At 38.4% G+C, this 72,089-nt stretch overlaps 1 protein-coding gene across 1 annotated transcript; it reads left to right on the top strand.

Annotated features, from left to right (window-relative positions):
- Positions 1-34,062: 34,062 nt before the first annotated feature.
- On the top strand, positions 34,063-53,887 carry LOC143421993 (butyrophilin subfamily 1 member A1-like). The gene is made up of 4 exons (XM_076892060.1): positions 34,063-34,069; positions 52,275-52,616; positions 53,268-53,549; positions 53,877-53,887. The coding sequence occupies exons 1-4, from the start codon at positions 34,063-34,065 to the stop codon at positions 53,885-53,887; spliced, it is 642 nt and encodes a 213-aa protein (XP_076748175.1).
- Positions 53,888-72,089: the final 18,202 nt, after the last annotated feature.

Genomic DNA, 72,089 nt, shown 5'->3' with positions numbered 1-72,089 from the left:
ATCACCAGTGTGTGAATGGGTGGATGACTGAATGTAGTGTAAAGTGCTTTGGGGTCCATAGGGACTAGTAAATCGCTATACAAATACAGGCCATTTACCATATTTAATTTTAAGTACAATTTTGATTAAGTTCAGTTTACAGAATTAAGTAAATGGAACAAAATGTTGGATTAACTGACCATCTATATTTCAGTCACATTGACCAAGCATGTCAGTGTTATTTACTCAATTTTTTGGGGCGGTTTTCACTTAACCTTACATTTGTTTTTAACTCATGATTTCTGTTATATGTACAAATCTTTTCATGTTTGTGTAAGAACTACAATTATTCATTTCAACTTAATTTGTTTAATCTTTAGTTATTCAATTGATCAAGTATATTGAACAGATTTGACTGGTTTCCAATCTACTCAATATTTTTAAGTGTAAAATTGTTGCCTCAAAAATTATCGAATGCCAGGACTGCCATAATGAATTAATTAAATACACCATTAAATAATTAATTAAATGTGGCAATAATTAATTAAAATTGGAATTAATTAATTAAATAAATAGTTATGACACATGTAATTAATTAATTATTGACACATTTAATTAATTATTTATGTATTTCACATTTTAATTAATTATTGACACATTTAATTAATTAATTATTGACACATTTAATTAATTATTTATGTATTTCACATTTTAATTAATTATTGACACATTTAATTAATTATTGACACATTTAATTAATTATTTAATGATATATTTATTTATTTCATTTTGGCAGTCCTGGCGCCTGGCTCTCATCTCGAAATAATTGTGTGGATGCTTTAAGCATCCACACTATTGAGTTCCTCTTGGGACTTCCGTACACTTTTTGGCACTTAACTACTTCCACAATTTTCAGCGGATTTTCACCGTTCAAATTTTAAACTATTCTGCTATTTCTGCTAATGTGTGCTATGTCTTTTGGTATTTTTCACTATTATACTTTTTAAAATATTAAGCTTAATTTGTCCCATTGAAATGAATGGGAAACTTCTGCAATTCTGCTAAAATTTGCTTGTTTCTGAAACTTAACTACTTCCTCATATTTTCACGTAGAACAACCATTCAAACTTTAAAATGTTCTCAAATTATTGGGCTATTCAGGTATAAATCAGCTTTTTCAAATCTTTTACCGTTTTACTTTTATGCCTCTTAAAGTTTTCAGTTGCAAAATTGTGATTTTTCACAAAATACATGCGTTGTTATGGTTGCTATGCACTTGGCTTCCAGTGTGCCACTGAAGGTTTTGCAGTCTTCTCTTCATGTCCGAACAACTTCTTGCTACTTGCTCAATTTTCACTCAACTTCCACTAATTGTGTGGATGCCTGAATAGGCATCCACACAATAAAGAGAAACAGGAACTCAATAGTGTGGATGCCCTCAAAGGCATCCACACTATTGAGTTCCTGTTTCTCTTTATTGTGTGGATGCCTTAACAGGCATCCACACTATTGAGATCCTGTTTCTCTTTCTTCTTTATTATTATTCCGGGTGTTTCCGTACACTTTTTGCCGTGGATCTACTTCCACAATTTTTGTGCTATTTTCACCGTTCAAACTCTAAACTGTTCTGCTCTTTCTGCTTATGCCGGCTATGACTTTTGGTGTTTATTACTATTATACTTTTTAAAATATTACACTTTTTTCCTTTAATTTGTCCCATTGAAATGAATGGGAAACTTCCACAATTCTGCTAAAACTTTCTTGTCTTTGAAACTTAACTACTGCCTCATACTTTCACCTAGAAACTTCATTCAAACTTTAAAATGTTCTCAAATGATTTGGCTATTCCTGTATGATTCAGCTTTTTCAGATCTTCTACCGTTTTAATCTTATCCCTCTTTGAGTTTTCAGTTGCAAAATTGTGATTTTTCAGAAAATACATGCGTTGCTATGGTTGCTATGCAATTAACTCAGAGGGGACAGTGAAACTGTTTGAATTTTCTCTTCATGTCCAAACAACTTCTTGCTACTCGCTCAATTTCCACTCAAGCCCCACAAATTATACACCAAAACGTAGGTATTTTTGCTGGCTTTCAGAAAATGTCCCTATCATTGTTGTGGGACTCATAGATATTTTGCAAATCTCCTCAGAGTAACACAAAGTCAGAAAACTCTCCATATAAACTCAATGGAGAGTTTGTTCAAAATCACCGCTGGATTTCACTAATGAGAGGCATTTTCAAATTGTCATATCTCCTTAACGAAGCGAAGTTAAGACATGAGGCTTGTCCCCGTATATGTTCAGACACTCCTGACGCTCACAATTCAAGAATTTCTTTCTCACCTATTACCGTTCTGAAATGAGTTGGACTTGTTTGAGGGTAGGAAATTTGTCCCTCGCTCAGATTTCATCAGATTTCAATCTCTGGAAATGAACCACTTTTTTCTCTCGTCATATCTTTTTGATGGATTTCCACAGAGCCCTGAAAATTTCCATGACTGTTCACCAAAGCCTGCTGTTTCTTACGGTGAAAGAATAATTTTGATGCTCCATATAGATTTAGAGTTACCAAAGGTTGTTTGAGCGCAAGTCAAGGCAGTTTTTGCTTCGCCTCTACTCAGTTACAGTGTATTACAAGTCATATATCTTTAAGAATTTATGTTTTATCTCTGAATTATGAAGACCTGAAGATTCCCCCATCTCTTCTGAATAAAACGATGCCTGAATGACCGTTCTAGCCTCTACGGTTAGGAAATTATGGCCATTTGTTCGAGGGGAATCCTGAATGTCAGAAATACACTGAAGAAAACTCACACCTCTCTCTGTGTCTGTGTGTGTAAGGGCTGACTACAGCAGGTGCAGCTAATTTAACTGACCTACATATACCAAGCCCAGACTCTCCACAGCTCCTGTTCCCTTTACTGTCTGTGTATGTGTGTCTGTGTATCAATATTTCTCCTATGTTTAGGTATTACTCCTCAATCATAGTATTTCTGCTAAAGCAAAGTACTTCTACTACATCTAAGTACTTTTGCCAAATCATAGTATTTCTGCTAAATCATAGTATTTCTGCCAATTCATAGTATTTTTGCAAAATCATGGTATTTGTGCAAAATCATGGTTTTGGGGCCAAATATTTCTGTTATTTTATAATATATGTGCTGAATATATTATATGTGCCAAATCATAGTATTTATCCCAAATTATAGTATTTAAAAACGCAGAAATAGTACCTTTTAGCAGGAATTTCTACCAAAAGATAGTACTTCTGCTAAATCAGAGTATTTCTGCTAAACCAGAGTATTCCTGCCAAATCATAGTATTTGTACTGAAACATGGTACTTCTGCCCAATCATAGTATTTATACCCAATCATAGTATTTCTGCTAAATCATAGCATTTGTGCCAAATCATGGTATTTGTGCAAAAACATAGTATGTCTGCAAAACCATAGTATATCTCTTATGTTATAGTATTACTACTAAGGCATAGTATTTCTGCCAAATCATAGTATGTGTGCCAAATCGCAGTATTTATACCAAATCACAGTATTTGTGGTAAAACATAGTATTTCTGCCATATTGTGGTATTTGTGCCCAATTAATAATTCTGTTATGTTATAGTATTACTACTAAGTCGTAGAATATCTGTTATGTTATAGTGTATCTGCGGAATATAGTATGTGTGCCAAATCGTAGTATTTACACCAAATCACAGTATTTTTGCTAAAACATAGTATTTCTGCCATATTGTGGTATTTGTGCAAGAACATTGAACTGTTATGTTATAGTATTACTACTAAGTCATAGTATTTCTGCGTTGTTATAGTATTTGTGCTAAAACGTAGTATCTCTGCCAAGTCATAGAATTAATGCAATTTCATAGTTTTTTTTAGGAAATCTGTTATGTTATAGTATTACTACTAAGTCATAGTATTTCTGCCAAATCATAGTATTTGTACTAAATCATAGTACTTGTGCCAAATCATAGTATTTGTTGCACATCATAGTATTAGAACCAAAACATAGTATTTGTCCCAAAGTATCGTATTTGTATGGAGTAATAGTATTTCTTCTAAATCATAGTATTTCAATTAAATCTCAGTAGTTGTGTTAAAATGCAGTATTATTGCCAAATCATAGTATTTGTACCCAATCATAGTATTTTTGCCAAATCGTGGTATTTGTGCCCAAATAATAATTCTGTTATGTTATAGTATTACTACTAAGTTGTAGCATATCTGTTATGTTATAGTGTATCTGCGGAATATAGTATGTGTGCCAAATCATAGTATTTATACCAAATCACAGTATTTGTGCTAAAACATAGTATTTCTGCCATATTGTGGTATTTGTGCAAGAACATTGAACTGTTATGTTATAGTATTACTACTAAGTCATAGTATTTCTGCGTTGTTATAGTATTTGTGCTAAAACGTAGTATCTCTGCCAAGTCATAGAATTACTGCAATTTAATAGTTTTTTTTAGGAAATCTGTTATGTTATAGTATTACTACTCAGTCATAGTATTTCTGCCAAATCATAGTATTCGTGTGAATTTGTATACTGTAATATCACTGTATTATGTAGTGGCTAAGTAGGGGCTGTTTACTAAGTGCATCAGTGTAAATAGGTCATCTCTTGTGTTGGAGTGCCCTCTTGTGGCGCCTTTTGGGTAGTGCCTTAGTAAACGGGAACCCTGTAAAAAGTGGCATCAGACTGATTTGTAGTGGAGGAATTTGTTACCAGTTTTCTTAATCTTTAATCTGTATGCATGTTGTAATGCATACCCTGTTCTTAATCATAGAAACCACACCATATCACCTCTCCACATCCTCCTACTGTATGCCATACCTCCCTGTACCATCCATCTGACCGCAATAAACTCCACCTGTGGTAATCTAATCCCTGGATGTCAGCCTCTCCTTCTGACCGAGGATAGTTATAGTATTTGAGCCAAATCATAGTATTTGTGCTAAAACATAGTATTTCTTCCAAATCATAGTATTTGTGCCAAAGTATAGTATTTCTTCCAAATCATAGTATAACTGCACAATAAAGGTTCTTGAGCCACATCAGTGTTTGTGCCAAATCTTAGTATTTCTTCTAAATCCTAGTAATTCTGCTCAATGATAGAATTTCTGCTATGCTTTAGTACTTTTTTCCTAGATTGTAGTACTTCTGCTAAGTCAAAGTATTTCATGTAAATCATAGTATTTCTACCAAGTCCCAATGTTTCTGCTAAATCATAAATAATGTTTTAGTACAAATTGTATGATTTGGTGGAACTTTCTGTGTTCCAGCACAAATGCTATGATTTGGCAGGAAAAAAATATTATTTAGTATAAATACTAAGTTTTAGCAGAAATGCTATGTTTAAACTTTAAAAAATTCTGCTATTTCTGCTGATGTGTGTTATGACTTTTGACCATTGAAATGAATGGTACACATTATCAATGTGGTCACTGATTTTGCATGATGGGCTGAGCTGTGCTTTACCTCAGTGAGATAAGCATCCGTTCTCAGACTGGGAGGCCTGGGTTCAAATCCAGCTTATGGCAACATTTCTTTCACTTAACAGTTAAACTTTTTTTAAACTCTTTTCAACACAAATTTCATTTTATTCACCCCTTTTCAGCAAAATTTTCAGTTTTTTTAACCCCTTTTCAGCACAAATCCAAACTTTATCAGCTCTTTTTCAGCAAAAACCTCTTTTCAGCAGAATTCTGCTCATTCAACTCTTTTCAGCAAAATTATCAGTTTTTTCTGCTGTTTTCAGAAAAAAACTCTTTTCAGCAGAATTCTGCTCATTCACCTCTTTTCAGCAGAAATTCTGCTGATGGAACTCTTTTCAGCAGAATTTTCACCCCTTTTTTTTTGCCCAAATTCTGCTAGCACAATTGTCAATCTCTCCACCTTTTCTTTGTGAGAAAGTGTTTGGCTCAGTGAGCTAAATAGCTGCCCTTTGATCAGGAGGGCCAGGTTCGAATCCTGCTCAGGGCATCTTTTTTTTTGTTTCAACTTTTTCAGCTTTTTTCAGCAGATATCTTCAGCCGTTAAGGCATCCACACTGCATTTTCGCAGGAAATGCAAATTTTTCTAGTTCTTTATCCTTTATTATTCTTCAAGTTGCCACTTTCTTTGCCGCTTAACTACTCCCTCAGTTTTAAGCCGATTTTCACCGTACAAACTCTAAACTGTTCTGCTCTTTCTGCTTATGCCTGCTATGACTTTTGGTACTTATTACTATTACACTTTTTAAAATATTACACTTTTTTCCTTTAATTTGTCCCATTGAAATGAATGGAAAACTTCCACAATTCTGCTAAAACTTGCTTGTCTTTGAAACTTAACTACTTCCTCATACTTTCACCTTGAAACTCCATTCAAACTTTAAAATGTTCTCAAATGATTGGGCTATTCCTGTGTGATTCGGCTTTTTCATATCTGTTACCGTTTTCATTTAATGCCTCTTTAAGTTTTCAGTTGCAGTTTTGTGATTTTTCAGAAAATACATGCGTTTCTATGGTTGCTATGCAATTAACTCCCAGTGAGCACTGGTGCGTTCTGAATTTTTTCTTCATATCCAAACAACTTCTTGCTACTCGTTCAATTTCCACTCAAGCCCCACAAATTATACATCAAAACGTAGGTATTTTTGCTGGCTTTAAGACAGTGTCACTATAATTGTGTGGATGCCTTAATAGGCATCCACACTATTGAGATCCTGTTTCTCTTTCTTCTTTATTATTATTCCGGGTGTTTCCGTACACTTTTTGCCGTGGATCTACTTCCACAATTTTTGTGCTATTTTCACCGTTCAAACTCTAAACTGTTCTGCTCTTTCTGCTAATGCCGGCTATGACTTTTGGTGTTTATTACTATTATACTTTTTAAAATATTACACTTTTTTCCTTTAATTTGTCCCATTGAAATGAATGGGAAACCTCCACAATTCTGCTAAAACTTGCTTGTCTTTGAAACTTAACTACTTCCTCATACTTTCACCTTGAAACTCCATTCAAACTTTAAAATGTTCTCAAATGATTGGGCTATTCCTGTATGATTCAGCTTTTTCAGATCTTCTACTGTTTTAATCTTATCCCTCTTTGAGTTTTCAGTTGCAAAATTGTGATTTTTCAGAAAATACATGCGTTGCTATGGTTGCTATGCAATTAACTCAGAGGGGACAGTGAAACTGTTTGAATTTTCTCTTCATGTCCAAACAACTTCTTGCTACTCGCTCAATTTCCACTCAAGCCCCACAAATTATACACCAAAACGTAGGTATTTTTGCTGGCTTTCAGAAAATGTCACTATCATTGTTGACTCATAGATATTTTGCAAATCTCCTCAGAGTAACACAAAGTCAGAAAACTCTCCATATAAACTCAATGGAGAGTTTGTTCAAAATCACCGCTGGATTTCTCTAATGAGAGGCATTTTCAAATTGTCATATCTCCTTAACGAAGCGAAGTTAAGACATGAGGCTTGTCCCCGTATATGTTCAGACACTCCTGACGCTCACAATTCAAGAATTTCTTTCTCACCTATTACCGTTCTGAAATGAGTTGGACTTGTTTGAGGGTAGGAAATTTGTCCCTCGCTCAGATTTCATCAGATTTCAATCTCTGGAAATGAACCACTTTTTTCTCTCGTCATATCTTTTTGATGGATTTCCACAGAGCCCTGAAAATTTCCATGACTGTTCACCAAAGCCTGCTGTTTCTTACGGTGAAAGAATGATTTTGATGCTCCATATAGATTTAGAGTTACCAAAGGTTGTTTGAGCGCAAGTCAAGGCAGTTTTTGCTTCGCCTCTACTCAGTTACAGTGTATTACAAGTCATATATCTTTAAGAATTTATGTTTTATCTCTGAATTATGAAGACCTGAAGATTCCCCCATCTCTTCTGAATAAAACGATGCCTGAATGACCGTTCTAGCCTCTACGGTTAGGAAATTATGGCCATTTGTTCGAGGGGAATCCTGAATGTCAGAAATACACTGAAGAAAACTCACACCTCTCTCTGTGTCTGTGTGTGTAAGGGCTGACTACAGCAGGTGCAGCTAATTTAACTGACCTACATATACCAAGCCCAGACTCTCCACAGCTCCTGTTCCCTTTACTGTCTGTGTATGTGTGTCTGTGTATCAATATTTCTCCTATGTTTAGGTATTACTCCTCAATCATAGTATTTCTGCTAAAGCAAAGTACTTCTACTACATCTAAGTACTTTTGCCAAATCATAGTATTTCTGCTAAATCATAGTATTTCTGCCAATTCATAGTATTTTTGCAAAATCATGGTATTTGTGCAAAATCATGGTTTTGGGGCCAAATATTTCTGTTATTTTATAATATATGTGCTGAATATATTATATGTGCCAAATCATAGTATTTATCCCAAATTATAGTATTTATGCCAAATTACAGTATTTCTGCTAAAACGCAGAAATAGTACCTTTTAGCAGGAATTTCTACCAAAAGATAGTACTTCTGCTAAATCAGAGTATTTCTGCTAAACCAGAGTATTCCTGCCAAATCATAGTATTTGTACTGAAACATGGTACTTCTGCCCAATCATAGTATTTATACCCAATCATAGTATTTCTGCTAAATCATAGCATTTGTGCCAAATCATGGTATTTGTGCAAAAACATAGTATGTCTGCAAAACCATAGTATATCTCTTATGTTATAGTATTACTACTAAGGCATAGTATTTCTGCCAAATCATAGTATGTGTGCCAAATCGCAGTATTTATACCAAATCACAGTATTTGTGGTAAAACATAGTATTTCTGCCATATTGTGGTATTTGTGCAAGAACATTGAACTGTTATGTTATAGTATTACTACTAAGTCATAGTATTTCTGCATTGTTATAGTATTTGTACTAAAACGTAGTATCTCTGCCAAGTCATAGAATTACTGCAATTTCATAGTTTTTTTTAGGAAATCTGTTATGTTATAGTATTACTACTAAGTCATAGTATTTCTGCCAAATCACAGTATTTCTGCCAAAGCATCGTATTTGTATGGAGTCATAGTATTTCTTCTAAATCATAGTATTTCAATCAAATCTCAGTAGTTGTTGTTAAAACGCAGTATTATTGCCAAATCATAGTATTTGTACCCAATCATAGTATTTCTGCTAAATCATAGCATTTGTGCCAAATCATGGTATTTGTGCAAAATCATAGTATGTCTGCAAAACCATAGTATATCTTTTATGTCATAGTATTACTACTAAGGCATAGTATTTCTGCCAAATCATAGTATTTGTACTAAATCATAGTACTTGTGCCAAATCATAGTATTTGTTGAACATCATAGTATTGGAACCAAAACATAGTATTTGTCCCAAAGCATCGTATTTGTATGGAGTAATAGTATTTCTTCTAAATCATAGTATTTCAATTAAATCTCAGTAGTTGTGTTAAAATGCAGTATTATTGCCAAATCATAGTATTTGTACCCAATCATAGTATTTTTGCCAAATCGTGGTATTTGTGCCCAATTAATAATTCTGTTATGTTATAGTATTACTACTAAGTCGTAGAATATCTGTTATGTTATAGTGTATCTGCGGAATATAGTATGTGTGCCAAATCGTAGTATTTACACCAAATCACAGTATTTGTGCTAAAACATAGTATTTCTGCCATATTGTGGTATTTGTGCAAGAACATTGAACTGTTATGTTATAGTATTACTACTAAGTCATAGTATTTCTGCGTTGTTATAGTATTTGTGCTAAAACGTAGTATCTCTGCCAAGTCATAGAATTAATGCAATTTCATAGTTTTTTTTTAGGAAATCTGTTATGTTATAGTATTACTACTAAGTCATAGTATTTCTGCCAAATCATAGTATTTGTACTAAATCATAGTACTTGTGCCAAATCATAGTATTTGTTGCACATCATAGTATTAGAACCAAAACATAGTATTTGTCCCAAAGTATCGTATTTGTATGGAGTAATAGTATTTCTTCTAAATCATAGTATTTCAATTAAATCTCAGTAGTTGTGTTAAAATGCAGTATTATTGCCAAATCATAGTATTTGTACCCAATCATAGTATTTTTGCCAAATCGTGGTATTTGTGCCCAAATAATAATTCTGTTATGTTATAGTATTACTACTAAGTTGTAGCATATCTGTTATGTTATAGTGTATCTGCGGAATATAGTATGTGTGCCAAATCATAGTATTTATACCAAATCACAGTATTTGTGCTAAAACATAGTATTTCTGCCATATTGTGGTATTTGTGCAAGAACATTGAACTGTTATGTTATAGTATTACTACTAAGTCATAGTATTTCTGCGTTGTTATAGTATTTGTGCTAAAACGTAGTATCTCTGCCAAGTCATAGAATTACTGCAATTTAATAGTTTTTTTTAGGAAATCTGTTATGTTATAGTATTACTACTCAGTCATAGTATTTCTGCCAAATCATAGTATTCGTGTGAATTTGTATACTGTAATATCACTGTATTATGTAGTGGCTAAGTAGGGGCTGTTTACTAAGTGCATCAGTGTAAATAGGTCATCTCTTGTGTTGGAGTGCCCTCTTGTGGCGCCTTTTGGGTAGTGCCTTAGTAAACGGGAACCCTGTAAAAAGTGGCATCAGACTGATTTGTAGTGGAGGAATTTGTTACCAGTTTTCTTAATCTTTAATCTGTATGCATGTTGTAATGCATACCCTGTTCTTAATCATAGAAACCACACCATATCACCTCTCCACATCCTCCTACTGTATGCCATACCTCCCTGTACCATCCATCTGACCGCAATAAACTCCACCTGTGGTAATCTAATCCCTGGATGTCAGCCTCTCCTTCTGACCGAGGATAGTTATAGTATTTGAGCCAAATCATAGTATTTGTGCTAAAACATAGTATTTCTTCCAAATCATAGTATTTGTGCCAAAGTATAGTATTTCTTCCAAATCATAGTATAACTGCACAATAAAGGTTCTTGAGCCACATCAGTGTTTGTGCCAAATCTTAGTATTTCTTCTAAATCCTAGTAATTCTGCTCAATGATAGAATTTCTGCTATGCTTTAGTACTTTTTTCCTAGATTGTAGTACTTCTGCTAAGTCAAAGTATTTCATGTAAATCATAGTATTTCTACCAAGTCCCAATGTTTCTGCTAAATCATAAATAATGTTTTAGTACAAATTGTATGATTTGGTGGAACTTTCTGTGTTCCAGCACAAATGCTATGATTTGGCAGGAAAAAAATATTATTTAGTATAAATACTAAGTTTTAGCAGAAATGCTATGTTTAAACTTTAAAAAATTCTGCTATTTCTGCTGATGTGTGTTATGACTTTTGACCATTGAAATGAATGGAACACATTATCAATGTGGTCACTGATTTTGCATGATGGGCTGAGCTGTGCTTTACCTCAGTGAGATAAGCATCCGTTCTCAGACTGGGAGGCCTGGGTTCAAATCCAGCTTATGGCAACATTTCTTTCACTTAACAGTTAAACTTTTTTTAAACTCTTTTCAACACAAATTTCATTTTATTCACCCCTTTTCAGCAAAATTTTCAGTTTTTTTAACCCCTTTTCAGCACAAATCCAAACTTTATCAGCTCTTTTTCAGCAAAAACCTCTTTTCAGCAGAATTCTGCTCATTCAACTCTTTTCAGCAAAATTTTCAGTTTTTTCTGCTGTTTTCAGAAAAAAACTCTTTTCAGCAGAATTCTGCTCATTCACCTCTTTTCAGCAGAAATTCTGCTGATGGAACTCTTTTCAGCAGAATTTTCACCCCTTTTTTTTTGCCCAAATTCTGCTAGCACAATTGTCAATCTCTCCACCTTTTCTTTGTGAGTGTTTGGCTCAGTGAGCTAAATAGCTGCCCTTTGATCAGGAGGGCCAGGTTCGAATCCTGCTCAGGGCATCTTTTTTTTTTTTTTTTTGTTTCAACTTTTTCAGCTTTTTTCAGCAGATATCTTCAGCCGTTAAGGCATCCACACTGCATTTTCGCAGGAAATGCAAATTTTTCTAGTTATCGTGTGAGTTACAGGTTTTTCACAATTTGCCTCGAAGTGACACAAGGTCTAAAAACTCCCCATTCAAAGTCTATGGGGAGGTTGTGAAACTCAGAGCTGAAATACTGAAACTGAAGGCATTTTCAAATCATCATATCTCCTTAACGAAGCAAAGTTAAGACATGAGGCTTGTCCCCGTATATTTTCAGACACCCCTGACGCTCACGATTCAAGAATTATTTTCTCACCTATTACCGTTCTGAGATGAGTTAGACTTGTTTGAGGGGAAGAAATTTGTCCTTCGCTCAGTTTTTAAACTCCGAAAATGAAGCCGTTTCTTCTCTCGTCATATCTCTGCGACGGAGGTACATAGAGCTATGAAAATCGCAGTCAAAGTAAACCAAAGTCCGCTGATTCACCCAGTACAAGAATTATGCTTCTATCCCACCTAGTTTTTGAGTTACACGACGTTTTGTAACTCAAAAAAACGGCGTTTTTCGCCTCTCACCGCGATCTAATTCTGACTGCTCATCACCCTTTTTTTCAGGCACCCGCCCCCTTTCCAGGTGGCGTGATTGGTAATGAAACGGATCTTCAGACCAAAGGTTGTGGGTTCAATCCCACCTTGTTCAACATTTTTTTTTTCACTACAAATTTATACACTATCACAGAGCTGTAATTTATATTGCTAATTTATTACAATTCTGCAAAGTTTTATGATTTTAGCAGCTTTTCCAATATGGACCTCAGATTCTTGTTAACAGTCCATGGCAGAAATACATACAAGTACACAGCCTGATGAAGCAGACAGAAGCAGTACCTCTGATTGGTTCAGCATTTTCACCTCTTATCACTACAAATCTCAGCCTCTTCTGCTGTTTTCATTAGAATTTTAAGCTTTTGAGCAGAAATGCTGCTAATTGAACTCTTTTCAGCAGAAATTCTGCTGATTAACCTCTTTTCAGCAGAATTCTGCTCATTCAACTCTTTTCAGCAGAAATTCTGCTAATTGAACTCTTTTCAGCAGAAATTCTGCTGATTGAACCCTTTTCAGCAGAAATTCTGCTGATTCATCTCTTTTCTGCAAAGTTTTCAGCCTTTTCACCTCTTATCAGCACAAATCTCAGCTGTTTTCAGAAAAAACTCTTTTCAGCACAAATTCTACTGATTGAACTCTAATCAGCAACTCTTTTCAGAAGAAATTCTGCTGATTCACCTCTTTTCTGCAAAGTTTTCAGCCTTTTCACCTCTTATCAGCACAATTCTCAGCCGCTTCTGCTCATCTCATCACAATTGTCAGTCTCTCCACCTCTTCTTTGTGGGAATCAGTTTGGCTAAGTGAAATGAATAGCCGCCTACAGACCAGAAGGGCCAGGTTCGAATCCTGCTCAGAGCAACATTTTTTTTTTAACGTAGTATCTCTGCCAAGTCATAGAATTACTGCAATTTCATAGTTTTTTTTTTAGGAAATCTGTTATGTTATGGTATACTACTAAGTCATAGTATTTCTGCCAAATCATAGTCACTAGGGGGCTGACTGTTTACTAAGTGCATCAGTGTAAATAGATCATCTCTTGTGTTGGAGTGCCCTCTTGTGGCGCCTTTTGGGTAGCGCCTTAGTAAACGTGAACCAAGCAAAAACCTCTTTTCAGCAGAATTCTGCTCATTCACCTCTTTTGAGCAGAAATTCTGTTGATTGAACTCTTTTCAGCAGAAATTCTGCTGATTGAACCCTTTTCAGCAGAAATTCTGCTGATTCATCTCTTTTCTGCAAAGTTTTCAGCCTTTTCACCTCTTATCAGCACAAATCTCAGCTGTTTTCAGAAAAAACTCTTTTGAGCACAAATTCTACTGATTGAACTCTTTTCAGCAGAAATTCTGCTAATTGAACTCTTTTCAGTAGAAATTCTGCTGATTAACCTCTTTTCAGCAGAATTCTGCTCATTCAACTCTTTTCAGCAGAAATTCTGCTAATTGAACTCTTTTCAGCAGAAATTCTGCTGATTGAACCCTTTTCAGCAGAAATTCTGCTGATTCATCTCTTTTCTGCAAAGTTTTCAGCCTTTTCACCTCTTATCAGCACAAATCTCAGCTGTTTTCAGAAAAAACTCTTTTGAGCACAAATTCTACTGATTGAACTCTAATCAGCAACTCTTTTCAGAAGAAATTCTGCTGATTCACCTCTTTTCTGCAAAGTTTTCAGCCTTTTCACCTCTTATCAGCACAATTCTCAGCCGCTTCTGCTCATCTCATCACAATTGTCAGTCTCTCCACCTCTTCTTTGTGGGAATCAGTTTGGCTAAGTGAAATGAATAGCCGCCTACAGACCAGAAGGGCCAGGTTCGAATCCTGCTCAGAGCAACATTTTTTTTTTAACGTAGTATCTCTGCCAAGTCATAGAATTACTGCAATTTCATAGTTTTTTTTTAGGAAATCTGTTATGTTATGGTATACTACTAAGTCATAGTATTTCTGCCAAATCATAGTCACTAGGGGGCTGACTGTTTACTAAGTGCATCAGTGTAAATAGATCATCTCTTGTGTTGGAGTGCCCTCTTGTGGCGCCTTTTGGGTAGCGCCTTAGTAAACGTGAACCAAGCAAAAACCTCTTTTCAGCAGAATTCTGCTCATTCACCTCTTTTGAGCAGAAATTCTGTTGATTGAACTCTTTTCAGCAGAAATTCTGCTGATTCATCTCTTTTCTGCAAAGTTTTCAGCCTTTTCACCTCTTATCAGCACAAATCTCAGCTGTTTCTGCTCATTTCAGCAAAATTGTCAGTCTCTCCACCTCTTCTTTGTGAGAATGACTTTGGCTCAGTGAGATGAATAGTGGCCTTGAGACTGGGAGGCCCGGGTTGAAATCCCACTTATGGCAACATTTCTTTCAGTTAACAGTTAAACTTTTTTAACTCTTTTCAACACAAATTTCAGTTTTTTCACCACTTTTCAGCACAAATTTTCAGTTTTTTCTGCTGCCAGGTTCGAATCCTGCCCAGGGCAACATTTTTTTTCAACTTTTTCAGCTTTTTTCAGCAGACATCTTCAGCGTTAAGGCATCCACACAGCATTTTCGCAGGAAATGCAAAATTATCTAGTTCTTTATTATTCTGCTAGTTGCTTCCGTACGTTTTTTGGACGTTAACTACTCCCTCAGTTTTCAGCCGATTTTCTCCGTTCAAACTTTAAAAAATTCTGCTTTTTCTGCTAATGGGTGCTATGACTTTTGGTGCTCATAACTTCTATACTTTTTGAGATATTGAATTTTTTTTGCAATATTTTTTGCCCATTTCTGCCATATTATCAGTGGCCTCACTGATTTTCCTTGCCAGCTTGACCTGTGTTTTAGCTCAGTGAGATGAGCATCCGTTCACGGACTGGGAGGCCCGGGTTCAAATCCCGCTTATGGCAACATTTCTTTCAGTTAACACTTAAACTTTTTTAACTCTTTTCAACACAAATGTAAGCTTTTTCACCCCTTTTCAGCACATTTTTCAGTTTTTTCACCACTTTTCAGCACAAATACCAGCTTTTTCAGCTGTTTTCAGCAAAAAACTCTTTTCAGCAGAATTCTGCTCATTCAACACTTTTCAGCAGAAATTCTGCTAATTGAACTCTTTTCAGCAGAAATTCTGCTCATTCAACTCTTTTCAGCAGAAATTCTGCTAATTGAACTCTTTTCAGCAGAAATTCTGCTGATTGAACTCTTTTCAGCAGAAATTCTGCTTATTCACCTCTTCTGTAAAATTTTCAGCCTTTCCACCTCTTATGAGCACAATTCTCAGCAGCTTCTATGTCATCTCTTGTGTTGGAGTGCCCTCTTGTGGCGCCTTTTGGGTAGTGCCTTAGTAAAAGTGAACCAAGCAAAAACCTCTTTTCAGCAGAAATTCTGCTGATTGAACTCTTTTCAGCAGAAATTATCAGCACAATTACTAAGAGTTCAATCAACTCAATCAACAGAATTTCTGCTCAAAAGAGGTGAATGAGCAGAATTCTGCTGAAAAGAGGTTTTTGCTTGGTTCACGTTTACTAAGGCGCTACCCAAAAGGCGCCACAAGAGGGCACTCCAACACAAGAGATGAACTCTTATCAGCACAATTCTCAGCCTCTTCTGCTCATTTCAGCACAATTGTCAGTCTCTCCACCTCTTCTTTGAGAGAAAGAGTTTGGCTCAGAGAGATGAGAACCTGCATTGAGTACCAGAAGGACCAGGTTCGAATCCTGCTCAGGGCAAAATTTTTTTGTTTTTTTTTTTCCAACTTTTTCAGCTTTTTTCAGCAGATATCTTCAGCCCTTAAGGCATCCACATAGCATTTTCGCAGGAAATGCAAATTTTTTCTAGTTTTTCTAGTTCTTTATTCCACTATTTACTAGTTGCTTCCGTACACTTTTTGGCACTCAACTACTCCCACAGTTTTCATCCGATTTTCACCATTCAAACTTAAAAAAATTCTGCTCTTTCTGCTAATGTGTGCTATGACTTTTGGTGCTCATAACTTCTATACTTTTTGAGATATTGAATTTTTTTTGCAATATTTTTTGCCCATTTCTGCCATATCATCAGTGGCCTCACTGATTTTCCTTGCCGGGTTGACCTGTGTTTTAGCTCAGTGAGTTGAGCATCCGTTCTCAGACTGGGAGGCCCGGGTTCAAATCCCGTTTATGGCAACATTTCTTTCAGTTAACAGTTAAACTTTTTTAACTCTCTTCAACACAAATTTCAGCTTTTTCACCCCTTTTCATTAGAATTTTAAGTTTTTTCACCACTTTTCAGCACAAATACTAGCTTTTTCAGCTGTTTTCAGCAAAAACCTCTTTTCAGCAGAATTCTGCTCATTCAACTCTTTTCAGCAGAAATTCTGCTCATTCAACTCTTTTGAGCAGAAATTCTGCTAATTGAACTCTTTTGAGCAGAAATTCTGCTAATTGAACTCTTTTCAGTAGAAATTCTGCTGATTGAACTCTTTTCAGCAGAAATTCTGCTGATTCATCTCTTTTCTGCAAAGTTTTCAGCCTTTTCACCTCTTATCAGCACAATTCTCAGCTGTTTCTGCTCATTTCAGCAAAATTGTCAGTCTCTCCACCAGTTCTTTGTGAGAATGACTTTGGCTCAGTGAGATGAATAGCGGCCTTGAGACTGGGAGGCCCGGGTTCAAATCCCACTTATGGCAACATTTCTTTCAGTTAACAGTTAAACTTTTTTAACTCTTTTCAACACAAATTTCAGCTTTTTCACCTCTTTGCAGCAGAATTTTCAGTTTTTTCACCACTTTTCAGGACAAATTTTCAATTTTTTCAGCTGTTTTCAGCAAAAACCTCTTTTCAGCAGAAATTCTGCTGATTGAACTCTTTTCAGCAAAATTTTCATTTTTTTCTGCTGTTTTCAGAAAAAAACTCTTTTCAGCAGAATTCTGCTGATTCACCTCTTTTCTGCAAAGTTTTCAGCCTTTTCACCTCTTATCAGCACAATTCTCAGCCGCTTCTGCTCATTTCAGCACAATTGTCAGTCTCTCCACCAGTTCTTTGTGAGAAAGAGTTTGGTGCAGTGAGATGAATCGCCGCCTTGAGAGCTGAAGGGCCAGGTTTGAATCCTGCTCAGGGCAACATTTTTTTTCTTTTTTTTTGTTTCAACTTTTTCAGCTTTTTTCAGCAGACATCTTCAGCGTTAAGGCATCCACACAGCATTTTCGCAGGAAATGCAAAATTTTCTAGTTATACATCAAAACGTAGGTACTTTTGCTGGCTTTCCGAAAATGTCACTATCATTGTTGTGGGATTTATAGAATTTTGGCAAATCTCCTCAGACCAACACAAAGTCGCAAAACTCTCCATAGAAAGTCAATGGAGAGCTTGTTCAAAATCACATGATTTCTGTAATGAGAGGCATATTCGAATCGTCATATCTCCTTAACGAAGCAAATTTAAGACATAAGGCTTGTCCCAGTATATCTTCAGACACTCCTGACGCTCACAATTCAAGAATTATTTTCTCACCTATTACCGTTCTGAAATGAGTTAGACTTGTTTGAGGGTAGGAAATTCGTCCTTCGCTCAGATTTCTTCAGATTTCAAACTCTGGAAATGAACCACTTTTTTCTCTCGTCATATCTTTTTAATGGATTTCCACAGAGACCTGAAACTTTCCATGATTGTTCACCAAAGCCTGCTGTCTCTTACGGTGAAAGAATGATATTGACACTCCAAATAGATTTAGAGTTAGAAAGCGTTGTTTGAGGGCAAGTCAAGGCAGTTATTGCTTTGCTCTACTCAGTTATGGTGCATTAGAAGTCAAATATCTTTAATAATTCATATTTTAATGATAAATTGTCAACACTTTAAGATTCCCCCATCTCTTCTGAACAAAACGGTGTAAGAATGACCGTTCTAGCCCCTACGGTTAGGAAATTATGGTCATTTGTTTGAGGGGAGTTGTCATTATGAGAAATAGATTGCAAAAATCCTGTGTCTCTCTGTGCTGCGTGCACCTGTTTTGGCGGGAAAAAGTGCACAGGCTCTCTGATTGGTGGATTCAAATTCAGCAGCTCCCAGGCTGCTTAACTGAGCTAGAAACTTACTTATCTCTCCCTGTGTGTGTGTGTGTGTGTGTGTGTGTGTGTGTGTGTGTGTGTGTAACAGACAGAGAAAGAGAGAGAGAGAGAAAGCCTTTTTATGGGATGATCTCATTGTAAGATTCAAATTCAATATATTTAGACTGGTTGACTGAATTGGATCTTGTGTGTGTCTCTCTCTGTGCATGTGTGTTTCCATATGTGTCCATATTTGTGATTGTGTGGCTGTTATATTTTTTTATTTGCCGATTTATTTCATTTAACAAGTATATTTGAGGGACCCTCAGCATGTTCAGCATTTTTTCAGCTGTCCATTTTGCTTTTCCAATTTTTCTGTTTAAGTTATTACTATTGTGCTAAATCATAGCATTTCTGCTGTTTTATAAGATTTGTGCTAAATATAGTATTTCTGATTAATTATAGTTTTTCTACCAAATCATAGTACAGTATTTCTGCTTTTTATAGGATTTGTGCTTAATATAGTACTTCTGCTTATTATAGGATTTGTGCTTAATATAGTATTTCGGATAAATGTAGTATTTATGCTTAATCATAGTATTTCTATATATTTCTGCCAGGTCCCCAGGCAGCCAATCCTCCGTGAGGACTGAGGCATTCAAATTTACATATCAGGGCCTGCACGGCTTCCCAGCCAGCCAATCATATCTTAGGGATGAGACATTCAAATTTACAAATCAGGGCCTGGACGGCTTCCCAGCCAGCCAATCATATATGTGGGCTGAGGCATTCAAATTTGCTTATTGGGGCCTTCGTGGCTTCTAAGCCAACAAGTCATCGATGTCATATATCTCTAAAAATTCATATTTTAATGATAAATTGTCAACACTTGACGATTCCCCCATCTCTTCTGAACAAAACGGTGTAAGAATGACCGTTCTGGCCAATACAGTTAGGAAATTATGGTCATTTGTTTGAGGGGAATCCTCACTATGAGAAATAGACTACAAAAATCCTGTCTCTGTGCACCTGTTTTGGCGGGAAAAAGTGCACAGCCTCTCTGATTGGTGGATTCAAATTTAGCAGCTCCCAGGCTGCTTGACTGAAAACATGCTTCTCTCTCCCTGTGTGTGTGTGTGTGTGCATGAGAGAGAGAGAAAGAGAGAGAGAGAGAGAGAGAGAGAGAGAGAGAGAGACCCTCTTTAGGGCAGCATCTCATTGTTGGAAAAAAATATAATATATTCAGACTGGTTGACTGGCATAGACCCTCCATGTGTCTCTCTCTCTGTGCATTTGTGTATACATATTTGATTTTGTGTGTATCTGTTGGCTGTTCGTTCTTGTTTTTTAAATTTATTTTTGTTTCTTTATTTTTTTTTTCACAGGTGAACAACAATTAGTTTTGAGGGAACTTAACCATGTTCCGTTTTTTTTCAGCTTGTCATCTTACTTTTCCAGTAGTTTCACTTAAGTTATTACTATTCTGCTCAATCATAGTATTTGTTCTAAATCATTGTTATTATGCTATATTGTAGTATTTCTGCTAAATCATACTATTTCTACTATATTATATTTTTCTTTCTAAATATAGCATTTCTGCTATATAATTGTATTTCTGCTATGTTATAATATTTGAGTATTTGTGCTGAAACATAGTATTTCTGCCAAATGATAGTATTTCTGTCAAATTATAGTATTTGTGCTAAAACATAATATTGATTTAAAATTACAATATTCATAGTTCATCACAGTGTCTCTGGTAAATCACAGTATTTCTGCTATGTTGTACTATTTTTCTAAATCATAGTGTTTCTGTAATGTTTAAGTATTTCTGGCTAAATATATTCTTTCTGTTATCTTATACTATTTCTCCTAAATTCTTGTATTTTTGAGAAGTTATCATGTTTCTGGTAAGTTACAATATTTCTGCTAAGTTCTGCTATGCTATTGTATTTCTGCCAAGTATTATGGTTCCTCTAAGATATTGCAGTTCTGCTAAGTTATTACATTTTAGCAAAGTTCCTTTGCTTCTGCAAAGTTTTTACAATTTCTGCAACTTTTCAGCTTTTCCAGCTTTTTGCAGACAGCTTCAGCTTTAAAGCATCCACACTGCATTTTCGCAGGAAATGCAAATTTTTCTAGTTTTATCTGTCAGCCTCACCCATCAAACTCAGGGGGCGGGGTTAACGCTGCCCATGCAGCTTCTCTAACATTTGATTGGTTGTGTGCAAAGTAAGTCAAAACAGGTCGATCCTAGATAATCGATTGCTTGTGTAGACTTGGGGCAGCCGGGTATCCCAGAATGCAGATCAAATCACAGGCAGCAATGGTGGTGGTGTAGTTTTAAAATACCCCGTTTTTCTGTCACCAGCTACACTTTTAACAGTGTTTTAGCCGCGAATGTCGCGACGTACGTCTGGTCAGGTTGTCAACATAGAACATGTTTGCAAAAGTGCTCAGATGTTTTCAGAGATTTCACTAGCTCTGCTAACAATTAGCATGCAGAGTGCACCCAGGGGGTTACGTTAACCGGTTTGTTTACATATTCCACTCTCCGTGTTCCACATGTTGCATTCGCAGATTCTCATTTTCACCGAACGATCGTCTCTTTCCGCCTGGTCTTGTGTCTCTGTGCTTCTGTAACATAAAGAACGAGCTGACATTTTTCTCACGAAACCAGTGATCAGCTCAACAGACCCTCAGTTTACCTGCATGCATCCTCCTCCTCATCTGTCAGCTGTTTAACACCTGCTGCTAATTCAAGAAACACGCCTACGTTACCTGGTGATAGTCACAGTTTAACTGGGCAGCCGGTACTCGATATAAAGCAATGTCAGCGCATTTTTCTGCACAAGATAAGTAAATATAGTGTTTTCCCCGAGCGCAGAGCTGCTGGAGCTTGTTTCCTTACAGAGCACTTCATCAGCGGCTGATGTCCAATCACCAGCGCACAGCTTTGAAACCTCAGCTGAGTTTTAGCTCTCAGTGGTTAAATGCTGGACTTCATTCACTCAGGTTCTGTCTGTCGGGTCATGTTTACTTCGCTGTTTTATTTACAACTGAGCAAATCGGTTTGGCTGAGGTTAAAGTTACGTTTCATAACTGCATAGTTTCACAGATGTTTAATGGTTCAGTGGCACATGTGTTAGACTGAACTATCATCTAAATATCATCTGTTTTTTAATAGTTATTCAACTGTATTCTAAGCACCAGCTGTCTGTTAGAATGTGATTTTTTTTCTCTCTCTGTTGGCAGAGGTATAAAAATGCGCAGGAAAATCTGACGTGCATGGCAAACTTCACCGACGATATTTAGGGAGGAATAAACACACGTCAAACATAAATGAACCATTTGCCTGTCTCCATAATTGAGAGCATTTTCTCTTCTTATGTCAACACTCTCTCTCTCTCTCTCTTTTTTTTTTTTTTTTTTGCTTTTTCGGTCATGTTATGTTTACCTGTCAAAGGCTTGTTACAAACTATGAAACACATCGTGCAGACTTCTGGATGTTAGAAGAAAACTAATACTGCTCATGAAGGAGACTAAAGGCAGGAAGGTGTCCTTTAAAACTAAACATGTTAATAGGACCTCCCTATTTATATCATAGTTTATGATACAGCACGTGTATTTCAGTAATAGCCTGCTGATTTCAGTGTAGTAGTGAACAGTCGCACAGCTCACGTGGGCGTTATCTGTGATACTCCTTAACTATAATTCATCCAAGTTAACTTCAGTTAACCATTCAGACGGTTCTTTTGCAATGAAAAACATAAACACCCATGCTGCCGGTAGGTTTCCTCAGTGCCAGCTGTTAACATTATAGCTGATTATGCAGTAACCATGGTAACCACGGACTCTGAGCGGCTGGATCGACAGAGGTCAGACAACAATTTTACATGTATGATCTTAAAACAGGACACAACCACTATACGTGCTGGTCTCATATCAAATGTGAAGGCAGACTGAGTCTATGTTTGACGTTTTTTATATCTAATCTTCCTTTTCAAACGTTTAAACAGCAGCGAGTCTGCAGCTGAGGGAATACAAACTCAAATTGTCGGAACAGGTTTGCTCGTTTCTTGGATTCATTTGGTGATTTATTAAATGTATAACTATTATTCTAATCTGCTGCTGGGTCTCTTACACTTTTCTTTATGCTGTATATTTTCACGTCTCTGGAATAGTTGGCAGTTAGATAGTCAGCTGGGAAACTTTGTGTTAACTCATGGAGCTGAGGATATCGTGGACATGCTGACCTCGCTGCGTGGTGTACAGAGCGAGGTCAGCATGATTAATATTCACAATAAAAATATTAGCCGAACATCATGAAGTCTGTATGTGTTTCATAGTGTCGAACAACCTTTGTACAGTTAAAGCCAGCAGTTACTACATGACAGAAACACCAACGTTATCTCTTTTATGCGTTTATACACAGGTCACGCTGATTACTGAACAAAAACCCAAAGATCAGATGTTAAACAGATTTATTTGCTCTCTCTCCTCCTTAAACACGTTTTTAATGTTAGTTATAATTCAGAATTGGCGACTGAAACACGTAGGACACATAAGAACATCAGGAAATAAAACACCGATAAATATAACCTCAGTAAAAGAAGTCAGCGGGGGTTACTACAGCTGTGTACCGGGGCCTGCGCTTTGTCGGTGGGATTGCTTGCGAGGCGAGCGGGTCTATCCCACGCTTTGCCGTGAGACTGGGCAGACATCTCCGAAATCATCGAAGCACTTTTGCAAAGAGGCTGTATCTTGACAAACCGACCAGACACATGAAGATTAAACCACTACATTCTCGGCTAAAAAAACATTAAAACGGTATTTGGTGACACACAAACAGAGTTTTTCAAAGTTCAGTTCTGTTAGCTTCCACATGCCGGTTGTTGTGTGCTAGAAACAATGGCCACCAGGCCAAAGCAATGGTTTTGACTCGATCAGCGTTAACCCCACCCCCTGAGTTTGATGGGTGAGGCTGACAGATAAAATTATTTCAAGCTGAGAGCCAGGCGCCAGGACTGCCAAAATGAAATAAATAAATATATCATTAAATAATTAATTAAATGTGTCAATAATTAATTAAATGTGTCAATAATTAATTAAAATGTGAAATACATAAATAATTAATTAAATGTGTCAATAATTAATTAATTACATGTGTCATAACTATTTATTTAATTAATTAATTCCAATTTTAATTAATTATTGCCACATTTAATTAATTATTTAATGGTGTATTTAATTAATTTAAGATTAAAAGAAAATTAAATGAATGAGAGTTAAAACTTGAGTGGGTATAGGTCCAAATAAGTGTATACTTCTGCCTACTCCTTTTCAAACAAAAGAATGGAATGATATTTTGTAATGATTGTAAATGTACATGTTTGAAATAAAAATGAACTGAACTGAACTGAATATATAAATCTACAGTGCATGAAAATTCAAAATAACCAAAATGAGAAAAAAGGCAAAACGCAGGAAATATATTTCAGAAAAGAAGATTATTCCATTGAGAAAGATCATTTTATTAATGTTTCTCTCTTGATTAGTATCTAGAGTATAGTATAACTATCTTAAAAAATATATGTTAAGAAATGCAGCAAAAACAGGGCAGAACATATTGTACACCTATGCATGTGCGTGACATTTTAATGGCAATTTCTGTGTTTGTGGTTTGGAGAATTTTGTTGATCTGAAAGTTATCTGAAAATTATATTTTTTACAATTTATGAGCTACGATAAGATTTGGCTTGGGATCACCTTATAATGATAGTCTGTCGATAGTCATCTATTTGTGTGATTTTTTTTTATGGCAATAAAAATTCTCTTTCACCCTTTTCTTTTGTCTTGTCCTCATTTAAAATAAGAACATTTAGTGGCCTCCATCCCCACTAAAAAACCCACACAGGGTTGTGAGAATTTGTGAAATTTGAATTCACAGTTTTAACAGAATTCTAACAAAAGCATCGGCTTTCTCTCAAATTTCCAAAGACAAACAAACAAAACCTCTTTTCCCATTTCAATTCAGCTCTCCCACACTTCCATTTAATGGTACAGGTATTGTCATTGTACTATTACTCTGATCTGGGCTGTGATAGTAGGCATTTTTTTTTTCTTTATTTGCCTGTCTTTTGTGGCAGAGTAGCAATCAGAATTATTGTCTGATCTGGCAGAGGCTTACAACACTTTCTCATTTGGCCCAACATGAAAAGTCTAACCCACGCAACAAAGAAAATTTGAACTACTTGTTTTGGATCAGAAACGCTAGCAAAATAAAGATTGTCCTTAGCAGCCAGAAGCAGGAAGGATGCCACACCGAGGATGTGGAATAATGGGTGAAAAATTTCTTTGAGAGACAACATACTCAAGCAAAAAAAATAAATAAAATAGTGGCACTGATCACAGCCACAGAAACAGCAATTTGAAACAAAAATCAGAATCAGCATACTTTATTAATCCCTAAGGAAATTATGTGGGTTACAGTTGCTTCAAATACAGTAACATTAACAGAAACAGAAACAGACTAGACTATTTAACAATACAAAATGTTAGATTTACAGATTTAAGAAATAGCACAATATATACAAATCACTCAATAATAAATATCAACAATTGACAGAGTCGATTAATAACAACATCGCAGATGTGGAAGCAGAGCAACTGCTGCCGAAAGTTTTGTCTTTTCTCAGTAATGCAAAGCCCCCAGCATCCAACATCAGCATGGAGGAAAGGAAGGCACTCAAAAATAGTTATGAGCCCCTGACATGATACCGAGGAAATAGTTACAGGAAGAGGGTGATAGACTGTCTGAATCAGCTAGAACAAAATTAAAAATGCTTTTCGGGAGCTGGGCTCATTTACGATAGACTAAAGCAAAGTAAAACAAAAAACTGTCCTGCAGATCAACTTGTGCTGCCACCCAGATGATGTCTTTCTCAGGTAATGTCCTTCTTATTTCACCAAGGACAACACAAAAATGCTTTTTGCATACAATCAGAAATCATGCCAGTTGTCTAAAGGTCTGTGTAACACCCCTCACCCACTGAAAACATTTGGAATTTCATGAAGCAAAAATAAAATGAAAATTAAAAAAATAATAATTTTAACTACTTAAATAGCACTTTTCTATTCTAAACTCACAGAACATTTTACTACAGGGCTCATTTACCTAATCACACTTACATTTATAGAGGAACTTTTTTCTGTAACTACATGGATGGACATATCACAGGCAACTCAAAGTTATGTATCTTGCACCAGAGTACTTTGACATGCAGACTGGAGTAGCACAGGATCTTAGCTTGGTCATTCTCCACAACCCTTGGGGGCGTCTTCCATTTAGGCCTCGGGACTTCCAGGCCATATTCGGCACAGATGTTTCTGTATACTATATTTGATTATGGTGTTCCATGTACATTGGTTTGCAAAAGTATTCGGCCCCCTTGAACTTTCCCACATTTTGTCACATTACAGCCAAAAACATGAATCAATTTTATTGGAATTCCACGTAAAAGAACAATACAAAGTGGTGTACACGTGAGAAGTGGAACGAAAATCTTACATGATTCCAAACATTTTTTACAAATAAATAACTGAAAAGTGGGGTGTGCGTAATTATCCAGCCCCCTTTGGTCTGAGTGCAGTTAGTTGCCCATAGACATTGCCTGATGAGTGCTAATGACTAAATAGAGTGCACCTGTGTGTAATCTAATGTCAGTACAAATACAGCTGCTCTGTGACGGCCTCAGAGGTTGTCTAAGAGAATATTGGGAGCAACAACACCATGACGTCCAAAGAACACACCAGACAGGTCAGGAATAAAGTTATTGAGAAATTTAAAGCAGGCTTAGGCTACAAAAAGATTTCCAAAGCCTTGAACATCCCACGGAGCACTGTTCAAGCGATCATTCAGAAGTGGAAGGAGTATGGCACAACTGTAAACCTACCAAGACCAGGCTGTCCACCTAAACTCACAGGCCGAACAAGGAGAGCGCTGATCAGAAATGCAGCCAAGAGGCCCATGGTGACTCTGGACGAGCTGCAGAGATCTACAGCTCAGGTGGGGGAATCTGTCCATAGGACAACTATTAGTCGTGCACTGCACAAAGTTGGCCTTTATGGAAGAATGGCAAGAAGAAAGCCATAGTAAAAGAAAACCATAAGAAGTCCCGTTTGCAGTTTCCCACAAGCCATGTGGGGGACACAGCAAACATGTGGAAGAAGCTGCTCTGGTCAGATGAGACCAAAATGGAACTTTTTGGCCAAAATGCAAAATGCTATGTGTGGCGGAAAACTAACACTGCACATTACTCTGAACGCACCATCCCCACTGTCAAATATGGTGGTGGCAACATCGTGCTCTGGGGGTGCTTCTCTTCAGCAGGGACAGGGAAGCTGGTCAGAGTTGATGGGAAGATGGATGGAGCCAAATACAGGGCAATCTTGGAAGAAAACCTCTTGGAGTCTGCAAAAGACTTGAGACTGGGGCGGAGGTTCACCTTCCAGCAGGACAACGACCCTAAACATAAAGCCAGGGCAACAAAGGACTGGTTTAAAACAAAACATATCCATGTGTTAGAATGGCCCAGTCAAAGTCCAGATCTAAATCCAATCGAGCATCTGTGGCAAGATCTGAAAACTGCTGTTCACTCTATGCATCTTGTGCTCAGAGCTTGTTCCTGTGCTGCCATAGTGCCTCTGTGCTGTCTTTCAGTCCAGCTTTGTCCAGCCACTGGTAGGATTTCTGGATATCAGCCACTTTCTCTATCTGCCAGTGGTACATACTGTGCAGGGGCCTGTCCTTCCATGATGGTTGCTCCTTTTCATCCTCTTTCTTGGGTTTCTGCTGCCTGAGGTATTCACTGAGCACACGGTCAGTTGGTGCCATCTTTCTGATGTAATCATGGATGTTTGTTGTTTCATCCTGGAGTGTGGTGCTGACACTCACCAGTCCCCAGGCTCCTTCCTTCTGCTTAGTGTACAGCCTCAGGGTGCTGGATTTGGGGTGAAGCCTTCCATGCATGATCAGGAGCTTCCTTGTCTCGATGTCAGTGGCTTCTATCTCCTCCTTCTGCCACTTTAATACCCCAGCAGGGTACCTGATCACGCGCAGTATGTAGATGTTGATAGCCCTAGATCTTGTTCTTACTGTTCAACTGACTCAGGAATTGCCTGACCATCTATTAGGAGTTGGTGGGGTTTCTCTGGTGTGGTGTCATGGGTTTGCTTCCTTTTTCAGCACAGGTAGGCGGGGCGGTGTGTCACGGGATGCTAGCACATTGGCGGTACATCAGACATCATTTGATGGAGCATTATAGAGGAGCAGCGTGACAGACGTCTGGTGTCGGAGTATTGTTGCCTCCCTGAGTGGTAACGTGTTTGTTAATCTCTGTGGTGTGCACTACGGCCAACCCATGTTTTGTATTTTGTCTGCTTAACTGTTGTCCTGTATCCTTAGCTGCTTGCCTGTCAGCTGCTGGTGAAGCCGTATTTCCGGGATCACTACAGAGATCAATCTCATCTTTACCTTTGCATCCCGGAGATTCTCGCCCGAGCCTGTACTGCCAGTGTGACAAGTGAGCTCTCCAACTCTCCCCATGTTTATTGCCACTTTTTACCAATTGTTTGGTATCTTCACCTAAAATTTTCTTTTCCTTTTCCTCTTAGATCCACCCTGCGTGCGCCGAATACCCCTTTCCCTCCAAGTGCGTGTCAGCCCCCTTCCAAAAAAGACTAACACTGAGCAGTGCTGATTTTCTATCATTGGAATATTTCTAACATTTTGAGTTATTTTCCAGTGTTAGAAAATCAGCACTGCTCAGTGTTAGCCATTGTTAATCTTCAAAACTGACTAGGTTACTTTTAAACATATAACACTGTCAAAAGTGTTAATTTAACACTCAACAGTGTTGTATTTAACACTCAGAGGTGTGGACCCATATAGACACTCTCCAGTGTTAATTTAACACTGGAGATTTTGCTGTGTATAAATTATAACCTAACTGCACTTTATAGACTTATGTATTACACTCCTCATTGTTACATATGCATTTTATTTATTGTATTTTTATTTTTAATTTTTTATTGTGTCTCCCTGTTTTGATTCTACATAGATGGGAATATATTTTGTGAGCCTTAACTGTGTCTAATGGTAAACTAAACAGTTACACTGTGTGGGGGTATAGGCTAAAGTTTCCTTGTAGCATATTTTTGAGTACTCAGTACCTTTGAGGTTTTTCTGAAGGATATTTTGGACTTTTCATTGTATTTTTCATTGTTTTGAATTGTTGCAATAAAATAAACATTTTTGCATAAAGCAAGTTTATTTTTTCCACTCCCATACTGTTAAGTTAGAAACATGAAGTATATCCTGTTAAAATTCCTTTAGAGCAGATTAAAAAATATGTGATTAATTTGTAATTAATCATGAGTTAACTATTGATAAGTATGCAATTAATTGCGACTAAATATTTTAATCAACTGACAGCTCTAATATGTAGGTTTTTCCAATGTAAAAAAAAGTTTTGATATATTGTTTTTAATTTAAAAAAAGTGACATAGCCTCATTGAACCATGAGAGCCGTAAACAACCCCCCCCCCCCCCCCCCCCCCAAAAGAAAGAAAGAAAGGAAAAAAAGATCCCATCACACAAAACATTGACTGAAATGATTAGTAGTGGACTGGATGATATGTTTATGGGAACTTTTTGGTTTCTCATACTTTTGGCTAACTAAACATCTCCTGGGTCAATGTAAATGTCCTGGGCATATATTATTTAGCTTAAAACTTTGATAGCCATAATCTTTACATGAGATCCTGGGGATCCTTGCTGTACAGACTTACTAATACTAAAATTAGCTATAAACAAAGGGGTGTGCACATGGCCATGCCATCCAAGTTATCCTTTTCTGCCCTCTACTGTAAATCAACTTGCTGCACAGCTACCCTTTGCAATACTCTTCCTCATTATTCCAAAAATCAAGAAAATAAATACCTAATAATTGCATATTTTTTCAGTTTAACAAATCTGTATTGTTGTGGCTTATTTGCAGTGGATACACTACTGTAGTTAGTATATAACTATAACTAACTCCATCTTTCTTTCTTTCTTTCATTTTATTTATGCATATTTTTTAATTTTGCAGAAGCGACTTACTGTAGTATTAAATAGTGTTTACTTAAGACTGCAATAAAATATATAATAAAAAAGACTGCTACAAAAGCACAAAAAAGCTATTAAAATGTAATAAACAAACAGAAATATTAAATATATATATATAATTTTCTATGTACGTTTTATCTCAGGTTGCCAACTTCTGCAGCTGTTCTGTCATATTACTGTCTCCCCAAAAACACTTGTTTTGTGATTTATTTTTTTTTAAAACTTTTGCTATGTTTTTTGTTTCTCTTGTGTTTTATTGAAACTTGTGGTGTCTGTGTGTGTGTTCTATTTCTTTTCTTCAGTAGTGTTTTTCCATACAGCATTTTACAGAATTTCTGTATTTGCTAGGGTTTTATTAACTTGCAATAGATTTGACCTTTCATGGTAATAGAAATCTTCTATATTTTGAAATAATCACTATTGTCTCTACCTGCTCTAAAATACTGTAAAGTACCTGTTACGTCCCCACGAAGAGGTCTAGGGGTTTGAGTGTGGGGACTGGTAATAAATGGGTCCAGAACGGAATGAAAGGAAACCAGACAGAGGTGTTCAGTACATAATATGATTTTATTACAAATAATCTTAATCTAAACAGCCAGCAACGCTGTCTTATCAATAATGCAAGGGAGAGGCGGAGAGAGAACAACACCACACCCACACAAGGGCAGTTTCAGGAGGCCCTGCTAGGGCCGCATTGATACTGTATTATTGTACATTTCGTCAAAACACCTGTTCATTTTAATGTGTTGCTACCAATCCAAGAGACAACTATGTTAAACTATTAAATGAAATAATTTGCCACCATTTGAACTATAAAAGCTGTGTGCCTGTCCTTCTTAATCAAACAAATTCAATTCAGGCTGTAAAAATGGTTGACTCTGTGCTAGACATGCCAGAGACATTCATGTTGCAAACTTGCTTCTCTCTCCCTCTTGATTTCAAAATCAAAATTCTCCAACATTTGATATACAAGTAGGATTAATGTCAGATCTTGCTGATTAGACTGATTAGAGTGTGTAAACCAGCAACTGATTAAATTCAAATTTAGATCAGTACACCAAAGTATTCATAATTAAAAAATAGAAAACTACAGTTTGAAAAAAAAAGGGGGGAAAGGGCATCTAGTTTGCTACTTACAGTTTGTCATTTTAATATCAAAAGCAGAGAGTCATTTGATGGAGTAAATATAATGAATATTCATTATGTCCTTCAATCATATCTTTTATTAAAATACAATGTGCTTTGAATATACTGCCAAATGACTACTTGGCCTATAAATATTCAAGAGCTTGGTAGTGTCAGATGTTTTTTAGCTCAACTCAAATGTAGTCATTTTAATTTATGAAGGGATTCAGCATTTCCTAATGCTCTGTGAGGGGATATGCATAAAACATAGACTGAACATCAATTTATATTTTTAATGCACATGAAAATACACACCAGAATATGGAGTGCAGCAAAGGAAACAGACAACATCACAAAACTATTTAAAGGACTTACTGGTTGACATTAAAAATGTTCCAAAGTATCATTACACAGTATTATCCATCCATCGATACAATTCAGGTTTTCTCATGGCTGAAGCCTATCCCAGTGATCATAAGGTGAAAGGTGGGGCAGGTTATTTGTCTATCACAAAAATTCTAACTCTTTAACTCGTTGTCACTGTGCAGTCATACATTGTACAATATTACAATGAAATTTGAGCTAAAAGCACACCGTTGCTAAAAGAAAGACAAGAAGCAATCATAATAAATAACAGATATAGAAATGCTGTATCCCATTTTGAGACAGCAGGTGATGTAGAGGTCCTCCAGGGAGGGGAGGGGGTTGCCAATGATTTTCTGGGTGATGGTAATGACCCTTTGTATGCCATTGTGCAGCTCGAGAACCACACAGAGATGCAATATGTCAGCACGTGTAGCAGCGGTAGAAGATAGTCAGCAGCTCCTGCTTCAGGTTGATGCTCCTGAGCATCCTCAGAAAGTGGAGATGCTGCTGGGCCTTCTTTACAACCTCTAAGTTGTGCTAAACCTACAGAGAAAGTCGGAGAGCTGACTGTGGAGAAGCAACACTGCAGTCGTCAGACTGCCACCAAATTCACCACTGCACATCCTCTTTTCTTAACATTGTCAGAGGCATAAGCACAGAATACTAAAGCAGAACCATACATGTCTCAGTGTATGCAAAAGTATCAAATATGAATTCACTAATTTTTAAATAGCCTTTAATGAACACACATGGATACATTTGTCCTTCATTGAGAAAAAAATATGTAAGACTGTTCTCTTCCGTTTGCGCAACATCTCTAAACATCTCAGAGTGACGCTGAAAAACTAGTTCATGCATTTATTACTTCTAGGCTGGACTACTGCAATTCATTATTATCAGAATATCCTAAATACTCCCTGAAAAGCCTTCAGTTAATCCAAAATGCTGCAGCAGGAGTACTGACAGGGACAAGAAAGAGAGAGCCGATTTCTCCTATATTGGCTTCCCTTCATTGGCTTCCTGTTAAATCCAGAATTGAATTCAAAATTCTGTGAATAATAAGGCCCCATCTTATTTAAAATCATCTCTGGCTCGCTTCCACAGCATGTCTTTCTTCCTGTCTTCTCTCACACCAACCAGTCGCAGCAGATGGCTGCCCCTCCCTCAGTCTGGTTTCCTCCTGTTAAAAGGGAGTTTTTCCTTTCCACTGTCGCCAAAGTGCTTGCTCATAGGGGGTCATTTGATTGTTGGGTTTTTCTCTGTGTGTATCACTTTAGGGTTTATCTTAAAATATAAAGCGCCTTGAGGCAACTGATGTTTTAATCATTCAAAACCATTGCATTTAAGGTTAAATATAATAATATATTTTTCTTTTCTTTCTCTTTTAGATAGACCACATTTTATCTTCTGTTTTCACATCCCTCATGAAAACCAAATGCTTTTTGTTTTACTGCGAACAATGTTTGGCCTTTAGAAGGCAGGCAACCAGTAGTATTACATAGCCATTATTCTACTGCTGTAAGGTACTGTCACGGCTGGTGAGGTGGACTCAGGCGCAAACAGAAAGTACAGTTAAACAGTTCTTTATTAATCCACACCGAGTCCACTATATACACGTGGGGTGGAAAGGCCAGTGTTCCAGGAGTCAGGGGGACATAAGATCTTCACACACGCTCCGCTACTCTCGCTCCTCGCACACACAAAACTCCACGCTAAACAGCTTCACTCACGCTCACGGGTCCAGGGGTGAAGGTACGACAGGGTTCCGGAAAAATCTATACAAGGAGATGAGGGTTACTCATAAGCAAGTACGTAGTAAGAAACGATAGTTTTCTGGAGAGCTGGGCAAACACTAACTTGAGTTACTCAATATTCCAGTGACACGTAGCACAGTGCCCCTGTCGTATGAGGAGCCAGCAAACAATAGTGAGGAATCACCAGTAATCAGCTACAGGTGCATGGGCCAAGGGCAGGAACTCAATCTGAGCTCCGCCCAGGCAGAGTGGCATAAGCGAGAGAGCAAGAGAGGGAAGAGAAAGACAGAACCAAAACAAAAACATGTGTGGCCACGCTGGGCTGACCAGGTACAGCTATATCTGTCACACAGCATGTCTACTTCAGGTTAAGCAAAAACCTATTGTTTATTGTCACAATAACCACAACGTATCTATCAGCATCTAAAGTAAAACTGCACTGTGGTATAACTGCTAAACTATAATAAACCACTACCATTAAAAAGAAAAACTGAAACTGTATGATGGAAGCTCAAATAGGAAGGCAGTTTAGATAAGCTCAATCTTTAATCACTTCACATGCCAGTACATGTTCAACTCAAACTCCTCTACATTCAGAACCTCACTCTTAATAGCAGCTAACCACAGTGCATGTATTTAAAAGTGACAGCATACTGTGTCTTATAAAAAAAAAAAACAACCATCTCTTGGGGTATTAACAAATAGAGAGAGAACAAGGTTGCTTATGTGTTTTAGCAACACAAATAAATGCTGTAAGATACACGTAGCTCTTACTTCAAAGCAGATGGTTTAAGAGCAACGAATCATGTTGAACAGACAGAAGTAAATGCTAAAGCAACATGAAAAGCAACAAAATCATCGATCCATTCAACCATCACTTGGATAGATCTTTTTAAGAATTGTTTAAAAGCGCATCATAGTGCTGAATAAAACTTTTAAACATGTTCAATGACCTTTTATGAATTGTAGACTGAATTGATTGAATTGGATTATGCAAGTTTTGGTTCTTTAAAACTAAGTGCTGCATTCATATGTTGAAACATTGTGTTCTATTAAGAACTTCACTCACATTACGCCTACTTTAAAGGTGATCTTGGCCCTTTGGAAAAAATCAAAACACCCTTGGTAATAAGCATGGCAGGTGAGTTTTAACAACATCTTTACATTTAGGAAATACATAAATGTTGCTCTAAGAGCTAGTTTTGACTGGCTGTGGCCCTTACCAAGGGTAAGAAAGGTTCCTCAGCTCCCCCTTTAACGCTGAGAAAGTAAATCATACCTTCATTTCGACCAGGCTTTATTATTGCCTTTTATTTGGGAACTTGGGGAACTATGTGGACTGTTTATTTGAGAGCATATTTCACTCTTGCACCGGCTACCTGAGCATTTTGGATTTTATTGTAATATTTTAATACTTTATACTATTTTAATACTTTTTTCGGTTATTAAATTGCTTCTGGTTTACCAAGAAAGATCAGAGGAGATCAGATCTTTGTTTTAGCTCCCCCTAAACTTTGAAACAGCCTGGCCATTCACATTAGGAAACACGCCATCACCAAGACCACTCTCATTAGTTTCAAAACCCATTTGAAAAGTCATGTTAATATCCTTGGCATTTAATCTAGACTGAGTCTGTAACATATTTTTGTGCTTTGTGTCCCATTCTCAGTGAATGATGAAGTAATATAAAAATATATTAAAAAAAAGATTTCAATACAGAATGCTCTAAATTTTGTTGTTATAATTATTATTATACAAGTTAAGATATACATAGATTTTGTAAATGCAACATAAATAAAATGATGTAAAATTAGTACCTCTTTTCTCTTTCTATTTTGTGTCATTGTCGTAGATATCCATTTGTAGATCAGTTACCTGAACATTTTCATACACTGAAAGACATTTAAAAAATGATATGAGTAGTGTGTGGTGACAAAAACATAATGGAGAAATTTTCTACAATTTTTACAATTTAGTGCACTGGGACTCAAATCTATGCAGGAGAGATGACTACTGGACTAATGAAGCCATTGTCATAAATGCGGTGTTATGCAATGTAGTTTACATTTATGAACTACTCACCTGTTGATGAAATGGCAGGAGAAGAGCCTGCTCCTGGGTGAAAAACAAAAAGAAGAAGAAATAAAGAAACTGAGAACAAACAAATAATTGGCACATCACATTTTCCTTCAATTTTTTTTAAATAACCATATTTCAATAAATATCAATTAAATCAATCAAAATCACATTCTCTTTCTGCTTTTTTGCTTTGCTGCTGTACATTTACAGGGTTCTCTCTAATATATAATGTATACATATATAAGACCAGTTTCTTTCATTTCCAGCTACTTGCAAAAGTGAAGCCACTCCTCTGTTTTAGAGACTTTGAGAGAGCTATCCATGCCTTCATTTCATCTCGCCTGGACTTTTGTAATAGCCTTTACTCAGGTGTCAGTCTGTCATCCGTTAGCTGACTGCAGCTGGTCAAAAACAGCCCACGCAAGCAAGACCACACATCTCCCATACCAGCATCCTTACACTGGCTGCCAGTTAGTTTTTGAATTGATTTGAAGTTTGTATTTTTCACTTTTAAGGTATTGCACGGGTTAGCACCCACATACCTTTCTGGTCTTTTAAATTGGTACACTCCTGCGAGATCACTGAGGTCTGCAGATCAAATGCTCCTAGCTGTCCTGAGGTCCAGATTAAAGCACAGAGGAGACCGGGCATTTGCTGTGTAACTGCTCCTAAATCATGGAACAAACTGCACCTTTACATTAGGACCTCCCAAACATTAGACACTTTCAAAACCCACTTTTATTCCTTGGCTTTTAAATCAGAATGAGTTTGTACTACTTTTATTTTTCTTACTTCTTACTCAAATCTTCTTGTTTTATGTTTATTTTCCTTAAATTTTTATGATGTCTTCCTATGTTTTTATTTCTTTTGATTAGCTTAAATGTACAGCACCTTGGTCAACAATTGTTGTTTTAAATGTGCTATATAAATAAATTTGACTTTGAAGAATTCAGTTGTGTTATTTACTTTTCTTTTCAACTTCAAACTCTTTCCACAATAAATAAAGAGACATAAAAAGAAAGAAAGAACAAAACCTGTGTGTTTCTGCCTGTAATGTAGTCCAGCCATCAGCACAGCCACAGCCAAAATGAGAAAGATTGCTGGCAATAGGATGGAAAGCACCGTGGACATCGATGGAGAGCTCTCTTGTTCAGTTGCTTGACCATCTTGAGGTATTGTCTCTTGAGGTGTGGAAGCAATATATGTTGCTGATACATTAAATAGAAAATAAAGTATAGTATTTTGGTGATTTCTGTGAGTATTTCAAATAGAGTGGATAACAATGTAATTTATAATACTTTGCGTGAGTGAATGCAGCGTTAGATTTCCTACTAGATCAACTAAATTAATAACTCTCAAATTATTTGCAATGACAGTTTCTACAGTAATGGTCACCAGAAGATGAATCCTGATAATTCTAGAAATATATTGGATAAATTATTTTGACACCATGGTACCATGGCCTCCATGGTGTCCAGCGGTGAACTGATGTAATTCATTTAGCACTAGTTTTGTGACCTCTAATAAAATAATAATAACATTATTATCTCACTAAGCATTAACTATCGTGGTAAACATTATGCACTGTGACATAGAAAAAGTCATTGTAAGGATGTTTCAAGGCTGACACTGATTTAGCTGAAAGTGTCACTGTTTCTTAGAAAAGGAGTTCTTTAAGAAGCCCCCAGTTTGGCTTTATTCTTGAAGCTCAAACATTTCCTTAGTATCCTTGATATTTCAAATTCTGAGATTATATTTGCTGAACATAGACCTGTTTTAAAACTTTGATTTTCTTCTGGCACCTCTGCACAAAGCTTTGAGTATTACAAAGAAACTAGTGCATGTCCATTTGTACATTACATTTGTATTTAAAAACATCATGCACTTATTGTGTTAAATGATTGTCATATCTCACCTCTCACAGCCATCCAGCTCTCTGGTGATTTCCCTTTAGAAAAACTGCACTTGTACAGTCCTTCATTAGACTTGGAAACAGTGTGCATCGTGATCTTTCCTCCATATCCAGTCTCCCTGTAGTGACCATCTTTATAAAAATCAGCTGGATGATTGGAAGGCATTCCTTTTTTTCTACATCCCAAAGTTACATTGCCTCCCTCCTTAACAGGAAAAGCAGGAATCTCAAGGACCACATCTCGAGCTCAAAAAAAATAAAAACAAACAACAATTGAAACAACCACAGAAAAGCACAAATTTCAATCAAACAAGAATGACTGCAAGAGCCATATTAACCATATTCATAATTTCTCAGTGTTTTGTTTGACCACTGATATTTGCAAAGACCTATGAGATTATCTAAAACAAAATTTCAAATTTTCTCAAGCATGCTGAAATTTGTGAAACATACCAGTGATAGTGACATTCACCATTGTGCTTCTCCTTCCATCTTGGTTTTCACACCAGTATTCTCCACTGTGTGACTCAAAGGCAGGTTTGATGTACAAGGTTCTTGTTGATGTTTCCCACTGAGTAGAATTTAAACCAAGCTTTTTGATCACTCTCCATTCTGTTGGGCCATGAAACCCCGAGCAGTTGAAAGAGATGGAATCATATTCAAAGAACTGCAGTCTGTTTGGATGGACATGAAGAGAAGCGCCTCCCACACACAAAACAATAAGTAAATAGATAAAATTAGATGAAGAGATTGCTTCTGACATTTGATATCTACTCTTCAAAAACTGTAAACAGGGATCGTCCTCTTGCAGGTAAACCACAATCAAAGTACAAGACATTTAGTTTTTCATTTGCAGGAGAATGGAAAGGTAAGCCATGAACGGAAATATTTATACACACACATTTTGTCATATAGACAGCCTAAAGACAACTGACTAAATTTTTAATCATCCATCAGAATGGGAGGGAAATATGATTTATGAGACTTTAAATGTCTCATGGTGCCAGACGGGTTGGTCTTAGTCATAAACAAATTTAGATGTTTTTTTAAAAGCACACCTTAATGTCATGTTAGCAACCCTAAAAATAACTATACAAATATTAGTAATAATATATTTTGGTATTATTTTCTGGCCTTGTCCTATAACATCATATAACATCTTAAAACACAATTTCCCAACTTGTCTAATGAAAACAATAAAGTCTGAAAACTGGTTTTAATGTCCAATGTCATGATGTTACAGAGCATCCATGCAGGGGTGTCACTGATTCACTGATTCAGCAACACGTTTGTCATTATATTTAACCTGTTACAAGCAAGGGGTACCTAATAAAGTGACCAGCAAGTGTATTCAATTAGCAAATGTCTGCTTTCATTTTTAGCATACATACAATATTTCTGGTCTTGAGCCATGAGCAGCAGCAGTACTTTCACCACTGTAGAGACAAAAAATGACAGATTGCAGATGGCTTTATGTGTAAGACAACTTCATGTACCCCAGAAATGTACAAACATAACCACATCTTACAGTATGTTTAAACAACTACTTTTAGTGATCTATTGGAAAATTATTTTTATTTTTTAATGAAGGATAAACATAGGAAATATGAACTAAAAACAAAATAAATGTTTCTATCTGTAACAGTTGTGCATTGATACTGATATATGTGTGTCAATACAGTCAATAACAGTACATTTATCACATATGTGCTGTAAATGACATGTATTTAAAGGCACAGACAAGTGTCACTTTTTAAAATATTTAAGTAGATATCGGAAATACTAGTGTGGCTTCTATATTCATTTAGTTTAGAGCAATCTTTAGAAGCATTTTAAAAACTTTACCAAAGGACCAGTTAAATCCTGCATCCTCACCCCTAAATGTGAGGTCACAAACTAACTCAGTGTAGAGTCATATATACTTTATGAATAAATAAATCCGAGTTGTGAAAAGAGTATTTAATTGACAAATATTTAATTTTCAAAAAGGCTTAATAGACATACACATAAATGGATTTTATTTTAATGTTGATTTAGATGCAGGAGGAGGATCAGTACTCACTCAATTTGATGCAGAGCTCTGTAATTGCCATATTGTACCTTGCATGGGCCTCACTATTTGACTGAATAAAAGTAAGATACAATGAAAGGGATAGGGTACTACAGTACTTCCTTTTCCTGTTCAGCATAGACATCACAGCCACATGTGGGGGATTTTTTTTTCTTTAACTGTCACAAGAAAGAACCACTGTTACTGAGCACAAGACATACAGGGTGGGAATTACAGGTGGAAACAATATGGTTTATTTTATGTAGTTACTTAATTACGTTATATAAAAGTAAACATCATCCAAATTAATATGCGAGTTAATATTATGGCACTGCAATGCTAAAATAATATTGGTAAGTTTTTAAGGTGGTACAAATTTTGTTTTATGTCAACTTTGGCACTTTTTATTTAAATAATTCAATTCAATTTTATTTATACAGATAAAGCCAAATCACAACAACAGTCACCTCAAGGCACTTTATATTGTAAGGTAAACCCTACAATAATACATTCAAAGAAAAACCGAACGTTCATATGACCCCCAATGAGCAAGCACTTTGGCGACAGTGGGAAGGAAAAACTCCCTTTTAACAGGAAGAAACCTCTACCTCAGAACCAGGCTCAGGTAGGGGCGGTCACCTGCTGCCACTGGTTGGGGTGGGAGAAGGAAGACAGGATAAAGACATGCTGTGGAAGAGAGACAGAGATTAATAACAGATATGATTCAATGCAGAGAGGTCTGTTAATACATACTAAGTTATAAAGGTGACTGAAAATGAAAAACTCAATGCATCATGGGAATCCCGGCAGCCTACGTCTATTGCAGCATAACTAAGGGAGGATTCAGGGTCACCTGGTCCAGCCCTAATTATATGCTTTATCGAAAGGAAAGTTTTAAGCCTAATCTTGAAAGTAGAGATAGTGTCTGTCTCCTGAATCCAAACTGGAAGCTGGTTCCACAGAAGAGGGGCCTGAAAACTGAAGGCTCTCCCTCCAATTCTACTTTTAAATACTCTAGGAACAACAAGTAGGCCTGCAGAGCGAGAGCGAAGTGCTCTAATAGGGTGATATGGTACTACAAGGTAATTAAGCTAAGATGGGGCCTGATTATTTAACCCTTTAAGACGTACCATAGAACCAAGTCCGCCAGAGCTGATATTATATTTTTACATGCTGTAGTGCCATTTCTGGGAGCATTTCAAGTTGATATACATCAATACAACCATTATAGCCCAAATTTTAATCATATGTATGCATTAAGTGCATAGTAATTACATAAATTGCAAAAAAGTGCAATAAACTACAAAACATTTGAAAATCGTTTTTGCTTTTTTAACATATATTTCTAGTTAGAGAAATTTAAGAGGCTTATCCCTCAAAACTGTAAATACAAAAAAGTTCCACAAAATGGTCTCCAACCACAGGAAATTTATTTTAAGTGTCTTCATAGACCCACCACATGTCTTTTAGATCCAATCCCCTCTTTACTTTTTAAAACACTTTATGGATTTTTTGAGGCTGAGCTTTTATGCATGATGAATTGCTCTCTTCAGTTGGGTGTCTTCCCTGCTGCCTTTAAAACGGCGGTGGTGAGGCCCCTTCTGAGGAAGAGCAATTTGGATTGTAATGATTTTAATAACTACAGACCTGTATCCAACTTACCATTTTTAAGTAAAATTTTATAAAAACTTGTTTTTACTCAGATTAATGACTTTTTGAATGATAGACAGATCCTGGAGATATTCCAGTCTGGATTTAGGGTGAACCACAGCACAGAGACGGCTCTCCTAAAGGTTTTAAATGATCTTAGATGTAACTGGGACTCCCAAAAGCTCTCAGTCCTGGTGCTACTGGATCTAAGCGCAGCCTTTGATACAGTAGACCATTCTATTCTTTTAAACAGACTGAAACACATGGTGGGCCTCTCTGGTGCTGTACACAACTGGTTCACTTCCTGTCTCTCAGACAGAACTTTTATGGTGAGTATGGATACATGCTCCTCTAAGATCCATAAAATGACATGTGGTGTGCCTCAAGGGTCGGTTTTAGGCCCTGTACTTTTTAATTTGTATATGTTGCCTCTCGGCAGTGTCATCAGGAGGCATGGAGTGAACTTCCACAGTTACGCGGATGACACTCAGCTGTACATCTCCGTGTCTCCTGATGACACCAGACCAATGGATGCCCTTTTTAACTGTATTTTAGATATACGATCTTGGATGGCAGAAAACTTTTTACAGCTTAACCAGGACAAAACTGAAGTTTTAATCATCGGTCCTGAGGCTCAGAGAGAGAAACTCTTGTCTAAATTACAGGCATTTTCACTATGTCCTTCACTACAAGTGAAAAACCTGGGTGTTATTTTCGACTCTGAGCTTGGTTTTATCCCACATATTAAACATGTGACCAAAATTGGATTTTATCATCTAAAGAATATAGCCAGAGTCGCCCTATTCTCTGTGGAACTAAACTGTCACGTATGCAGGTAAAACAACTTTTCAGTTTCGAGCAAAACAAGTCTAGATACTGTGTATGTGTACAGGCAGCCTATGTGTGTCTTGACCTCAGTGCATGACCTCACTCGACAAACAAAGACATTTTAGAAGTATACTTCCTGACTCCGTTTGAGTCATCTGTTACCAGGCAGACTCCAATGCAGCAGGCTGCTGAACACACACAGGCCTCTATTCTGTTTACAGGTTATATGTGGTGTATTGTAAGCATGTATGCAATCCTTTCATAGCTTGGGTCACCTTAAATTACTCAATAGATCGGCCAGACGTCGCGCTGCCCGAAGCTTCAGACCATCATCAATTAACTGACCGAGCTTCAACTCTTTAATTAGCACAAAAATGCAATGTGTATAAAATTATTACAGTTGCACCTGCAATGAAAGATTATTATGTAATTATGCTCACACCTGAAATACAAACTTTAATGTAACATCAACAGCTTCAATAAATGCTCTGATGAAATGATAATGATAAATGATACGTAATGCAATAGTAATGATAATGGTTATGAATAATAACAGTAAAATAATATTCTAATCTCGACAGTACAAAGGAAGGACAACGCTGTCCACTGAAAAACTCAGGCAGGAAGACCAAACAACGTTGGCAAAGTCTGGAGAGGCTTTAGAACCATCTCGGGCCACAAAGGTCAGAACTCTCTGCCTGGGAGGGATTTGAGGTGGGCAAATGAACTGAATCGTTTCTTTAACAGATTTGCTTCATCCATGAGGCAGTCTCCAACATCAAAGAGTAGAGGAGATGTATGGCGTTATTTTTGTGCCACTATTCTGAGCACACATAAAAAAAAAATTGCAGGTGCAAGTGTTGCATTTTGAGGAGAAATTTATTTTGAGCGAAGAAAAGTTAAATTTGAGTGAGTGAACAAAATTCATTGCTGCGTGTAATTTCTTCTTAGTATAGAAACTCTGTCGTGCTAGCTAGTACGCAGTACGAGTTATTGTAACTGACTGGAAAAAGTTAGCACAAAGAAAATAAACTACACCTAAACGTTTATATCTGACCCAGATAGACTGCTGTGGACAGCTACAGGTACCTTGGTGTTCATCTGAACAATAAACTGGACTGGACTCATAATTCAGAAGCCCTCTACAGGAAAGGGCAGAGCAGGCTGTATCTGCTCCGGAGACTTGGGTCTTTTGGAGTGAAGGGCCCACTCCTGAAGACCTTCTATGACTCTGTGGTGGCCTCAGCCATCTTTTACTGTGTGGTCTGCTGGGGCGGCAGCATCTCAGCCGGGGACAGGAAGAGATCGAACAGGCTGATCTGCAGGGCCAGCTCTGTTCTAGGATGCCCTCTGGACCCAGTGGAGGTGGAAACTCTCTAAAACACTCTGACAGTGGCACATTTTTATTTTTATTTTTTGCTACACATTTTGAATTACAGTAAGATACAGGTCAATGACATATTAACAGAAAAACTTTAACCACTGATGTCTGCAGTAAGGGGATTCAATGCCTTTCTTAAACTATGGGAAGCATTGGGCTGTCATAGATAGAATCAAACTGTGCACTTGCAGGGAATGATCTCTGTTAATATAAAGTTTTAAGTGATCACTATTTTCCAGGAATTACATATTTCTAACCTGAAAAGCTATGGCAGATTGTTATCAGGGATTTAGACATTACTCTCCATGAGCGTCATCAAAAAACAAAACAATTTGTGTTATTTGGTGTAAAAACTGAAGGTTCCTCTGATATATATGTCACAGGAGTGTTTAGCACTTTTATTGATACATGGTGGCCCAATATCTTGATGAGACTGGGTTTCCCGTTATTTTTATCATACAGCAGTATCTTTACCTGTTAGCAGCTACACTAGAGCATGCTCTGTTTTGATTTATTTCTTTATTCATTATTTTCTTACTTATATGTCCAATGAGAGAAATTTTTACTATTCCATCACAAGAAATAGATACCGTAGCAGGCATTTAAATCCATGTAAATATTGTGCACACTATGATTTTTGTGTGAAACTGACTGGGGTTTTCCTAAAAAAAATATTTACATGTTACAGTAACAGTTGAAGAAGTCTTAAGACCTGCAAGTAAACTAGCTAATCCGAGCTGTTATAGGGCGAGAGGTGAGGTTGCCAGTCAATCGCAGGGCTGACGCGCAGAATCAGACAACCATTTGCTCTCACATTCACATCTATTTAGAATCACCAATCACCAAACCCTGTTAGTTGCATGTCTTTGGACTGTGGGAAGAAGCCAGAATACCTGGAGAGAACCCATGCAAACACAGGGAGAACATACAAAGTCCAAACAAACCAGCTGGTGGATTTTAATTCAGGATCTTGTTGCTGTGAGGCAACAGTGCTAACAACCATGCCACAGTGCTTCCCCTTTAACCTGTACTAAATTTTAATTTCTTCATAGTTGCTCAGGAATGTCATTTCTTATTCTCCCAGATTTAAACCCAGTGGGAGTTTCCCCCCAAAGAGGGACAAAAGGACCCCCTGATGATCCTCTACCTAATCACATGAGCCAAGGTGTGAAACTGGGTGTGGGTCACAATCAGCCAGGGTTTCGGGTTAGCTCATTGTGAAACCTGGCCCCACCCTATCATGTGATTTCCTGAGGTCAGATGGCCCAGGATGTGAGTGGGCGTTAAGGCGTCTGGGAAGGGAACTCAAAACTGGATTATAGATGGCAGAGAGTTGGTGTCGTAAACCACCACCTCTGTTCAAAGATGGTCGCTCACAGTGGACATAAATGGCTTCTTTCTCTCCTCTTTCAAACCATCTGTCCTCTCTGTCCAAAATGTGAACATTGGCATCCTCGAATGAGTGACCTTTGACCTTTAGATGCAGATGGACTGCTGAGTCTTGTCCCGTGGAGGTGGCTCTTCTATGTTGTGCCATGCGCTTGTGAAGTGGCTGTTTGCTTCTTACATTTTAATGATAGTATGAAGTTGAAATTCCAAATCCTGCCCCTCACACACACCTCTTAAATAATTAGGCCCCATCTTATTTCAAAGACCTTATAGTACTATATCAAATGACCAGACTTTGCTCTCAGGCTGCAGGCTTACTTGTTGTTCCTAGAGTATTTAAAAGTAGAATGGAGTGAAAGAGCCTTCAGTTTGCAGGCCCCTCTTCTTTGGAACCAGCTTCCAGTTTGCATTCAGGAGACGGACATTCTCTCTACTTTTAACACTGGTCTTAATCAGAATCAGAACTACTTTATTAATTCCGAAGGAAACTATGGGTTACACCAGGCAGCATGCTGGTTGGCGCATGCACACTCACAAAGGAACCCTCCGACCAAACATACATCACATTGGGGAGACAGGTCAGAGTGGTAGGCTGATAAGAACAACAACAAAAATACACAACATGAGGTGAGAAAAATGGAGAAAAAAGAACTCCCCACAGAACAGTTTGAGAACAGAAAAAACACCTCAGCACCAAAAAGCACATGAATCTTAATATACACCATAGAAACACATGACAAGCAACAAGGGCAGGTATGGCGTGAGAGTGACCCGGTGTAGAGCAAGAACGAGACAGAGAGGCTTTCAGAGGTTTAGAGTTAGACGAGACTAGATGAGGACATAGAAGCCGAGCAGGGAAGATAAGGCAGGGAGAGCGAAAAAGATGCGACCGCCGTCATCAAAACTTTCTATTTTGATAAAACATATAGTTAGTCCCTGATCAGGTGACCCTGAACCCACTGCAATGGGCCTAGGAAGCAGTGGATTTTCTTATTAACTCACATCTTTTTTAGTCTCTTTGAGTCTCTTTGTCCTGTCTTCCCATAGTCGTAGTTTGTTTGTTTGTTTGTTTGTTTGTTTGTTTTCCGTTGTATGGGTTTCTCCAGTCTTTATCTTACATACAATATGAAACAGCTTGAGGTTACTGTTGCTGTTATTTGGCACAAAATAATGACCTGCAACATGGACAATGACGGTTCTAATGTCTGCGTTTTATGTGTGTATGGACATGAGCCATCGTTGAGCTTGGCAACTTTGTGCTGATCTATAAGAATGCAGAAACATAAGAACATTGTCTTCAACCCATCATACATATGAGCCAGTCAACCAGAGAAATAGAATTAAATGATGGCTTTGCTGAAGGTCAATTATGCTCAGTTGCTTAATAATAATCAGATTATAACCCGGCATATAAAGTATGAATATTTTTAAGTTAACCAGTGTAATGAAACAGAAAATACAGAAAATGATCTTGTTGTTGGTGTGTATGTGTGGGTGGTGCAGGATAGCAACACACATGAGGCACTGATCTTGGAATGTATGACTTTTAAAATACATGATGTATTAAAAACAAATTGTTTTGGGTAAAGTTTGATTGACAAACACAGACTTTTAAGGAAAAAGTAAAATGAAGTATTCTATATAACTGGATTAAAGGAATTATGCTAAAATGAATGTTTGTCAAAATGAAATCTAATTGTAGTAAGACTGCATGATCTAAATGAAACATGAAGTGTTTATAATCGTATGTGTGTATGACTGTTCAAATGTGATGGGATTTTCACTGTTACAGAAAAAAAAATAATGTAATGAATTCATTTTAAAGTTTAAATTATATTTGAAATGCATGTATGTCGAAAAAAAGTTAGAAAGAGATCAGGTGTTTTTATTTGCTCAAGAATTAAGAAGACTTGGATTTCCACCTAGCACTATAAAATATGATTATACATTTATGTGGTTTTATGATAGTTGTGTAGCGACACACAGCTTAGGATCAGATACTTGCACCAAAAAGCAATGTCAGATAAATCAGTTTTTTTCTTGCAAGGAAAACATGCTATTGCAATCTCAGAGGAAGCTCAGAGGCAGTCTCGTCACCTTCCCTTATTTATATCCTAACATAGTTTCATACTACTTTCAGACACACAGCTAAGATACAAGGTCACATGGAGGTTTTCTTTCTTCGCTGTAAGTTTGTTTTTTGTACTCTCCCACCTTCCAGTAAACTCTGTTCCTCTTCCTTGGCAGGGTGTGATAACTAAAACAGAGACACAATTGTTTGTTTTTTAATGAGAAAAGGTTTAGATCTCTATCTAAGATAGATCTAAGAATGTTTTTTTGTTTTTTTTTTGTTTTTTTGCAGTTAATGTATCACTAGACTGTGCTGGACTTTGTGATCAACTGTACAAAAATCACAAAATGCCGCTCCCCCACACATCAACAAACAAAGACAGATTACAGAGGGGGTGATCTGTGGCAGCAAAATGGGAAAATAGAATAAAGTAAAAAAATAAATAAAATAAAGTATTTTCTCCAACTGAAAATGCCAATGGTAACAACACAATCAGAAACCCTGCAATTAAAATAATGAAAGATTTACTGGTAAATTTGTGTGTGCATTTGGCACTAGTGGGGTTGGAAAGACTGGACTTATTCAAATTTCTTGAAGACTTATCACCTGTCATCCAAGAAACGTCTTCACTTTTAAAACCAAAAGGTGAAAAGTCCCTAAAGTGTGAGTGTGAATCATATGTCTTATCACATGAGCCAAGGTGTCAAACAAGGAGTGGCTCATTATTAGCAGAAGTTTTCAGTGAAACCACTGTGAGGCTTCCTTCCTCATCATGTGATTTATCAAGCTCACCTGACTCAAAATGTTAGTGGTGGTTCAGGCACCTGAGAAGGGATCTCAAACGGCATTTTAGATAACTAACAATTGATGTCTGAGTCACCTCCTCTGCCCAAAGATGGTCATTCAAAGTGGACATAGATGGTTTCTTTCACTCCTTGTTCAAATCATCTCTCTTCTCTGTCCAATGTGAGCATCCTCGAAAAAGTGACCTTGTCCTGTCGAGGTGGCTCCTCTATGCTGTGCAGTGCTTTTATGGAGTAATAGTGTCAATGTTAAATAAAAATGTCAATGTTAAATAAAAAGGCTTACATAGAAATAAGTGGTTGTGTGAATGGGTGAATTAAAAGAAAACCTTTAATATCATGATCTGGAGTCCGTGACTTTATGTTTTAGTTTTTTTTATTATTCTGTGGTTTTGGTTACCTGGGGTGTTTGTACTCTTCTGTTTCATGGTTCATGTTCCTATGTTCTGTGTCCCCCAGTCTGTGTTAAGGTTGTGAGTTATGTCATTACGTGTATGTGTTTCCTGTTTTACTTACTGAAGATCCATGTCTGATCTCAGTATGTTCAGTTTACTTTTCCCCTGTCTCGTCAGGTCAGATTACTCCCAGCTGTGCCCTCCTTTTGTGTCTCATTCCCTCGTTATCCTTCTGTGTATTTAAACCTCATGTCTGCCTCTGTTTCTATCCTTGGTTCTTTGTAGCGTTTTTAAGCTGATACGCGGGGGTTTATCTTTCCAAAGGAATTTGGAAATATATGAATCCAGAGATCTGAACCAATCTTGTGATGTTTTGTTAGGGATCATCAAAAATAAGTAATTTATTTTTGGCAAGATCATCATTTTTATAGTGGCGACCCTTCCCATGAGTGATATGGGTAAAGATTTCCATCTAGTCAGATCGCCTTCTACTTTCTTTAGAAGTGGGATGTGGTTTAATTTAGTTAAGTCTGAAAGCTTAGGAGAGACATTAATACCTAAATATTTAATATTTCCGGATTGCAGTGGGGCAGAGGAAGAATTATGGAAGGAGCAGTTAATGGGGAGAACTGTAGATTTTGGCCAGTTAATTGAGTAATCTGAAACTCTTGAAAACCAGTTTATTAAAGTAATTACCTCAGAGAGGTTGGTTTGTGTGTTTTGCAGAAAAAGCAACACATCATCCGCATAGAGACTGATTTTATGTTCTATGTTCTTACATTTTATGCCCTTAATTGTTGTAGCCTGTCTAAATGCTGCTGCTAGAGGTTCGATAAAAATTGCAAAAAGTGAAGGGGAGAGTGGGCATCCCTGTCTGGTGCCCCTCAGGAGACAGAAGCTGGAGGATGTCTGGTCATTTGTTCTGATACGAGCTGTTGGGGAATTGTATAATATTCTTATCCAGTTTATGAAAGAGTTCCCAAAACCAAATTTGTGTAAAGTTGCGAATAAAAATTTCCAGTTAACTCTGTCAAATGCTTTTTCTGCATCTAGAGATAATATTATGGTTTCGATGTTTTTATCGTATGAGTAGTCTATTAAATTAAGTAATCTACGAGTGTTTGTTGAGGAGTGCCGACCTTTTATGAAACCAGTTTGGTCAGGATGAATTAAGAGGGGGGTCATTTTCTCTAATCTCTTTGAGAGAGCTTTGCAGATTATTTTAAGGTCTACATTTAAAGGAGAAATTGGACGATAGCTTGAGGGAAATAAAGGGTCTTTGCCTGGTTTTAGCAGGAGACTAATGTTGGCAGAATTCATATTTGGTGGTAGTCTGCCCTTTTCCTCGATTTCCTGCAACATGCTGTGGAATACTGGTGCCAAAATTATCCAGAATTCTTTGTAGAATTCTGCAGGGAAGCCGTCTGGACCTGGGGCCTTATTATTGGGCATACTTATCAGGGCTTCCTGGAGTTCACTTGGCGTCAGTGGCGAATCCAGTTCCATTGCTTGACTGTCTAGTAATTTTGGAAGAGTTACGTTGTCAAGAAACAGATCAATTTCATTTTTAGATGGGTTTATTTGTGGTGAGTATAAAGTTTCATAGAAATCCCTAAAAATGTTGTTTATTCATCCAGGATCATATATTGTGTTCCCCGATAAATCTTTAGCAGCACATATAGTTATTTTTTCTTTATTTATTTTTAGCTGGTTAGCTAGAAATCGACCTGATTTGTTACTGTGTTCAAAATTCTGCAAGCGTAGTCTTTGTATAAGGAATTGTGTTTTTTTATTAATAATTTCATTTAATTCTAGTTTTGTTTTGCATATTTTGTTCAATGTTTCCTGATCTTGGTGGGACGTGTAGGCTTCTTCTAGTGATTTGATGTTTTTTTCTAATTCCTGAATATTTTTGTTTTCTTCTTTCTTTTTGTGTGATGAGAAAGAAATTATTTTACCTCTCATCACAGCTTTCCCTGCTTCCCATAGAACAGAAGCAGATATTCCGGGAGTGTCATTAAAGTCTAAATATGAAGTCCATTCCTTTTTAAAATATTTAATAAAGTCTTCATCTTTAAGTAGTGATATATTAAATCTCCAGTTTTTTCTTGGCGTAGTGTTATTCTTGTGTATTAGTGTTAAGGATACGGGAGCATGATCGCTGACAGCTATAGGATGAATCTCAGTGTCTGAAATGTCACACAGCAGTGAGCTGCTGACCAAAAAATAATCCAGACGAGAGTAAGAGTGATGAACATGCGAGAAAAAAGTATATTCCTTACTGGTGGGGTGAAGAGAGCGCCATGCATCGCAAAGACCAAAGTCGCTCATATACTGATTGATTATATTTGTGGACTGCCAATTAGGCTGAGTTCCTGTTGTGTTGAGCCTATCCATTTCTTCATTTAGTCCAAGGTTGAGGTCACCGCCAAGAATGAGTGTGCAATCAAGGTGTTCAGAGAGTGCACTAAAAAATCCGTGGAAGAATGAGGGTTCATCAACATTTGGACCATATATACTTACAATACATAGTTTTTTGTTCAATATTGATAGTTTAATAATTAGAAATCTACCCTCTGGATCTATAACTGTATCGAGTACTGTAAAATTAACATTTTTATGTATTAAAATTGCTACTCCCCGTTGTCTAGAATTATAACAGGCTGCAAACACGTTAGGAAACTCAGGTGTTTTAAGTTCATTTAAACCTGTGACAGGTTTGTGAGTTTCTTGTAATAAAACAACATCTGCCTGTAGTTTTTTAAGCTGGTTAAATATCTTTAACCTCTTTCCTCTGGAGCCAGCTCCATTTACATTCCATGTGACAAACCTCAGCATGCCCTTAATTGTGCGTGTATGTTTAATGATGTATGCTGGGTGTTTCGTTTAGACAGGTGGAGAGAATATGGAAACATCCCTTGTTTGTAAATAGAAAGAGAAAAAGAAGTGTGGTGAGAGACTCCATAAGTCTGACTATGTGTGTGAATATTCACTAATATGAACAAGCGTGGCTTGCTTATGTGTCCTGCAAGTCTGTGCGTGCTGTTAGGCTGTTGTGAATGTGCTGCCGTTGAGCTGATGTGTTTGCGTGATCGTGTTGTGAAAATATGGAGAAATAGAGGGTGTTGTTTGTAGGTGAGTGGGGAAGTAGGTGACCACAGCAGTGAAAGACAAGAGAAAGAAAGAAACCACATGAACTGTGAGCAACACCAAAAAAAAAGAAACGAAACGGAAACATTCCAATTAAAGCAATGACGGAGGGTGACGGTGTTATATCTGCTATGACATCATATTGATATTACTAGGTTAAACTCATGTTAAAGGAGAGAGTGTGAATGAATAAGAAAAGAGTGTAGCGGGTTCTTATCTGGAGTGCAGTTAATATAACCACGGTGTGGTGCCGGGGTCGCGGTACAGCTGTCCGTCCACGTAGAGCCGGTCCACGGCGATGACAGCACGGGAGCCTTTCTGGATAAAGCTACGTCGAACTGGGAACAGGACCTTGCGTCGTTCCAGGATCTCTTTGGGGAACTGGTCGTTCACGCTGAAGTCCGTTCCTTTCAGCTCTCTGCCGCGACTCTTCACCTGTTCCTTTTGTTTGAATTGACCGAATTTGGCCACAATAGGCCGTGGTCTCCCGGTCCGCGACCGCACGCCCCCCAAGCGATGCACTCTATCGAAATCGATGTTCTTTACGGTGTCCTCCGGCAGCTTCAGGTGGATTTTAATGAAGCTTTTCACCGTTGCCTCCGCGTCCTCTCTGGCAGTTTCTGGAATACCAGAAAACACAAGATTATATCTCATGCTACGGGCTTGTAGATCGATAACGGACTCTTTTATTTTTTTATTTTCAATGTTTAGCTGGGTCACGTTATCGGTGAGAGATTTAACCGACTCCCGTAGCGTGGCATTTTCAGCGGCAAGCGTTTCCACCTGCTGCTGGCTGAATTCCAGGGATTCTCTCAGAGATTTAAATTCCCGGTGTAAAATCTCCACCAGGGACAGCCTCGCATCGAAACTGGACAATCGCTTGTCGATTGACTCCAGGATGTCTGCGATGTCATTGCCGGCAGGCGATGTTGTACCGGGGGAGTCTGCCGGGCGATATCTCTTCGATGACGGCGTCTCAATTTTGGTCGGGGAGGATGCACTCTGGGCCTTCTTCATTACTAAATCTTGAAAACAGCGGTCGATGTAATCTTGGAGAGCGTCTAAACTCTCCCCGTTGTCATCCAGGGTGTTAAAGGTGATAGGATAGATGATGTTAAATATGACAATTGATTAGTATATTTGGTAATACTGAAGCTTGAAAAACCTTTGTTAAACTCTATGCTACCATTTGCTTTTTTTTCTCCGCCGGAGATTTTTTCTCCGCCAAAATCTCCGGCGTCTGACGTCACCTACAACATGGGTCGCTTACCTTGTCCGTCACTTACCTGCGTCTCGTCTCCCAGAACTTCTTTTCTTTCTATTTCCAGAGCACCAGGATGTTTCCCCAGTATGGCCAGCTCATCTTGAAACCTCAGTTATGTTCTTTGTTTTTTCACCATTCTGTGATCCTGCTCCTTCTGATAGATATTAAGACAGGTAACTTCTACACAAACCTCATCAACTAATTTGAATACTTTAAACTCAATATAAAGTTAAACAAGGTTTGAAGATATTTCACGATTTTGCACATATACATCAGCACAATAGAAATAAAATTAAACAATCAAGAGTCAGCTGCAAAGAATCCACAAACATTAATGTGACTGTAAGATATAAACTTTGTCCTGTGCTTTTCAGGTCAGTCTGAGACAGTAACACCATCTCAAACAATAATCACATTAGTTGGTGAGGATGTCATCTTACCATGCCACCTAGAACCTCCATCAGACGCTGTTTCTGAGATTCTGGAGTGGGGGAGACCTGACCTGGATCCCAGATTTGTCCATGTGTGGTACGAGGGCCAAAACCATCTGGTTAATCAAAACCCATCTTACAAAGGAAGGACATCACTGTCCACTGACAAACTGAAGCAGGGAGACCTTTCACTGAAACTCACTAGAGTCAAACACTCTGATAATGGCAGATACAGATGCTTTTTTCCCTCAGAGCACAAAGAATCTATCATTGAACTTCTTGTTGGTAAGTTGACATTTTTCAGTACACTGTGAGATACAAATTGATGACAAATTAAAGGAAAAACTTTAACACACAGTAAAGTGATCCTTACAAAGATGTCTCTTTATATGCCGTGGGGACCATTTGGCTGTATAGTTACATGAAACTGTTGCAGTTAATATAAAGCTGTTTTAAGTAATCAACTTTATCCAGTCCAGTCTTTGCTGGTTTTTTCCATTATTTTATCACACACCAGTCACTTTGTCCTTTACCAACTACAATGGTGCATATATTTTTTGATTTTTGCATTACCGGTATATGGCAGGAAATAAGAAGGTTGATCCTATGCAGGTTTTGAATATTTTTGAAAATAATTTATCTTAGTTTTCCATCTTCATCCTAATAGAGCTGTGTACACTATGACCTTGTGTGAAACTGGCAATAGCACCATGGCAGTTTCTTGAACTGTGACATTTTCTAGCAACAGTTCAACCTTTATTTTCCAGCTGGAAATAAACAATTTGCAGAAGTAAATTATTGTTAGAACATATAACTCTGCACAGTACGCTTGGAGGGAACCTTTATCCAAACTGATTAAACCATTTTTATTGCTGATATAATTGACCAGAAACACTGTGCTCTGTAAGAACACATTCTTCTCTTTGGCATCCTCAGGCTCTCTTTCATTACCAACAATATCAGGAATCAACATAAACACCAGCAGGGTGGTGTTACAGTGTGAGTCTGCAGGCTGGTATCCAGAGCCTGAGCTGCTGTGGTTGGACGGTGAGGGAAACCTCCTCTCTGCTGGACCTACAGAGACCCTCAGAGGTCCTGATGACCTCTACACTGTCAGCAGCAGAGTGACTGTGGAGAAGAGACACAAAAACAGCTTCACGTGCAGAGTTCAGCAAAGGGATATGAAACAGAGCAGAGAGACACACATACATGTTTCAGGTAAATTGTATTTCTTTTAATCTTTAGAAATATAAATAAAAGCAAAATTTGATTTTTTTTAAAATGCTATAGTTAATTGATTGCACTAAAAAGATCATTATCAAATCTTAAAACTGAAAAAAGATGTTTCCAAATGGACACAAGCAACAATATTTAAAAATCTCTATAATTTAAAAAGAACCCAGTGGAACATCTGACAGTGGATGTTTGGACATAATTGTTTGTTTTTTTTAAATACCAAAATACCTCTCTATGGAAGGGGTGTCTTTTTGTTTTGTTTTGTTTTTTCCACTCTGTGATCTGAAGGCCCTATGTTATGTGTACCAGTTCAAGGATGACCCCAATCCAGAATGCTGAAGGCAGAAATCAAACTCGAACAGGTGCAGGGAAATCTGAAGAATATATAAAGTCCAAAACCAGAGAGTGGGTTAGGGAATACAGAACAAGAGAGCTCTGGGTAGGCCTGGAAGCACTGGGAATACAAAGCCTGGGAACACACAGCTAGCACGACACAACATTGAACAGATGGAGACAGACTGAACACTACAGACATACGGAGGTAGAGGGATGTGAAAAGAACACAACACACAGAATACAGCAGTTACCAAAATAAAACGAAATATAGCTAAATGTGCAGACAAACATACAAAGACAAGACTGGACAGAATGGGAACACAAAAAAGACTAAATAAGACTAAATAAGCCCAAGGCTCTCCAAAATTTAACTTAACATGAAATAACAAAACCATACAGAAATTATAATTATATAATGCATCAGGCAATAAACAAGACATGCAATACACGTAGGAAACTAGGAAAACCATCACTGCATTAAAAATTGTTGTTAATCTGTAGTGAAAAGGATCAAGAAAAAAACACTTTTCTAGTCTATTTGAGCACTCAGAGCTCCTTTTACTACTAGGCTCATTCACCCAAACACACTTTCATGCAAACAATTTTTTAAAATGCAACAAAGCACTTTGTTTCACACTTGCACACATGCTCACACTCCTAATGGGTGGAGGCAAAAAGGACACTTTGACATGTAGACTGGAGTAGCCAGGGATTGAGCAACCAACACTGTGATTGGTAGACGACCCTCCTAAGTCTCAGTTGCCCCAATTCGTATGTTCGTTAAGAATATGAAAAATATATTTTTTTAATTTCAAATCTACAGGAAACAACCTCCTCTGATTCCATACACTTATACAATTGCTTCTAGCATCATTTTTATTAACTCAGATATGAAAGACAAGAAATGTTTTTTTCTCTTATTTGATTTTTTAGACATTATTTATAGAGTCCCAGAATTTTGGGGGAAAAGATTTTTGTATAAATGTAATTCCCTTGTCTTTTTCATTTCAGGTGATTGTGTTGCAGTTCCACATTTTCCTGCTGACCGTGTCAGCATTATCTTAGCAATTTGTTTCATATTAACTGCAGCAGCTATTTCTGTGTGGAAATGGAAACAAAACAGATCTAAAGGTATCTAACTCTGGTAACTCTTAACAATTTAATGTGAATAAGCATTAGTGACCTTTACAGTGTACCTACTGTATCATGATAGATGGCATTCATTTAAAAAGCCCCTGATCCTAGACGCATGGCCCAGAATCTATAGCAATGAAATGTCAAAAAAAATCTGTTTTGTTGAAGGGTAGTTTCTAATATTCTTTATTTAATGTCCATTATCGTCCTTCAAACCATATTAGAAATGTTTTAATTAAATTATGTGACACATTTTTTTCTGCCAATTTCAACAAAATAACTATTTATGCGTTTACACAGAAAGAAAGAGACAGAAAGTAGAAGAGCTGCTCATGGCAGAAAGCAAGAAGTCTGAAGAATTACAGAAGAAAGATGAAGAACTGAAAGACTTGGGGGAGCTGATTAATATACTGATGAAACAACAGATTGACCTGAAAGAAGTGAAAAAAGAACTCGGAGATCAAAGCAATACATTTGCATCTGAGGTGGAGAACCTGGGCAAGCAGTTTCTGGAAGTGGATAAGAACACAGAAAAGGACAGAGCAAAGGGATACATGGATCTGAAAAGCATTATAACTAAAAGCAAAAACAGATTACCACAGCAAAGAGCAGCATATGGAGAGATGGAAACAAACATTGAAAGACATCTGATTAGGACGCAGCAAGCATGTAATAAAATGAGAAACATAAAAACAATAGCAGAGAAACAGAAGGAAAACATAATTTTGCAACTGTCAGAGATAAAGAAACAGAAAGAAACTATTCATAAGAAATCAAATTTAGAGTCAAACCAGGAAACCTTAAACATTTAAATACAACATATACAACTACTTAAAAAAAACAACTCAGGTGCTAAAACAAACACACACACATATATTTTAGATGTACTGTATATTAACCTGACAATATTTTTTATTTGAGTAGAGTTAAATAAGATGAATGCAACTTTACAAACTTTACAAACTTTACAACTTTTTCAAATACATGAAGGTAAAGTTTGAGCTTTCTTTTTTTTCAGCTTGTTTGCTTAAATCTCTAGCAAGAGCCATTTGCTCTTTTGGTGAAAAGGCTTAACTGAATAAAAAAATTAATATCTTTTTGCATTTTTCTGATGACATTTTCTGAAGGCAGTTATTTATTTATTTATTTAAAAACTGTGCTGTAATAGAGAAGAAATCAAAGTTATTATCTTGTCCAGATAAGATCTCATTTATTTCTGTGCTGCAGTTCAGCCATTCAGTCATAACTCAACACATAATGCACATCACATTACATCAAAAGGTTCTTCAAAAAATAAAACTATACATTTCATAAACAAAACAAATAAAGTTACATACTATAAAGTATTCTGGCAACCGTCAGTGCTACCTCTGGGCCTTCTTGTTAATAAACGAGTAAGCTGCTGATAAAATGAGAATAGCCTGTATCCCTTTATTGGGTGAGAAAATCATGACATATAATTTTCTTAGGTCAGATGGAAAAGATATCTGATCCTTAAATGGCTGAATGGGCCTAACAGAGCATGATACAGATGTATAACATGCTTATAAAATACGATGTAATGCAGCAGATGAACTTATCACAAAATATATAAAACATATAAACAGCAATATGAAACAAACACATAGATAAAGCAGTAATATTTCATGTTTAACTGAAGAAACATAAAACTGAAGTTAATATGCTTGACGTTTATTTTCAGGGATATTTTGGTGCGAGTGCTTACACACTTTAACTTTTTGAATGTATACCTTTTCACTGCCCAGTGCTAATTTATTTATTTAACCATTGCTAATTATTTTAAACTTTTCTAACAGCCTTCATCAAGAAAGAGCAGTCTGTGTCTTCACCTCCGCTCTTCTATATATCTCTGAGCTGGCACTTCTTCCTCTCCTCTTCCTCACACTGTTGAATTTGTCCTGGTGTATCATCAAGAGTAGAAAAACCTTGTGTCTGGGCACCTCTCGCCTTGATGGATTTCTCAGTCTCTCTTGACTCTGGGCACACAATCCTAAGGCAAAGTAAACCAACCATGGCACTTAACAAAAAATAGCAAAAGTTACAGTGGTCCTGAGAGGCCAAAAGGAGTGCAACTTAAGAAAACACCATCAAATTAAAAACACCATAAAACACAACAGAAATCGAAAAAAGATTACAAAGAAAGAAAACAAATAGAAAAATGCAGCAAAAGCTAAAAGAATAAACAAATCAGTCACTAACTTGACAAACCTGATGCGGAAGTGTGGTGGTGGATAATTTTTTTGCAAAAATGGCTGAACGCTCAAACAGCATGACGAAGACTAATGTCAGGGTTTCTGGGTTGTGACCCAGTGCTTTCAGTTCATTCATGTTCACTGTTTATTTTCCACATGTTCTACTTCTACTGTGTCAGATTATGTTCAGCTGTGTTCTCATCGTCAGTCAGTCCGTCAAATAGAACTCACGTTCTACTTGCTTTAAAAGCCTCTACTTTAGAATGCACACTGTTCATGCTGTCTAAACACTGGCAGGAAGCTGTGGAGGACAGGAGGGCCATGATGCTCAGCTGAATATCACTTTTACGGTCCTCCACAAACATCAGGATCATTTACACTAATGATAATGTTAGTTCAGTTATTTTGCTGCCTAATCTGGTTCTATCGGTGGTGTTGAGCTAAATGGACGTTTTTTATAAGGCGAAACGAGCAGAAAAATAGTAGTTTATTCGGATTAAACCTGTGTTCTAATCCTGCATCTTAGGACACATGTGATTTCCATGTGTAAAAACTGCAGGTGTCCAGAGTCAAGACAGACTGAGAAATCCACTGCTGCATGATGTTATCTTATAGATATATTTCTCTTTTTCTTTTATTATAAAAACAAGTTTTATTTTTATTTATTGCATTTAGAGGGCAGGTGACCTCTAAAGGTCCTCTAAATTGGAACTCTAAATTGCATTCTATATATATTCTAATGTCTTAAGCCACAGTTATATCTGTCACACTGCATGTCTACTTCAGGTTAAGCGAACATCCAACGGTTATATTCACAATAACCACAGTATCTACCAGCATATAAAGTAAAACTGTATTGTGGTATAACTGCTAAACTATAATAAACCACTACCTTAAAAAACAAAAATTGAAGCTCTAATAGGAAGGCAAATATAAGTTTGAAATGTTGAAACATTTTAAGAATAGTGATTCTAAATGTTTGTTTCTTTTCAAGGTTTCTTTTTTGTTTGTTTTAGTCTTGATATGTCATAAATTCATAAATATATCTGACAAATATGCTGTTTTCTATATTCCATTGTATAAACTGAATCTGAAAATGTATTTTTATTATGTTTCTAATTAATACATGTACATGTCTTCTAAATGTATAATTAATAGATCCACATAATACAGGTACAAATAAAGAGACACATGGGCTAAAAAATAAGTTTATACAGGACAGTGTATTACATGCCCAATATAAGAAAACTGGCCATAGAAGTTACAAAAAGTCACATGTATTGTAACTGAAATCAAAGAGTCAAACATAAATGCAGCTGCCAGTATAATATATGAAGATAACACCTAATAACACCAATAGCAATTAACATAATAAAAATTACTCTGTGCTTTAGTTACATAGCACTTAAAGTTGACCTTTGCAAATTGGGTTTACTATAATATTCACTTATTATTTATTGGACTCTGTTAAGTGCATGCCCTGCCTTTTGTATGCAAGAGTCAGAAAGATTTTAAAATTAAAAACAAATGCTAAATAATTATCGAATACCTTTTAACTAAAACACACATGGCTTTGTTATGTTTTGCTACGGTGGAATTTTAGATAAACTTAATCTTTAATCACTTCTTTCCTATTTCTTTTTTTTTTCCATGTCAGACATCTGCCAGTAAACATGTTCACCTCAAACTCATCTGTATTGAGAGCTGCACTTGTAATAGCAGCTGACAACAGTGTCCGTATTGAAAAGTGATAGCATGCAGTGTCTTATAAAAAACATCTCTGATGAGGTATTAACAAATATAGGGAGAACAAGGTTGTTTAACAACAACAAAAATAAATGTTGTAAGATACACGTAGCTCTTACTTCTAAGCTGATGGCTTAAGAGCAACGAATCTTGAATAGATGAAAGTAAATGCTAAAGCAACATGAAAAGCATCAAAATCAGAAATCTATTCAACCATCACTTGGATGGATCATTTCAGAATGGTTTAGAAGTGCATCATAGTGCAGAATCAGCACTTTTAATCATGTTCAGTGATCTTTTATTAATTGTAGATTCCTACTTCAAAGGTGATCTTGACCCTCTGAAAAACACATTTGGTAATAAGCGTGGTGGGTGGTTTTTGACAATATCTTTACATTTAAGAAAGAAAATGCTGATGTCAGAGCTAGTTTTTACCCACTGAGGCACTTAGGATAAAACATAAAATCCAAATACCTGTGCGTTTGGATTTGATTGTAATATTTTATTTGTTTCAGTCATTAAATTGCTTCTGGTTGTACCAAGAAGTTAAAGAAAAGAGGAATTTGTATCTTTGTTCTAGCTTTGGAACAGCCTGGCCTCCTCTTAGGACCTCACCAACACTCAGTAACACTTTTCAAAACCTATTTCAACACTAATTTTCCTTTCCTTCCTTCCTAAATTTGCCTTCACATTTCTTTTTAGTTTTTTCTTGTGGTTATGTGTATTGTGTTGTTATTATTGCTTTCATGATATAGTTTAACAGTATTTTGGTCAGTATTGTTTTTTTGTGCTTATAAATGAACTGACTTGACTTGGCACTGGATATTTTAATTTAATGTGATTTGTTTTATTCATTGTCAATTCATAACAATCATCATCTAGAGGAGCTTTCTTACTAATTGCACTTCCCCAGCAAGTGGGGTACACACTGAATAGGTTCGTGTCTATTTCAGCACTAATATAATGCACTTTGTGTCCCATTGTCAGTGAACAATCAAGCAAATCAAAAATATAAATATATGTCAAATACAGAACACTATAAATTATGATATCATGATTATCATCATATTTTAAGATATATATTTTTCTATAAGTTATAGAGAAATATATAGTATTCCGATATGGTTTTCCTAAATAAAGTAACAATAATAATAATAATAATAATAATAATAATAATAATAATAAAATGTAAAATGAGTACCTCATTTCTTTTTCTGTTTTGTCTCATTGTTGTAGGTATCCATTTGTAGATGAGTTACCTGAACATTTTTATACACTGAAACAGATAAAAAAGTTTTGAAATAAGTAGTGTGTGGTGACAGAAAGATAACTTACTCATTAGTCTATTTGAAAGAAATTCTCACATAAAAAAAAACACTCACTCTTGGTGATACTGTGTTACAGCTTCCTAATTTTACAATTAGTTCACTGAGACTCAAAACTATGCAGGAGAGATGAGTGTAAGATTATTATATTTTTACTTAAGTTCTATTTGAGTTCTATAAACATAAACACTCTTACAAACACTTTTACAATACTCACCAAAAAGACTCAAAAACAACACAAACTTCAACAATACCTACTGCACAATCATCTCACTTTACCGCAATTGCACATGACCACGTTGTATTGTCTGTTGTTCTGTCTGTGTTTATTGTACATAGATATAGTTAGTGGCAGTATCTTTTTATTGTTTTAATTTTACTTAAATTTAGCAAGTTGTTATTTATGTCACAGTCCTGGGTCTCCTGACCCAGCGTTTTTAGTTCTTTGTGGTTTTTGTATTATTGTACTTGTGTGTGTGATTTATTCTATGGCTTCTAGTTTTGATCCCTTGCCCTTCATGTCTCTCTGTGTCCCCTCTGTTCTGTGTAATTGTGTGTCTTTGCATGTTTGAGTTTCTTGTTTTCTGTCACTCTGCATTGTGCGTTATGTTCTCATGGTTGGTCTTTTGTTTCTCCCTCTAGTCTAGTCTCTTGTGTTCCAAGCTGAGTATTTCCCTGTGTATTTTGGTTCTTAGACCTCTGCCTTATGGTTTATGTCTCTGTGTTTCTTAGTTGCTGTCTCCACTGTGTCAAGTTTGCGTCTCTGTGTGATACTTCCTGTTTTACTTTGATGGTCCGTGTCTTATGTGAATGTGTCCTGCTTTGCTTGTCTCGTGTGACGGAGTGACCCGTCTCAAGGCAGAGTCCGCTGAGTATGGCACCGCCACCATTAGGTCGCCACCATTAGTTCGATTTGGCACCCGGGGCGGCGTATCTTTCTGACGACCGAGTAGAGGAATAAAAGGGGTGAGGAGCAAGTTGTGAGCCGCATCGGGGGTGGCTAGATTTTGGTTCCCACTTACTTGTTAAGGGCGTCGGTCGGGGAGACGTGCGGGGGGATCGCCAATCGTGCAGGGTGACGCAAGCCGATGGTATGGGGGTGTGGGGTTTAAATAATGAGTTCACGTGTGTCTGGACCGTCATGAGAATGGCCTCATTACGTGGGCCGTTAATGTGTATATGAAGTCGGGTAGACTTCCGGGAAATAGTTGAGAGCCTGTATCAATGTATATGTTTTGTGAGTGTATAATGAAAAAGAAATTCTGGGGGAGGGAGACGGGGATTAAAGTTAGAATAAAGAATTGGTGGTGACGCCAAGGGGGAGGGGTTACGGGATATAAGAGACGGCGAGCCGGATATGAAGGGGAGTGTGTTGTAACATACAGGCGGTGTAGCGCGGATCTCAGTTTTATGTCTTTGCAACCATCTTTTTATGCACTGGGGAGGCCGTTTCAAATAAAGTATCCACACTAATACCTTACCGACTACGCCTGTGTTTGTCCGGGAGAGGTCTGGAAGGGGACCCCGTGACATATGGTGTCAGGAGTGGGATGGCTAGTCGGAAGAGGAAAACGCGCCTCCCAGCAAAGCGCACAGGGCTGCGGTCCCAGCAGCATGAGCTTCCGGGGGAGAAGACAGCAGAGGAGCTGGCGTGGGACACAGTGCCGGCGTCGTCTTCTTCAGCAGAGGAGGAGGAGATTTCCGGCAGGATTGGTCCGGAGTTGCCTACAACCTCGACCGCAGCACGTGATGGAGAACTGATTGCGATGATGAGGGACTTCCTGGCGGGACAGCAAAGGAGAGAGACGGTGTTATTGGCAGAACTCAGGGGGCTGAGGACCGTTCCCTCTCCTAATGCGCTGTTGCCGGCGGATTCAGCTAGTCAGCAGAGCTCAGGGCAAGTGTTAGCGGGAGCTAGCACTACGGCCGCTACGGCTACACCGAGCACGGTAACAGCGAGTAGCCCCAGGATGGTGCTGCCTACCCCGGCCCGGCAGCGAGAATCCCGGCCGTCGTTACTGGAGGAACCGGCTCGCCAGTCCCTGGCAACGACAAGCAGCCTCGACCAGACGGGCGGAGAGTGGAGGCGATCGGAGGGGCCAAAGATTCCACCGTACCAGATGGGGGAAGATATTGAGAACTATTTGTTGCGCTTTGAGCGAGTGGCCAGAACCTGGAGATGGCCGGAGAATGAATGGGCCTGTCGGCTAGTTCCGTTGCTAGCGGGGAAGGCGTTGGAGGCCTATACCGCAATGGATGAAGAAAGAGCCCACTGTTATGAGGATTTAAAAGCTGCCTTGTTAGTTAAATTTGACATTTCCCCGGAGACGTATCGGCAGCGGTTTCGCTCTAATATTATTCCACCTGGGGAGAGCCCCACCGAGACGTACTACCGGCTGAAAGGACTGTACCGGCGCTGGCTTCGACCAGAGCAGCATACGAAGGACGAGATGGGAGAAGCGATTATTTTGGAGCAGCTAATTCGAGTTCTTCCAGGGGAGGTGAGGACCTGGGTGAGGGAGCATGAGCCCGCGGACGGACTGGCCGCAGCCAAGTTGGTGACGCAGTATTTCAATGCGCGGAGAGGAGCGGCCCCGGTCCGCTCAGCTGGGACGCCACAGCGATCGTCCCCGCAATCCGCGGGTCTGCCAAAGCGGGAGAGTAACCCCGAGCCATCCGGGGCCCCCAAGGTATCCACTCTACGAGGAGCGGGTAAGGACTTTCTTTGTTATTACTGCCAGCAGCCAGGCCATAAAGCCTCGGTGTGCCCCATCCGGAAGGCCAAAGTCACTGGGGCCTGCTATGCACCTCGGCTGGAGGCGGAACCAACAAAGGTCCAGCCAGCTGAGGGGCAACGCTATAAAACTGTAAGGGTAAATGGGCAGCAGGTTACTGCTTTGCTGGACACTGGTAGTTTTATGTCATTAATTAAGCAAAGCTTGGTACCAGTGAACTGTGTGGACTATAGTCGACAAGAAGAAGTGTTATGTGTGCATGGTGACAAACATCCCTACCCAAAGGTGGAAATAACAGTGACTATTAATGACCAGCCATATTTATTGTCTGTTGGGGTGGTACAGAATTTGCCGGTAGAGGTTATTCTGGGGATGGATGTGCCTGTGCTTATGGATTTGTTGCAAGAAAAAGAAGAGCGGGACACAGAGACAAAAGGGAGGGAAACGGGGAATGTTCAAATGAAGGTGTTAGGCCCAGTGGTCACTAGGGCCCAGGCGAAGGCGGGATGCCAACCCCTGCCAGACTTGGACAGTAGGCTGTGCGAGGGTGGCACGAAAGGGCCGAGAAAATCTCGTCGCCAACGCCGCTTTGAGAAGCAGCTATGGTCCCAGGGACCGGGCAATAAGAACATGAAATGGGATGTACCTGAAAATATTTCTGTGTTGCAAAGGGAGGATGAGACGTTGGAAGTGTTGTTTGCTAATGTGCCTGAAGGGGGAACAGGGAAATGGGGAGGAAAAGAGAAGTTTGTGGTTGAGAAAAATGTGTTGTATGCAGTTGATGGGGACCACCAGCGGCTTGTGATCCCTGCTAGTTGTAGACCTCTCATTCTGCATTTAGCTCATACCCTCCCCTGGGCAGGCCATTTGGGTCGCCAAAAAACCTATTTACGGGTTAGTACGCATTTCTTTTGGCCGTCAATGTATACGGATGTACAGAAGTACTGTCGTGCATGCCCTGTGTGTCAGAAAACTTGCCCAGCGCGCAAATCGGATCGGGCTCTGCTACAACCCTTGCCGGTCATCTCTATCCCCTTCCGTAGGGTAGCTATGGACATTGTGGGTCCGTTAGTAAAAAGTGGTCGGGGTTATCAGTACATATTGGTGGTGTGTGATTACGCGACCCGTTTCCCAGAGGCGTTTCCGTTGCGAGCGATCACAGCCCCTAATGTTCTGCGCGCACTGATACAGTTGTTTTCTCGGGTGGGGATACCTGATGAGATTTTGACCGACCAAGGGACTAACTTTACGTCGAAGTTAATGCAGCTCTTCCACACTCAGTTAGGCGTTTCGGCCATCAAGACGTCACCGTACCATCCACAGACAGATGGGTTGGTGGAGAGGTTTAATCAGACTCTCAAACGGATGTTACAGAAGTTTGTGTCAGACACGGGAAAAGATTGGGACCAGTGGTTACCCTTTCTTTTGTTCGCGTATAGAGAGGTTCCACAGGCGTCCACGGGGTTCTCCCCCTTTGAGTTACTGTATGGGTGGGAGGTACAGGGGCCGCTTGATCTCGTTCGAAAGGGGTGGGAGTCTTCGACCGTGGCTCCAAATGAGAAAGGGGTGGTGCAGTTTGTGCTGGAGATGAGAGAGCGGTTGGAGCGGTACCAGGCCGAGGCCGAAGCCAATCTGCGGGATGCTCAACGAAGCCAGAAGATCTGGTATGACCAACAGGCCCGGCAACGTGAGTTTCAGCCCGGACAAAAGGTGCTGTTACTTCTCCCTTCTTCCAACAGTAAACTGCTGGCGAAATGGCAAGGGCCCTATATCGTGCTTCGCCGAATGGGACCAGTGACGTATGAGATCCATCATCCGGGAAAAAAGAAACCGAAACAAACCTACCATGTGAACCTCCTGAAGGAATGGGTGGAGCAGCCCCGTCCGGCTCCGAGGGAGGCACTGATGGCCAGGGTGGTGCAAGGAGGAGGACAGAGTGAACCTGAGCAGGCTACGGATCCAAGGTCTCCGGTATTGACTCATCTGACCTCACAGCAGGCTGCGGAGCTACTGAAAATTCTGCAGGAGACGCCTTCGCTGTGTTCCGTTAACCCAGGTCAGACTACCTTGGTTGAACACGTGATCCGGCTAAAAGAGGGACAGCCCATCCGGCAACGGCCCTATCGGGTTCCGCAACACTTGGTGGAGAAGCTGCGACAGGAGGTGGAGAAGATGCTGGAGCTTGGAGTGATCGAGCCGTCCTGCTCCGAATGGTGCAGCCCGGTGGTCATTATCTTCAAAAAGGATGGCTCTTTACGCATCTGCATCGACTTTCGAAAGCTAAATGCCATCTCCGAGTTTGATGCGTACCCCATGCCGCGAATTGAGGATTTACTGGAGAAGATTGGGGCTGCCCAGTATATCACCACTTTGGACTTGTGCAAAGGCTACTGGCAGGTGCCACTGGAGGAGACGTCGAGGCCGTACACTGCTTTCAGGACCCCTGCCGGGCTCTTCCAGTTTACCGTGATGCCCTTTGGCCTACATGGGGCACCGGCTACCTTCCAAAGGCTGATGGACAAGTTGTTACAGGGCTGTGACGGTTATAGCGCCGCCTACCTGGATGATGTCGTCATCTTCAGCCACACGTGGGAGGAGCATATGCAGCATTTGTCGGAGGTCTTGGGAAGAATTCATAAGGCCGGGCTGACTCTGAACCCCTCGAAGTGTGAATGGGCGCGGCAGGAGACTCGCTACTTGGGCTACCAGGTGGGACGAGGAGAGGTGCGACCGCAGCTGGATAAGGTGGAAGCTATCCAGAATTGTCCTCGGCCTCGCACCAAGAAGGAGGTGCGGGCTTTCCTGGGACTGGTTGGTTGGTACCGAAGGTTTGTGCTCCAGTTTGCAACAATGGCGGCGCCGCTGACGACATTACTGGGGAAGAACCAACGAAATCCGGTCATATGGACCGCAGCATGTGAACAGGCGTTCCAGGGACTGAAAACATGCCTGTGTTCGACCCCCGTGCTCTGGAGTCCGGACTTTAAGAAGCAGTTTTTGGTCCAGGTGGATGCCTCCAAGAGCGGCCTGGGAGCCGTGTTGGTTCAAGGGGACCCGGGCGAGGAGCACCCGATCCTATATCTGAGCCGCAAGCTGCTGCCGCGGGAGACCAATTACTCGACGGTGGAGAAGGAGGCTCTGGCGATTAAGTGGGCGCTGGAGAAACTCCGGTATTACTTACTGGGAAGAGAGTTTGTGTTGGAGACTGATCATCGGGCGCTTACCTGGATCCAGTCCATGAAGGATCATAATAGCCGACTTACACGCTGGTACCTCTCCCTGCAACCTTTCAGGTTCGCCATCCGGCACAGACCAGGTACACTCAATGTGGTGGCGGATTACCTCTCTAGGTTGCCGCACATCGCCAACCTCCGGGGGGAAGGGGATGATGTGACGGAGTGACCCGTCTCAAGGCAGAGTCCGCTGAGTATGGCACCGCCACCATTAGGTCGCCACCATTAGTTCGATTTGGCACCCGGGGCGGCGTATCTTTCTGACGACCGAGTAGAGGAATAAAAGGGGTGAGGAGCAAGTTGTGAGCCGCATCGGGGGTGGCTAGATTTTGGTTCCCACTTACTTGTTAAGGGCGTCGGTCGGGGAGACGTGCGGGGGGATCGCCAATCGTGCAGGGTGACGCAAGCTGATGGTATGGGGGTGTGGGGTTTAAATAATGAGTTCACGTGTGTCTGGACCGTCATGAGAATGGCCTCATTACGTGGGCCGTTAATGTGTATATGAAGTCGGGTAGACTTCCGGGAAATAGTTGAGAGCCTGTATCAATGTATATGTTTTGTGAGTGTATAATGAAAAAGAAATTCTGGGGGAGGGAGACGGGGATTAAAGTTAGAATAAAGAATTGGTGGTGACGCCAAGGGGGAGGGGTTACGGGATATAAGAGACGGCGAGCCGGATATGAAGGGGAGTGTGTTGTAACATACAGGCGGTGTAGCGCGGATCTCAGTTTTATGTCTTTGCAACCATCTTTTTATGCACTGGGGAGGCCGTTTCAAATAAAGTATCCACACTAATACCTTACCGACTACGCCTGTGTTTGTCCGGGAGAGGTCTGGAAGGGGACCCCGTGACACTCGTCAGTCCTGATTTCTCCCAGCTGTGCCCTCCTTCTGTGTCTCATTCCCCTCGTTACTTCCCAGTGTATTTAAACCCTGTGTTTCTCTGAGTCAGTGTCGTGTCGTCCCTCTTGCTGTGTGGATCTCCCTGTGAGTTTTAGTTCATTGTTTCCCAGTTTAGCTTAGTTTACTTCGTATGCTCGTTTTTCTGTGACCAGCAAATAAATCTGTGATTTTGAGTTTATTCCCTGAGTCTGTGAATCCTGCATTTTGGGTCCAACTCCTGCCTGCCGCACAGCGATTCATGACAATTTATTTGTCATTTCTAGTTTAATATATCTAGTTTCTAGATATATTTTCAGTGTTGAGAAGGTTACTTTTAAAATGTATTCCACTACAGATTGCAGAATACATGCTCCAAAATGTATTTTGTAACGTATTCCGTTACTCAATGAGAGTAACATATTCTGAAAACTTTGGATTACTTAATATATTATCATGCTTTTTACAACTACATGAATTTCATATTGCTGTGTGATTTATTACTATTACTGAAGGCTACTCGCCATACCAATACCAACTAGATCTTTAAATCTTAATATAAAATGAGTAACAGTAGGGTGGACATTATGTAAGGCTACTCTTTTTGCAGCGATCTCGTATAGAAATCTATTCGGCATATATATAAAACAGGTCCGCGGCTCTGAACCGTAGTAAAGGGACCTCTGGTTAATACATTGGGTTCCGTGTCGGGCTCGTAGCCACAAACTAGCTTTACTTTCTTGTGTGGGTCAACTTTGCTAGTGAGAGACAGAGAGAGGCGTTTAAAGGCTGCTCCAACGGAACTTATTGTTTCGGAGGAAAACACGAACACATTGTACAGTCGAGTCTTAATAGCTTACTTACAACTGGACTTCACTGCCCATGAGGCTACATTCTTTAAGGCTATGCCTGTAACACTCTGCCGATTGCCTTCATATTAAATAATAATAATAATAAAAATAAATTCTTCACATCATTATGCGGGCCGCAAGTAGGGGTGACATGGGCCGCGAGATTCAGACATTAGGTATTAGAGGCTCTTAATGCATGTTTTGTTTGCGTTTCCACCAGCGTGGAATTACCAAAAATAGAGAGGGCATAGCCTAGCATATGAAACAAGAAAAGACCGCCATGTAATCCCTTTATTTCAACAAAGTAACTGTATTCTGAATACCACCTTTTTAAACTGAATAGATTTACTCATATTTTGTATTTTAAATACGTAACGTAATGTATTCCCCAACACTGTCTATTTTTTATATTCTCATAAATGCAAAATGGGGGGTTTGTGGTGAAATGGCATTTTGGTACGCTGTATACTGTGACAATAAAGACCTTTAATCTTGAATTTATAAACTACTCACCTGTTACTGACATGACAGCAAAAGAGCTTGCTACTAGGTGGAACAAAATAAAATAAAAAGAAGAACAATAAATAAAAAGTTAAAGAACTGGGCGTGGGTCACAATCAGCCAGAGTTTCGGGTGAGTTCATTGTGAAACCTGGCCCCACCTTATCATGCGAATTCCTGAGATCAGATGGCCCAGGATGTGAGTGGGCGTTAAGGCGTCTGGGAAGGGATCTCAAAACTGGATTATAGATGGCAGAGAGTTGGTGTCGTAAACCACCGCCTCTGTTCAAAGATGGTCGCTCACAGTGGACATAGATGGCTTCTTTCACTCCTCTTTCAAACCATCTGTCCTCTCTGTCCAAAATGTGAACATTGGCATCCTCGAAAGAGTGTCCTTTATCCTTAAGATGCAGATGGACTGCTGAGTCTTGTCCTGTGGAGGTGGCTCTTCTATGTTGTGCCACAAGCGCATGGCAACTCTCTGCCATCTATAATCCAGTTTTGAGATCCCTTCCCAGATACCTTAACGCCCACTCACATCGATGCTGCATTTGTAGAATCCTTCATGAGACTTCATAACTCTTGGAATAGTCATCTCACCTCTATATCCAGTCTCAATAAAATCACCATCTTTAAAGAAATTAGCTGTAAATTTGGAGAAAGTTCCTTTTCTTCTACAGTGGATTGTGACATTGTCTCCCTCCATCACTGGAAGACCAGGAAACTCCAGGAAAACGTCACCACCTTAACAACAAGAAGAAAAGGTATAAGTGGGAATTAATATTAAACTCCTGTGAACTCGCTGTATGTAATTAAAGCCTCTTCCACATATGGAACACGTGGAAGATACACTTGGGGATAAAAAACACAAAGTAACATACATTAACATACAGCTACTGCTAATCATTCTTCTACTAACTGCTGGATCAGTAATATCTAGGTTTTGTCATGGTTGGCTGTGTGGCAGGCAAGCAGAAGTGGTGGACCCAAAATTGCAGGACTCTTGGAGATGGGAATAAACTGAAAACGCAGCTTTATTGCTGAAGGAATGATTCACGAAATAAAACTTAAAAAACAAAACTCTAAACCGAGGTGCTGGAGGACAGGACATTACAAACACACAGCAAGTTGAGGGTACGACGCGACACCGACACAGAAACACAGGGCTTAAATACACAGATGGCAGTAATCAAGGGATGAGAGACAGGAGGGGAACACACCTGGGAGAAATCACAGCTGACGAGACAGGGGAAACGTAACTGAGCACACTCACATATGACACAGACCTTCACAGGAAACTCAGACACATGGAACCAGACAAGACATTGAACTAAACAGACAGATTCACAAACAGACGGGGTGACACCATAGACAGACAGAGATACAGACGCAGACTCAGAGGCAGACCGAATATAACACGTAGAACTCAAAAACAATAATAATAATCATGATAATAAATTGGAAAATGATAATAATAAACTTAAAGCGCTGGGTCACCGACCCAGGACCATGACAGGTTTACCCCAGGAACTTGAGTACCAAATAGTGAAGAATGAAAACCTTTATTTAAAATTTTGTCTGATGATATGATGTTAGCCCTAAATGGGAAAGAATGCTTACATGAGGAGGATTTTGGAGTTGTGTTGAAAGACTCTGCAAAAACGATCAAAAGCCCACTATTTCCAGCACCTTCAGATAGCTCTTCAGCTCCCTCCATAGCTTCGTTTGCCTCAATAACTGCATGTGGTAACATGTCGTGGCTCACTGCTCCACCTGGACCTAGAGATGACCCTACATTTTCCTCCTTCCTTTGCTTGTACTGGCTTTTCTTTCTGACTCTCCCTGTTTCAAATTCAGCTGAGCTGGATGTTTCTGGATGGAAACCCTATGAACACATTCAGCCAAGATATACTTTTTGCAGGGTGCACTGTGAAAATATCCATATTTATGACAATGATAAGAAATTAATTGGTCTGTTCAAGATGAAGCCATGGTTTTACCTGTTCTGCAACACTTTGTGAGGGTTTCAGGAAGTTCATCTGCAGAATAAGATGCATATTATATACTGTAACTGTGCAATGACCAAGCATAGTAAACAAGTGTGTAAAGGTTGGAAATGTAATGCAAACAAAAAAGAAGTCAATTTTAATGATTTAGTTAGATGTCCAGGCATTCACCTAAACTGCAACTTTCATCACCACCCACTTTAGTTACAGGGTCTTCATCTGTAAAATAACACATTAATTGCAATATATCTGAATGCCCAACATGGTCAGTGTACCATGTTCAATCTTAACATCCAAAAATATTCAATTTGGTTTGGGCAGGCACACAGCTGAGATGGAACTTTGATCATCCAAACACACGACCTCTGTACAAAAAGTAAAATTATTTCATACCATACAAATTCGAGTGCTAGACAGTAGTTAATAGTAATATTGATCACTTTGTTACCCAGTTGTCTTCGCCCGATGTATAGTGTTCTTTTCCACATATGTGTAACATCAGAAACAGTTCTGTATTCTTTGTGGAACTCCTCCTTACTCCACCTGGTCCCGTCAGAATGGCAAAGAGTGAACTCACTCCCCTCAGTACGCTCTGGCCAGAAGCGTTCTTTGCCTATGGTAATTAAATCATCATAGGTTTCATGGCCTTGCAGAATGATTCGAGGTGGAGCTTCATCCATTATTAACTTCTGGTACCGTCCACACTTTCTATGACTTCTTGGCTTCCACTCCATGGGAGCCAGTCTGACCTAGCATCAAGGAAAAAAAGGGAAATTTATGAAAAAATATGCCTTTTTAGAAAGTTATTTTTTAATATATCGCTGATAGTCATACACGTAGCTTCACTTTTTAACTATCCTTCAATAATGATTTATCATGGTCCAAACGTTTATCATTCAATGGAAACTGCCTTTTCTTTACTTGAGGCTGTAGTAGTTTCTTGGCTTTACCAAAGGCCTCTGCTGCACCTGTAATGGATGAAGCTGAAAGTTAATCAAACTGATCCACAGCGAGTTCTATATTCCAAGTGATCTTAAAGCAAAATAATTGCGGTTTTCTTACTGAGAAATTTATTGCCACGTGTTGAAGTAGTGTCATCTGCAATATAAATAGGGCAGTGATGTGAAACATGTGGTTTATAGAATTCTACTACAATCACAGACTACTGCACAGTCATCTGTTTTCAAAATGTATTGCATCTATTAATAAAGTGGTTAGTCAATCATAACCTGCTAAGCATATCATGTTAAATAAAGGAGATTATTTTACATGTTCTTCAAAAGTATCAAAACCTACCTGATTTTTCTGCTGTCAGGAGCTTTTTTACATTGTTATCAAAGCCTTTTTGGGTAATCTCACCTTCAAATAAAATTTTAAAAGGGTAAGTAGTTATAGATTGACGGTAGGAGCCAGATCCTACATGACTATCTAACTTTTAAATTGCAATAAAGTCTTTTAATTTTGTGAAAAATCTATCTTTTGCCTTTTTTTAAAAAAATCGGGCACTCCGACTATATCATAAAATAATAACTATATATGTCTGTTAACATGCATATTAATTAAG

This window comes from Maylandia zebra, linkage group LG14 (assembly GCF_041146795.1).
Source record: "Maylandia zebra isolate NMK-2024a linkage group LG14, Mzebra_GT3a, whole genome shotgun sequence".
NCBI lineage: Eukaryota > Metazoa > Chordata > Actinopteri > Cichliformes > Cichlidae > Maylandia > Maylandia zebra.
The sequence above is the reverse complement of the archived record's forward strand: the minus strand, read 5'-3'. Positions and strand labels throughout refer to the sequence as shown.

What these genes read in the sequence shown, in the direction of transcription:
- LOC143421993 (XM_076892060.1), top strand. An exon ending in TATCATTGAACTTCTTGTTG is followed by an intron (nt 52,617 to 53,267) that starts GTAAGTTGACAT and finishes TGGCATCCTCAG; the next exon opens with GCTCTCTTTCATTACCAACA.